The 64,040-nt window shown below is 35.8% G+C and overlaps 10 protein-coding genes across 10 annotated transcripts in view; 5 read left to right on the top strand and 5 right to left on the bottom strand.

Annotated features, from left to right (window-relative positions):
• Positions 1 to 1,116, top strand: part of Pto (serine/threonine protein kinase Pto) — an 8,902-nt gene extending 7,786 nt beyond the window's left edge. Inside the window, 1 exon segment of the mRNA NM_001320229.1 lies at positions 555 to 1,116. Coding sequence (NP_001307158.1) covers positions 555 to 927 — 373 coding nt within the window. The 3' untranslated portion in view covers positions 928 to 1,116.
• Positions 1,117 to 1,495: 379 nt separating this feature from the next.
• On the top strand, positions 1,496 to 1,897 carry LOC109120256 (probable receptor-like protein kinase At5g59700). Its single transcript, XM_019213906.3, has one exon. It carries the CDS (start codon positions 1,496 to 1,498, stop codon positions 1,895 to 1,897), a length of 402 nt encoding a protein of 133 aa, XP_019069451.2.
• Positions 1,898 to 3,110: 1,213 nt separating this feature from the next.
• On the top strand, positions 3,111 to 4,209 carry LOC101264008 (probable receptor-like protein kinase At5g59700). Its single transcript, XM_026031094.2, has one exon. It carries the CDS (start codon positions 3,111 to 3,113, stop codon positions 4,080 to 4,082), a length of 972 nt encoding a protein of 323 aa, XP_025886879.2. The 3' UTR covers positions 4,083 to 4,209.
• Positions 4,210 to 8,988: 4,779 nt separating this feature from the next.
• LOC138348497 (receptor-like protein kinase HERK 1) lies at positions 8,989 to 10,459 on the top strand. The gene is made up of 2 exons (XM_069297875.1): positions 8,989 to 9,123; positions 9,220 to 10,459. The coding sequence occupies exons 1-2, from the start codon at positions 9,037 to 9,039 to the stop codon at positions 10,219 to 10,221; spliced, it is 1,089 nt and encodes a 362-aa protein (XP_069153976.1). The 5' UTR covers positions 8,989 to 9,036; the 3' UTR covers positions 10,222 to 10,459.
• A 10,930-nt stretch (positions 10,460 to 21,389) lies between these two features.
• Positions 21,390 to 21,935, bottom strand: LOC138348467 (uncharacterized). Its single transcript, XM_069297666.1, has 2 exons — positions 21,850 to 21,935; positions 21,390 to 21,765 (listed from the first exon to the last, which is right to left on the bottom strand). The coding sequence occupies exons 1-2, from the start codon at positions 21,933 to 21,935 to the stop codon at positions 21,390 to 21,392; spliced, it is 462 nt and encodes a 153-aa protein (XP_069153767.1).
• Positions 21,936 to 23,230: 1,295 nt separating this feature from the next.
• fen (serine/threonine protein kinase Fen) lies at positions 23,231 to 24,618 on the top strand. Its single transcript, XM_069297874.1, has one exon. The coding sequence runs from the start codon at positions 23,505 to 23,507 to the stop codon at positions 24,459 to 24,461; it is 957 nt and encodes a 318-aa protein (XP_069153975.1). The 5' UTR covers positions 23,231 to 23,504; the 3' UTR covers positions 24,462 to 24,618.
• Positions 24,619 to 24,868: 250 nt separating this feature from the next.
• LOC101263413 (disease resistance protein PRF) lies at positions 24,869 to 35,995 on the bottom strand. The gene is made up of 6 exons (XM_004239068.4): positions 35,870 to 35,995; positions 35,710 to 35,789; positions 27,763 to 32,114; positions 26,480 to 27,649; positions 25,898 to 25,993; positions 24,869 to 25,366 (listed from the first exon to the last, which is right to left on the bottom strand). Exons 3-4 carry the CDS (start codon positions 32,070 to 32,072, stop codon positions 26,485 to 26,487), a joined length of 5,475 nt encoding a protein of 1,824 aa, XP_004239116.2. The 5' UTR covers positions 32,073 to 32,114; positions 35,710 to 35,789; positions 35,870 to 35,995; the 3' UTR covers positions 24,869 to 25,366; positions 25,898 to 25,993; positions 26,480 to 26,484.
• Positions 35,996 to 44,814: 8,819 nt separating this feature from the next.
• LOC138348466 (uncharacterized) lies at positions 44,815 to 46,185 on the bottom strand. The gene has a single exon (XM_069297665.1). The coding sequence runs from the start codon at positions 46,183 to 46,185 to the stop codon at positions 44,815 to 44,817; it is 1,371 nt and encodes a 456-aa protein (XP_069153766.1).
• Positions 46,186 to 46,236: 51 nt separating this feature from the next.
• LOC138348465 (uncharacterized) lies at positions 46,237 to 46,797 on the bottom strand. Its single transcript, XM_069297664.1, has one exon. The coding sequence runs from the start codon at positions 46,795 to 46,797 to the stop codon at positions 46,237 to 46,239; it is 561 nt and encodes a 186-aa protein (XP_069153765.1).
• Positions 46,798 to 47,520: 723 nt separating this feature from the next.
• On the bottom strand, positions 47,521 to 48,882 carry LOC101263115 (receptor-like protein kinase HERK 1). The gene has a single exon (XM_069297610.1). The coding sequence runs from the start codon at positions 48,880 to 48,882 to the stop codon at positions 47,971 to 47,973; it is 912 nt and encodes a 303-aa protein (XP_069153711.1). The 3' UTR covers positions 47,521 to 47,970.
• Positions 48,883 to 64,040: the final 15,158 nt, after the last annotated feature.

Here is a 64,040-nt window from a genome sequence, read left to right as displayed (position 1 = left end):
GATGCTTTAAGCTCGAGTTATCTCGTTCCTTTTGAAAGTTATCGAGTTCCTTTAGTAGATTTGGAGGAAGCAACTAATAATTTTGATCACAAGTTTTTAATTGGACATGGTGTCTTTGGGAAGGTTTACAAGGGTGTTTTGCGTGATGGAGCAAAGGTGGCCCTGAAAAGGCGTACACCTGAGTCCTCACAAGGTATTGAAGAGTTCGAAACAGAAATTGAGACTCTCTCATTTTGCAGACATCCGCATCTGGTTTCATTGATAGGATTCTGTGATGAAAGAAATGAGATGATTCTAATTTATAAATACATGGAGAATGGGAACCTCAAGAGACATTTGTATGGATCAGATCTACCCACAATGAGCATGAGCTGGGAGCAGAGGCTGGAGATATGCATAGGGGCAGCCAGAGGTCTACACTACCTTCATACTAGAGCAATTATACATCGTGATGTCAAGTCTATAAACATATTGCTTGATGAGAATTTTGTGCCAAAAATTACTGATTTTGGAATATCCAAGAAAGGGACTGAGCTTGATCAAACCCATCTTAGCACAGTAGTGAAAGGAACTCTCGGCTACATTGACCCTGAATATTTTATAAAGGGACGACTCACTGAAAAATCTGATGTTTATTCTTTCGGTGTTGTTTTATTCGAAGTTCTTTGTGCTAGGTCTGCCATAGTTCAATCTCTTCCAAGGGAGATGGTTAATTTAGCTGAATGGGCAGTGGAGTCGCATAATAATGGACAGTTGGAACAAATCGTAGATCCCAATCTTGCAGATAAAATAAGACCAGAGTCCCTCAGGAAGTTTGGAGATACAGCGGTAAAATGCTTAGCTTTGTCTAGTGAAGATAGGCCATCAATGGGTGATGTGTTGTGGAAACTGGAGTATGCACTTCGTCTCCAAGAGTCTGTTATTTAAGATATTTTTGTTTTTCTGAGTTTTATATAGAAAAAGGTAAACTTTGAAAACTTGAATTGCTATACCTGTGGATCCTTCTTTCATTTTATTAGGTGCGTCCGGCTGTTACACATATTGTATATGGTTCTTATTAAGTTCTTCAGACATTTTGTTATTGTAAAGAGGCAAAAAGGAAGTTTGCTGCTTTGACATAGTCAATCTAAAACTATATACATTCAACTTTCAGAATGGAACTATAAAAGTTTGTGGAGCAATTCAAAATGTTACTCAACCTGTTCACAAAATGACTATTGTAGAGCAATAATGGTTATAATATATAACCATTATTGAGTAATATTTTTGTAGTAGTATTGCCCAAGTCCATTAGCGGAGAGGTAATTTTCTTTTTGGTTCTCTCTTCCACAATAGCTATCAATCTCTCTGTCTTCTCGCTAAATTTCCTCAGTTGTGGTATAATCAGAGGTTCCTCAAGCCTTCTGTTTTTGTATACATATATTTGTGATTTTCATCTATCATGCTTACTGTTAGGAGTTAATATTGCTTGATGAGAATTTTGTGGCAAAAATTAATGATTTTGGACGATTCAAGAAAGCTTGATCAAACCCATGTTACCACAATAGTAAAGGGAACTTTTGGTTACCTTGACCCTGAATATTATCAAACTAGTCAGCTGACAGAAAAATCTGATGTTTATTCTTTCGGTGTTGTTTTATTAGAAGTTATTTGTGCTAGGCCTGCGCTGGATTCATCTCGTTCGAGGGAGATGGTCAGCTCAGTTAAATGGGCAAAGGAGTGTCAGAAGAACGGACAGTCGGAACGAATTATAGATCCCAATCTTGTTGGCAAAATAAGACCAGATTCCCCCAGGAAGTTTGGAGAAACAGCTGTGAAATGCTTAGCTGAAACTGGCGTAAACAGGCCATCAATGGGTGAGGTGCTGCAGAAACTGGACTATGCACTTCATCTCTAAGAGCCTGTCATTCAAGAAAACAGTACCATCCCTATCCGCGAGCAAATCAATGATTTCAGTCATGTTGATGACACTTCCTCTGCTTCTTCGGTCAAAATTGGGCTGATCTCTAGTATGAATGGTACATACCTTCCTTTAGTATTGTTTACATATTTTTTTTGTTTTTTAAAGAGTCTTCTGAGTTTTATATAGAATGTTTCACATTGAAAACTTGAATTACTCTACCTGTAGATCCTGCTTCCATTTTATTAGGTGTGTCACATGTTGTATATGGTTTCTATAAGTTCATCATACATAACAAATCATTACATTAATGTCATGGTAGCGAAAACACTTTAGAAAACATGGAACAATTTTTAGGCTCTGGAAAGTTTGCATATGGTAATACACTCTTTTCTTATTGTAAAGAGCCAAAAGGAAGTTTGCATTACCTCTTCTGATATTGCTCATGAGACTCTTCTTTATTTCAATAAAAAAAAATTAGTCAAAACACATTTTGATTTTGCATCATGAAAATGAGTAAATAGTACTCCCTCTGTCTCCATTTACTTGTCAAATTTTTACTTTGCAAGCCTATTTACTAAACAATGATTGATATAGTAAGTTTACCATTTTATCCTTATTAATTGATAGGATTTCAAACATATCTACACGCTACATTTTTCAAAGACATTAATTGAATGTTGAAAAATTGAGTGTATAATAGAAAAACAAAAATGTGTTCTTTTTTGATTTGTCAAAAATGACAAATAAAAGGAAAAATTCAAATTAGAAAATATTTGATAAATAAATAGGGACGGAGAGAGTACACAACAAGCAATCATTCTTTTGCACACATAAATTATTAAGTACTATTACTTATAGAGAAAAAGTCAGTTTCATATAACAATGGAGAAACATAAACAAAAGTTAAAAAAAACAGTTTCATATATAAGTTAGATACAGATATATACATTATTAAATTTAGAGAGGTCTAAACTATCAAGTAGTAATCAACAAGTAAATGTCCTAATCAAGACCAAAAAAAGTTTTTCATCAATTATATACTTGGAATTGTTCTACATTCCTCAATCAGGGTTGACTTTGTTCTTTTCTTATCTATGTTTTCAATTTTGAAATAGTGAACCCCTTTCAATCATGTAACTTTTACTTGTAGCGTTCAGATTTTGCTCAAGAAAACAGCCGGGAGAAGTTCAATTAATGGTTGCACTCCATGGGAACCAACTATTCCAAGCCAACAACTTCCATAAATGATGCTTCCAATTTGAGTAATCGCGTTCCTTTTGAAAGTTTTCGAGTTCCTTTTGTAGATTTGCAGGAAGCAACTAATAACTTTGATGACAAGTTTCTGATTGGAGTGGGTATATTTGGTAAGGATTACAGGGGTGTTTTGCGTGATGGTACAAAGGTGGCCCTGAAAAGACATAAGCCTGAGTCTCCACAAGGTATTGAAGAGTTCCGAACAGAAATTGAGATACTCTCACACTGCAGCCACCCACATCTGGTTTCACTGATAGGATACTGTGATGAAAGAAATGAGATGATTCTAATTTATGAGTACATGGAGAATGGGAACCTCAGTAAACGTTTGTATGGATCAGATCTATGTCTTCCCACTATGAGCTGGGAGCAGAGGCTGGAGATATGCATCGGGGCAGCCAGAGGTCTTCACTACCTTCATAACAGTGCAGTTATACATTGTGATGTCAAGTCTACAAACATATTGCTTGATGAGAATTTTGTGGCAAAAATTACTGATTTCGGAATATCCAAGACAACGCCTGAGTTTGATCAAACCCATCTTAGCACAGTGGTGCAAGGAAGTATAGGCTACATTGACCCTGAATATTTTATAAGGGGACAACTGACAAAAAAATCTGATGTTTATTCTTTCGGTGTTGTTCTATTTGAAGTTCTTTGTGCTAGGCCTGCCATAGGTCGTTCACATATGATCAGTTTAGCTGAATGGGCAGTAGAGACGCAGAAGATGGGACAGTTGGAACAAATTGTAGATCCCACTATTGTGGCCAAAATAAGACCAGAGTCCCTCAGGATGTTTGGAGAAACGGCAGTGAATTGCTTAGCTTCGTCTAGTGAAAATAGGCCATCAATGGGTGATGTGCTGTGGAAACTGGAGTATGCACTTCGTCTCCAAGAGCCTATCATTCAAGATAATCCTGAATGATTCTTTGTTAGTGGATCATGTAGAGATTTATTTTTTGTTTTTGTAACAGTCTTCAGAGTAAGTGTTTCACATGTGTATATGACTTCTATTAAGTTCTAATTGTAAACAGCAAAATGAAGTTTGCTTACCTCTTCTGAGATTTCTCAGAGACCCCTCCGATTTCTCTGGATGTTTGATGTGTTTGAGATACTATAGAATTTGGTCTCTCTTTTTCATTAATATTTGGCAATAGGGATATCAAGGTCAGGTCTGGTAATATGTTGATTTTCCAGTCTCATTGAAAACGAGAATACTCATATCTCTGATTTCTCTTCCTGGTAATGTGATACTTATGTAACAATGATGAACTTCCCCCAATATATGTAGAAAAATTTCACCATTTCAATTTACAACTAAAAAAAATGTGCTCCCAGAGTAATGCCATAAAAAAAAAATAAAAAAAAGGAGCTTCAGGCAAGACGATACTTGAGATGCATAGATTCGCTCTTGCAGATTCATGTGACTGACAATTGCTCGCAAGTGGCTATTGAAGTCGAATCACCTTATCCATGGGGACACGATGAGTTATCATGAAGCTCCATTTTCTCATTTTCTTAATATAAAAAGGGAGGATTTGTTGCTGCAGATAAATCTTCTTCTTTCTTTACTAACATCTGAAATGCCTTGGACATGGCTTGTTTTAATCCCAGAACCTCTTGTGTGCACAAATGTACATCATATAAGGTTGCATGCACCAACAGAACTTTAAAAGGATAAATAAATCTTCTTCTTTCTTTACTAACATCTGAAATGCCTTGGACATGGCTTGTTTTAATCCCAGAACCTCTTGTGTGCACAAATGTACATCATATAAGGTTGCATGCACCAACAGAACTTTAAAAGGATAAATAAATGAACAGAAGAGTGCAAATACAAAGAGTTGTACATGTGATAGAGCAGCACCAACGTTATAACTACAAGAGTATCTAATAGACCAATTAGGAAAGCTTTCAGGTTCTTAAACTTTGTGGCGGACCATGACACCTTTCATAATGTTGTAGCAGAGAATTGGCAAGAAGGATACAGCTCTGACCCTTTTTTTAACTTCCACAATAAATTGAAAAAGGTGAGTAAGGCACTATCAAAATGGAGTAGACATACATATTTTTGGGTTTTAAAAAGGTGTGAATGGAAAATGAAGAGTTGCGACTTTACAGATAGCAACCTTGGAGGAAGTTGTACAGGTGCATGAACACGAATTTGAGCAATACCCCACCAGTGCTAACAGAGAGATTGCAAAGGTACAAGCTGAATTGATAAAGTTTATGCTGTCAAGGAGTTTTTTTGGAGACAAAAAGCTGGAATGCAGTGGTTTGTTGATGGAGATAGAAACACTAAATTTTTTCATGCTCATGTAAATGGAAAAGAAGAAGATTGCTACTACATAGAATTCAAGATTTCAGAGGAGTGTGGCTAGACACAGAAGAGGACATTACACAAGAGGTGATTAGATTTTACATATAGCAATTTACACAAGAAAATCAACCCACTAATTTTTCATCCCTGAGATGATATCAACACAACAAAATGCAATATTACTAGAATTGCTAGAGCAGGATGAAATCAAAACTGCAGTTTCTGGGCCAAGTGCAGAGAGTACTGGAGGACCTGATGGCTACACAGGAAAGTTTTTATCAAGCTTGTTGGGATATAATTGCAAACGATATGACAAAAATGGAAAAATCCTTCTTTTGGGGACACAAGTTACCTATACATTACATGTACAAATCTGATTTTAATTCGCAAGAAGAAAGAAATCACCACCTTTTCAGATATGAGTCCTATTAGCCTAAGAGATTTTACCAGCAAGGTTATTTCAAGAATAATTCATGAGAGAATAGTGAAGTTGCTACCAACAATAATCTCGCCGCAACAATCAGGCTTTGTTAAAGGCAGAAGTATTGTGGAGAACATATTATTAGTCCAAGAAATAGTTCATGATATCAGAATTAGAGGTAAGCCGACCAATGTTGTACTCAAACTAGACATGGCAAAAGCTTATGATAGAGTATCATGGCTTTTCTTGACTAAAGTTGTAAGGAAGATGGGTTTTGGGGAGATACTGATAGACATGGGTACAAAATTATATCCAACAACTGGTACTCTATACTAGTTAACGGACAAACCAAAGGGGTTCTTTAAGTCTACCAGAGGACTGAAACAAAGAGACCCTTTATCACCAACATTATTCATATTGGCTGCGGAATGCTTATCCAGAGCTACAGCCCAAATGGTATGGAAACATTTTTGTAGACCAGTAGGTACTAATATTGAGAATCTTCTCTTATCTCAAGTGATTACAAATTGTGGGAGAGATAAATGTACATCAACAAGTTATGTATATATTTAAAGTTGTCCCCTCTATCATAGTGTGGGAATTATGGAAGAGGAGAACCACACTAAGACATAGGGGACGGAAGAGTGCCAATAATAAATTGGTCTATCAGATAATGTATACTTTGATCATGTTCATTAAGACAAGGAGGAAGAATATGCCATATAAATGGAGTGCATTAGTGGATGCTTTATTTAAGTACAATCCTGCAGTCAAGATAATCAAAGTAACTTGGAAACCACCAGACACATGATAGATTAAAGTGAATCCAGACGGAGTGTCTAAAGGTAACCCATGAAGGATTTCGTGAGGTTTTTGTGCGAGAAACGTAGAGGGAAATATACTATATGCACAAGCTTAGGAGATTGAGGATTTATCCACCACTAATACAAAAGCAGAAGCGCTGGCAATAACATGATCTAAAGTTTATAGAGACGACAGAATAATTATGGAAACTGATTCTCTGTTAATCAAAAATATTGTTGAAAGAACCTGAAAAGGGACTATTCTAGAAGGTATTTGGGGACTTATGCGAGGCAACACGATTATAATAACACATGTACTCAGAGAGGGGAACAAATCGGCTGACTATCTAGCAAATGTGGCACAGGAAATAGAGGTTGTTATAGTAAACAACTTTCAAGAGTTGGAACCTCAGGGCAGGAGAATAGTAAACAATGATAAAATGTGTACTCCTTATTTAAGAATCAGATCATGCAAACAATGGAAGGAAGACAGGAGCAGGAGGATAGAAGCAACTTTCAAGTTCAAATTCCGAGGGAGGAGAATTGTGAGCATCCGTGTTTTACTAATAGGTTGCTCAGTGTTGCAGGTACAACATACTCAGGACAGACAAATCACAACAAGAATGAATACAAAATTAAGATACAAAACAGATACAATATGGTTATTAAAAGATACACAGAATAAGCATGGAAAAACAGAAAAGAAGGCACAAACAAGAATATGTAATAAAGGCCGAGCTAGCGAATAATACTGACTATATCAAGAGCTGAACAATGTGTAGTATTAGTATCATATGATGCTCAATCTATTGGTCAACAATTGGTAGAAATCAGCAAAAATCCTAACCTAAGAACGCTTACTATAGAAATGACAACAAGATGAAATCAAGAATCACAGGAAAATTGTACAAATAGAGAAGAGAAGGAGCATAACAAGAAATTTGCAGATATCAACAAATGGAGTGAGGAAGAAGATCAACAAAATGAAAAAGAAATCAACAAAAAACCAAATCCATAGAAGTGCATACCAATTAGCATGCAAATATCAAAGAAGAGTAACTCAGCTGGCCGGAATAACAACAACGACATCAGAATCTCCAATTGCACCGAAGGAGAAGTATTGTGGATGAAGAGGGAAAGTTCTGATACACTTTTGATTGTCTTTAGCGAGTTTTTGACTAAAAACATCCTTCAACTATAGTTTTAAACTTAAAAGCACATCATTGTAATATCATAGTTAACAAAAAACATCATTCAAGTATCTAAACATTAACAAATCCTTTCCATTAGTTAAAAGGCCGTTAAAAATCTAACGGAGTGGATGAAATTTACTTAAAACTGCTCAGATTTAACCCTTCATATTCTCTCAGGTCGCATAGATATGGATTTTAACTTTCATTTGTTGAAGTATGCTTCATTTTTCACCCGTCATTTTTAAATCTGTGATGCAATAACGCAAAGTCAAATCATGCAAATGCAGAGATACTAAAACCAGTATCCCTCAAGAACATGAAGAATGATTGCTTTCTTACGCGGTATATGTGTTGTTCACAGTGTCTTTCCTTTTAATTAGAAGAAGGTAAATTAAAGGCAATAACAAGCATAGTTAGTTCTTTTCGATAATGATCCAAAACCAATGTAGGTAACAGTGTCCATATTCTCCACAAAAACATGAAATATTTTCCCATCTCAGTTTGGTTCTTTATTTTTAGCAATCAAAATTTAGCTAAGAGCTAACAAACTTATTGTTATTATGCTAATGTATATGCATATGCTTTGCCAAGAAAAAAAAAAGAATCATAGAAGTTTGAGAAATGTCAATCCAATTACATCTTGTGCTTATTTCATCTAGTAATGCTACCGAACATATTTCTCGTTTCATTCACAACTATAATACATATTCACAAACTCTCCTATTTTCCATTTTTCATTTTATTTCTGCTCTGACTATGAGCATCAGCAAAAAATGAAGTGCTAATTAGAGATGATCGATGTTGATTCAACCGGTTAACTAGCTTAAGGAGGAAGAAGATTGACTATGATTTAAACAAAAACTCGTCTTTTTGCTTTTCATTTTTTGTTTTTTAGCTTCTTTATTTAATCTTGCTTTAATTGCAATTTATCGAAAGTTAATTTAATTATTATTTAAAAATAAATTAGATTGTATTAATTTGATATATTAAACAAAAAAAATTAAATATTCTAAAACTATATGTAAAGTACTATAAATGATACTCTTTTCTTTCTTTATTAATTATCATATTTGTCACTTTTAAAATCAAACTATAAAAATTTTTAATAAATATTTTATAATATATTTATTTATTATATTAACATGAAAAAAGTTGCAATAATTATCCAAAGGCAAAGGCAGCTGTACAGTAAAACCTGTCAGTCTCTCCTCCAAATCTCCATTGCTCTGGTAATGTTATTACTGTAGTTGAGATATTTGTCAATTAGGGTTCATTTTTTCTTTTGAGTCATGAGATTTACTTGCAACTTTCCGATTGTGCTGTAGAAATTTGCGCTGTCAAATACTAGTAGATTTATTTATGTATTAATGGGAAGCAAGTATTCCAAGGCAACAAATTCCATAAGTGATGCTTCAAACTCGAGATATGGCGTTCCTTTTGAAAATTATCGAGTTCCTTTAGTAGATTTGGAGGAAGCAACCAACAACTTTGATGACAATTTTTTCATTGCAGAAGGTGGATTTGGGAAGGTTTACAGGGGTGTTTTGCGTGATGGAACAAAGGTCGCCCTGAAAAGGCATAATTGTGACTCCCAACAAAGTATTGAAGAGTTCCGAACAGAAATTGAGATACTCTCACGCCGTAGCCATCCGCATCTGGTTTCATTGATAGGATACTGTGATGGAAGAAATGAGATGATTCTAATTTATGACTACATGGAGAATGGGAACCTGAAGAGCCATTTGTATGGCTCAGATTTACCCTCCATGAGCTGGGAGCAGAGGTTGGAGATATGCATAGGGGCAGCCAGAGGTCTCCACTACCTTCATACTAACGGAGTTATGCATCGTGATGTCAAATCTTCAAACATATTGCTTGATGAGAATTTTGTGCCAAAAATTACTGACTTTGGACTATCCAAGACAAGGCCTCAGCTTTATCAAACCCATGTAAGCACAGACGTGAAAGGAACTTTCGGCTACATTGACCCTGAATATTTTATAAAGGGACGACTCACAGAAAAATCTGATGTTTATTCTTTCGGTGTTGTTTTATTTGAAGTTCTTTGTGCTAGGTCTGCCATAGTTCAATCTCTTCCAAGCGAGATGGTTAATTTAGCTGAATGGGCAGTGGAGTCGCATAATAATGGACAGTTGGAACAAATCATAGATCCCAATCTTGCAGCTAAAATAAGACCAGAGTCCCTCAGGAAGTTTGGAGAAACAGCGGTAAAATGCTTAGCTTTGTCTAGTGAAGATAGGCCATCAATGGGTGATGTGTTGTGGAAACTGGAGTATGCACTCCGTCTCCAAGAGTCTGTTATTTAAGATATTTTTGTTTTTCTGAGTTTTATATAGAAAGTTAAACTTTGAAAACTTGAATTGCTCTACCTGTGGATCCTTCTTTCATTTTATTAGGTGCGTCCGGCTGTTACACATATTGTATATGGTTCTTATTAAGTTCTTCAGACATTTTGTTATTGTAAAGAGGCAAAAAGGAAGTTTGCTGCTTCGACATAGTCATCTAAAACTATATACATTCAACTTTCAGAATGGAACTATAAAAGTTTGATAAAAAAAATCTGATGTTTATAAGGACAAACCAAAGGGGTTCTTTAAGTCTACCAGAGGACTGAAACAAAGAGACCCTTTATCACCAACATTATGCATATAGGCTGTGGAATGCTTATCCAGAGCTACAGCCGAATGGTATGGAAACATTTTTGTAGACCAGTAGGTATAAATGTTGAGATTCTTCTCTTATCTCAAGTGATTACAAATTGTGGGAGAGATAAATGTGTTGGGTTTTATTTGCCCTGATTTCTTACCATATATAGGTTTTTCTTTTAGGAAAAGGTCTTGGATTGACTAATCATTTTCTCGTAGGAAAAGGTTTAGGACTCTATAAATAGAGGTATGTTCCTTCTAACTTAATCAGCATTCACAATATAGTCTTAAGTGCTTTGAGAGTTTTGGTTAGGGGGAGAATTTATGGGTTACAAGTTTGATACGTTATCACTTGTGTGAACCTCCCATGTATTCTGAGTGAATTGGTTGAGGTTGTCTCTCTCTGTATTTTGTACTCTCATATTTATAGTGGATTGCTCATCTCCTTTGTGGACGTAGGTCGATAGATCGAACCATGTTAAATCTTTGTGTCTTTTGGTATATTTCTCGTTGTCTTCTTACTCGTGGTCTTTTGAGGTTTGCTTTGCTAGCTTCCGCGTTTACACCTGCTTATTTTCGGTCCTAACAAGTGGTATCAGAGCATTGGTTATTGTTGATTGTCGTTTTGAATGATGGAGGCAAATATGAGCAAAATGGTGTGTTTAAATGGTAGTAACTATCATATTTGGAAAGGCAAGATGAAAGATCTTCTATTTGTCAAGAAGATGCATTTACCTGTGTTTGCTTCTAATAAGTCTCAGTCTTTGAATGATGAAGAATGGGAATTTGAGCATCTGCAGGTTTGTGGCTATATTAGACAATGGGTTGAAGGTAATGTTAGAAATCATATTGTGAATGAGACACATGCCAAAAGTTTGTGGGACAAGCTCGAGACACTTTATGTTTCGAAGAGTGGCAACAACAAGTTGTTCCTATTGAAACAATTAATGAATATCATGTATAAAGAGGGCACTCCTATTTGTGATCATATTAATGATTTTCAGGGTGTTCTTGACCAGCTGTCCGAAATGGGTGTAAAGCCTTTGTACATGTTCCTAAGGATGAAAGGTCAAAGTTGGATGTTAAAACTAGGCAGTGTATCTTCATTGGTTATGGTCAAGATGAATTTGGCTATCGTTTCTATGATCCTGTTGAGAAGAAACTTGTTAGAAGCCGTGATGTTGTGTTTTTTGAAGACCAAACAATTGAAGATTTTGACAAAGCTGACAAGGCTGATTTTCAGAGTAGTGAGAGCTTAGTTGATGTTGATCCAGTTCCTTTGACTATTGCACCGGAAGAAAATCTTCATAATGATGAAAATCAAGTTGATAATGAAGATGGTGATCATGTTCAGAATGACCGGCATGATGTTGTTGATGCTCCAGTGCAAGATGATGTGGTTGTCCAACAACCAATTATAGATGCTCCAGAGAGTTCTCTCAGACGATCTAGTAGAGAGAGAATTCCTTCATCTCGTTATTCTCCCAATGAGTATGTACTCTTGACTGATGGGGGAGAACCTGAGAGTCTTGATGAGGCCATGGAAAGTGAAGAAAAAGAAAGGTGGTTTGATGCTATGGAAGATGAGATTAAATCCTTGCATGATAATCATACCTTTGATTTGGTTAAGTTACCTAAAGACAGAAAAGCTTTGAAAAACAGGTGGGTTTTTCGGGTGAAACATGAAGATGGTAATCCAGTTCCACGGTACAAAGCTAGATTAGTTGTCAAGGGATTTAATCAGAAAAGGGGAGTTGATTTTGATGAGATATTATCTCCAGTTATGAAGATGTCATCCATTCGTGTGGTTCTAGGCTTGGCTGCAAGTCTAGATTTAGAGGTTGAGCAAATGGATGTTAAACTGCTTTCCTCCATGGTGACTTCGATGAAGAAATTTATATGGAGCAACCGGAAGGTTTTGAAGTCAAGGGTAAAGAGAATTATGTTTGCAAATTGAAGAAGAGCTTGTATGGTTTGAAACAAGCTCCCAGGCAGTGGTACAGGAAGTTTGGTTCTTTTATGAGTCAGCAGGGCTTCAAAAAGACTTCTTCAGACCATTGTGTTTTTGTGCAAAAGTTCTCTGATGGTGACTTTATTATTGTGTTGCTTTATGTTGATGACATGCTTGTTGTTGGTCATAATACTTGCAGGATTCGGAAGTTGAAGCAAGAGTTGAGTAAGTCTTTTGCTATGAAAGACTTAGGACCAGCAAGGCAGATTCTTGGCATGCAGATTGTCCGTGATAGAAAGGCCAAGAAATTGGTATTATCACAAGAGAAGTACATTCAGAAAGTACTTCGCAGATTCAGCATGGACAAAGCTAAGGTTGTCAGTACACCTTTAGCTATGCACTTCAAATTGAGCACGAAACAGTGTCCTTCTAGTGATGATGAGAAGGAAGATATGAAGAAAGTTCCTTATGCTTCAGCTGTTGGTAGTTTGATGTATGCGATGGTTTGTACAAGACCGGATATTGCTCACGCTGTTGGAGTTGTTAGCCGTTTTCTTTCTAATCCGGGAAGAGAACATTGGAATGCTGTGAAGTGGGTTATGAGATATCTCTGTGGCACTTCTAGTCTGAGTTTGTGTTTTGGTACAGGGAAGCCTATTCTTTGTGGTTATACTGATTCAGACATGGCTGGTGATGTTGATACTCGCAAGTCTACTTCAGGGTACTTGGTTACTTTTGCAGGGGGAGCTGTGTCTTGGCAATCTAGGTTGCAAAAATGTGTTGCTCTATCTACTACAGAAGCTGAGCTTATTGCTGTCGTTGAAGCTTGTAAAGAATTGCTTTGGATGAAGAGATTCTTGGGGGAACTTGGTTGTGCTCAAGAGAGGTATGTGCTTTATTGTGACAGTCAAAGTGCTATACATCTTGGCAAGAATTCTACGTTCCATGGTCAGTCTAAACACATTGATGTGAGATACCATTGGATTCGAGATGTGTTGGATTCTAAGTTGCTTGAGCTTGGAAAGATTCATACAAATGATAATGGTTCTGATATGATGACTAAAGCTTTGCCAAGAGGGAAGTTTGAAGATTGTTGCATGGTCGCCGGGATGGCGGTCTCCTCCACATAGTCGTGAGGGGGAGAATTGTTGGGTTATGGGTCTTTTTCCCTTCTTATGTGGATAAATAAAAGCCCAATTTGGACCAACCCATTTTTTGCCCATAGGCCCATTCTTATGAGGCAAATATAAGCCTATTTAGGTCTTATTTTCAAATACACAGAGAGTTTTTCAACAACCAAAAAAAGAGAGAGAGAGCAATTTTCGCAGTCAAAATTCAGCCCTAACAGCCAACTTCAAATTGCGATTCGCGCTTCATTTCTTGTCTGATTGAGCTGATTTTTGGACAGCATATTATCTTCATCTCAATATTTGATTAGGAACTAACAGAGTTGGATTTGGTGGCCTGCAGCTTCAGTTTTGCTGTCGTAAACAATAGCTGCGAAATTGGTGATTTTGCTCCTTTAATTCTCTAGATTTGGTGCAATCTTATTTTGTTGTTGCTCGTTGTTTGGCACTTGTTTGTGGCCAATTTTGGAGAACAATATTGAAACACTTGGTGATTATAGTGGAGCTTTTGGTCCCGTGGTTTTTTACTCTTCACATCGAAGGGTTTTCCACGTAAATCTTGGTGTCTTGTGTGATTGGTTTATTATTCTCTTGTTATATTTGTTTGATTGAATTAATTGCTGCCTTACTATTATATTGCTTGTGGTTGTTTGTCTTCTCTTGGTTCAAATCGAGAAGGGAAAGTATAGACTTGGGTATTCTTCCGCTGTTATCCTGTCAGGCGTTCTTTGTTAGTGCCTTGTCTTTCCCAACAAAGTGGTATCAGAGCCAGATTCAATGATGAAGTCAGGTTTTATGGTTCGATAAACGATGATTGAACCAGGTTAGAAAGAGGTGTTCATCTTGACGGATGCAGTTCTAGCCGCAACCTTTTTGACAGTATTGAAGATTTTGTTTGAGAAATTGTTTCAGAGAGGTTCTCTGTGTTGAGACATAGATTTTGCAAAGGAGATTATGGAGAGGAGAAGCAAGTTGTTGAAGATTAAATGAAGAAGGTGGACAAATTTATTTTGTTAGAAATTCAAGCCAAGGGGGAGATTTGTTGGGTTTTATTTGCCCTGATTTCTTACCATAAATAGGTTTTTCTTTTAGGAAAAGGTTTTGGATTGACTAATCCTTTTCTCGTAGGAAAAGGTTTAGGACTCTATAAATAGAGGTATGTTCCTTCGAACTTAATCAGCATTCACAATGTAGTCTTAAGGGCTTTGAGAGTTTTGTTTAGGGGAGAATTTATGGGTCACAAGCTTGATACGTTATCACTTGTGTGAACCTCCCATGTATTCTGAGAGAATTAGTTGAGATTGTTTCTCTTTGTATTTTGTACTCTCATATTTATAATGGATTGCTCATCTCCTTTGTAGACGTAGGTCGATAGATCGAACCACGTTAAATCTTTGTGTCTTTTGGTATATTTCTCGTTGTCTTCTTACTCGTGGTCTTTTGAGGTTTGCTTTGCTAGCTTCCGCGTTTACACCTGCTTATTTTCGGTCCTAACAAAATGTACATCAGCAAGTTATGTATATATTTAAAGTTGTCCCCTCTATCATAGTGTGGGAATTATGGAAGAGGAGAACCACACTAAGACATAGGGGACGGAAGAGTGCCAATAATAAATTGTTCTATCAGATAATGCATACTTTGATCATGTTCATTCAGACAAGGAGGAAGAATATGCCATATAAATGGAGTGCATTAGTGGATGCTTTATTTAAGTACAGTCCTGCAGTCAAGGTAATCAAAGAAACTTGGAAACCACCAGACACATGATAGATTAAAGTGAATCCAGATGGAGTGTCTAAAGGTAACCCGTGAAGGATTTCGTGGGGTTTTTGTGCGAGAAACATAGAGGGAAATATAATATATGCACAAGCTTAGGAGATTGAGGATTTATCCACCACTAATACAAAAGCAGAAGCACTGGCAATAACATGATCTAAAGTTTATAGAGACGACACAGTTAGACAAAGTAATTATGGAAACTGATTCTCTGTTAATCGAAAATATTGTTGAAAGAACCTAAAAAGTGACTATTCTAGAAGGTATTTGGGGACTTATGCGAGGAACCACGATTATAATAACACATGTACTCAGAGAAGGGAACAAATTGGCTGACTATCTAGCAAATGTGGCACTGGAAAAAGAGGTTGTTATAGTAAACAACTTTCAAGAGTTGAAACCTCAGGGCAGGAGAATAGTAAACAATGATAAAATGTGTACTCCTTATTTAAGAATCAGATCATGCAAACAATGGAAGGAAGACAGGAGCAGGAGGATAGAAACAACTTTCAAGTTCAAATTCCGAGGGAGGAGAATTGTCAGCATCCGTGTTTTACTAATAGGTTGCTCAGTGTTGCAGGTACAACATACTCAGGACAGACAAATCACAACAAGAACGAATACAAAATTAAGATACAAAACAGATACAATATGGTTATTAAAAGATACACACAATAAGCATGGAAAAACAGAAAAGAAGGCACAAGCAAGAATATGTAATAAAGGCCAAGCTAGCGAATAATACTGACTATATCAAGAGCTGAACAATGTGTGGTATTAGTATCATATGATGCTCAATCTATTGGTCAACAATTGGTAGAAATCAGCAAAAATCCTAACCTAAGAACGCTTACTATAGAAATGACAATAAGATGAAATCGAGAATCACAGGAAAATTGTACAAATAGAGAAGAGAAGGAGCATAACAAGAAATTTGCAGATATCAACAAATGGAGTGAGGAAGAAGATCGACAAAATGAAAAAGAAATCAACAAAAAACCAAATTCATCGAAGTGCATACCAATTAGCATGCAAATATCAAAGAAGAGTAACTCAGCTGGCCGGAATAACAACAACGACATCAGAATCTCCAATTGCACCTAAGGAGAAGTATTGTGGAAGAAGATGGAAAGTTCTGATACACTTTTGATAGCGAGTTTTTGACTAAAAACATCATTGAACTATGGTTTTAAACTTAAAAGCACATCACTGTAATATCATAGTTAACAAAAAACATCATTCAAGTATCTAAACATTAACAAATCTTATCCATTAGTTAAAAGGCCGTTAAAATTCTAACGGAGTGGGTGAAATTTACTTAAAACTCCTCAGATTTAACCCTTCATATTCTCTCAGGTCTCAGAGATATGGATTTTAACTTCATTTGTTGAAGTATGCTTCATTTTCCACCCCAGTCATTTTTAAATCTGTGATGCAGTAACGCAAAGTCAAATCATACAAATGCAGAGATACTAAAACCAGTATCCCTCAAGAACATGAAGAATGATTGCTTTTTTACGCGGTATATGTGTTGTTCACAATGTCTTTCCTTTTAATTAGAAGAAGGTAGATTAAAGGCAATAACAAGCATAGTTAGTTCTTTTCGATAATGATCCAAAACCAATGTAGGTAACAGTGTCCATATTCTCCACAAAAACATGAAATATTTTCCCATCTCAGTTTGGTTCTTTATTTTTAGCAATCAAAATATAGCTAAGAGCTAACAAACTTATTGTTATTATGCTAATGTATATGTATATTGTTTTAAATTTGGAAGAAGATTTGTGAGGAAGAAGAGCTTTGGGGAAGAAGAGTTGAGAGGAAAAGAAAAATTTATTCAAGGCTTAATATTCATTGTAATATTGCAGAGTACATTCTGTGTATATATACACACTAATCCTAAAACAGAATTTAGTTACTACACATTTATCAATGTAACTAACTTTACAAACTAACTAACTAAATGAATATAATAACTAACTAAGCTAACTAATTTCCAATAATCCCCCTCAAGCTGGATGTATTGAAGATATTCAATAATCCAAGCTTGGATAACAGAAAATCATGTTGAGTTCTTCCAAGAGCTTTTGTTAAAACATCTGCCTGTTGCTTTTTGGAAATTATGTAATTGGTTCGTATTAGCCCTTGTAGTATCTTCTCACGAATGAAGTGGCAGTCTATTTCGATGTGCTTCGTCCTCTCATGAAACACAGGATTAGCAGCAATCTGAAGAGCTGCTTTGCTATCACAATGTATTATGGTTGAGGATTCCAACTTTACACATAACTCCTTGAACAAACTAGTTACCCAGACCACTTCTGCAGTCAAGGTTGCTAGACTCCTATATTCTGCCTCAGCAGAACTTCGAGAAACTGTATTCTGTTTCTTAGACTTCCAAGAGATAAGGGAGTCACCAAATTTCAACAAATAACCTGTCACAGACCTTCTAGTATTCAGACAAGCTGCCCAATCAGCATCACAAAATCCAGTTAGCTTTGTATCTTTATGTGAACTCATAAGTAACCCCAAACCTGGACTTCCTTTAATTTACTTAATCACTCTCAAAGCAGCATTCCAGTGTGAATGTTTAGGTTGCTGCATAAACTGACTCAAATTCTGGACTGCAAAAGCAATATCTGGTCTAGTATTAGACAAGTAAAGTAGTTTACCAATCATTCTTTGGTACCTGCTTATATCAAGGAAAATAGGATCATCACTGCTTGTGTTATATGCAACTGAAGTGAGCTTTATATTACATTCCAAAGGAGTAAAAACAGGTTGTGCTCCTGCAAGGCCAGCCTCAGAAATTAATTCCAATGCATACTTCCTTTGATTCATTACTATACCACTTTCAGATCTGCAAAATTTAATTCCTAAGAAATATTTCAACTCTCCTAGATCCTTCATCTTGAAGTGATTATGCAACACTTGTTTAGTAGCCTTAACTAACACAGGATCACTACCTGTGATCAGCAAGTCATCAACATAAACCAAAACTATTACCATCCCTGTATCACTTCTCTTAGTAAACAATGAGTAATCCAAAAAACTCTGTGTATATCAAGATTTACATAATGCCTTAGTAAGTTTAGCATTCCATTGTCTTGAGGCCTGCTTTAGACCATATAATGACTTGACTAGCTTGCACACACAATTTTGCTCTGCACCCTTGAATCCTTTAGGTAATTCCATATAGACTTCTTCATATAAATCACCTTGTAAAAAAGCATTAAACACATCCATTTGAAATATTGGCCAGACCTCTATGGAAGCCAAAGCAATAATGGCTCTTACAGTGACCATCTTCACAACAGGAGCAAAGGTCTCCTGATAATCAATCCCTTCTATTTAATTATACCCTTTAGCAACTAATCTTGCTTTATATCTATCAACCATCCCATCTGCTTTATATTTAATTTTGAATACCCACTTACAACCAATAACAGATTTTCTTTCAGGTAGTTTCATGATCTGCCATGTACCATTATCCTCTAATGCTTTAATCTCTTGTTCCATTGCTTCCACCCACCTAGGATTTTTAACTGCTTCCTCATAAGTTCTAGGTTCTACTTCTTCAGAAAATTGACCAAGGAAAGATTGATATCCAGTAGACAAATGATCATATATTACATATTTAGATATGGAATAAGGATGATCAGAAACATTTGTAACATAGTCCTTTAACCAAACTGGAGGATTACTTGACCTCTCTGAATGTCTGGTTGATATAGGTGCTACCACTGGAATTTTAGGTACCATATTATCCTCTAACTCAACATCTTCAGAATTGTTAGGATTATTGGTTTCAGTAAACTCCAAAGTATCATTATTCACTGCTGGTTCTTGGACTGTTATAACATCCTCCACACTTTGAGAATATGTAGTAATATGTTGATGATTGAATAATGGCACATCTTTGTCCATTTTCTTTGTTGCAAATGGAAACACATCCTCCTTAAAAACAACATCCCTACTTACCAACATTTTCTGGTGGTTCAAACTGTAAACAACATAACCTTTCTTAGTAGAAGAATATCCCATAAACACACATGCATCAGCTCTGGTTGAAAATTTGTCATCCTTGACAAGTTTAGTTGCATAACAAAGACAACCAATTGTTCTCAAGTGACTTAGATCAGGCTGCATTCCATGAAACATTTCAAAAGGTGACTGTCCATTTAGAACACTAGTTGGCATTCTATTAATTAGATATATAGCTGCCAAGACACATTCTCCCCAAAATCTTATTGGTAAAGAACCTTGAAATCTTAGAGCTCTTGCTACTTCAAGAATGTGCCTATGTTTCCTCTCTACCACCCCATTTTGTTGTGGGGTGTGAGGACAAATACTCTCATGAATGACTCCCAATTTTTCAAACAATGCTTTACATTCACTATTGAAGAATTCAGTCCCATTATTCGACCTGATCTTCTTAACAGTTTTATTGAATTGAGTCTGAACCATGACAAAAAAACACTGTAATATCTGGAAAACATCACTTTTGAATTTCATCAGAAATAACCAAGTCATCCTAGAATAGTCATCAACAATTGTTAGGAAATATCTATAACCAACATGTGTAGGACTCTTATATGGTCCCCATACATCCAAATGAAGTAAGTCAAAAATGACAAAGGTCTTTGATATGCTTAAAGGAAAAGGATGTCTAGTTTGTTTTGCAAGTGGACAAACTGGACAATTGTTACACTCATTTATATCTTCACCTCTTTTAATCAAAGACAAACTTTTCAACACCTTCATGGAGGGATGTCCCAGCCTATTATGCCACTTTAAGCCTTCTGAATTAAAAACCATACTGCTTATCAATGTATTTTGTTCATCATGTGCATCTCTTTTTGGAATTTGGCTGGGTAGGTAGTATAGAACATTCCTCTCTTTACCAATCCCCTTCACCTTTCCATTTGAGAGGTCCTGAAATACACAGAACTCAGGGAAAAAATTCACAGAACAATTCAACTGTCTAGTTAGCTGTGAGACTGATAACAAATCATACTTAAAACCAGGAACAACTAACACATTTGTCAATGTGTCACCACTTGACACTTTACAGCTACCAATTTGAATTACTGAAGTTGCTTGTCCATTAGGTAGATGAACCTGTTTATCTAGATCTTTTACAGAAACAGAATAATCTAATTTTGTTTCTTTAGAGGTCATATGACGAGTGGCTCCAGAATCAATTATCCAATCTGCATTATCTTTTCTTTCAACATTGGTATTAGATACAGATAAAGGTTTATAAGTACCTGCAGTATTTGCCATATACTCTTGTGAATCCTCTTTACTTATCATCTGCAGAATCTTGTTATATTGATTTGGAGTAAAAGTAGGCTGTGTTGTGAGCTGACTCTCATGTCCTTTCTTTCCCACCTTTGTAGCTTGTTCTAAACTTCCTGAATTGTTATTCAATCCCTTCACAGACTCAAATTCATCTCTGACCTGACTATCAACATATGCATGATTTGCTTTCCCTGCATTTTGCACATCTTGACCAGGGCCAAACTTCTTCTTGAATTTCCAATCTGGTGGATATCCAATCAATCTAAAGCATATATCCTTTGTATGACCATGCAACTTACAGTAATCACATACCAAATGCCAATTCTTCTTTTGTTTAAAATTGCTACTATTTCCTGTATTTCCATTGCTACCTCGTCCAACATACATTGCCATAGGATCATAACTACCACTAACATTCTTTCCTTTATTGTATTGCATTACAGAATCATCAACCTTTTTGAATACAATGCCATTGACTCATGAATATCTCCACTAACTCTATTCACAGCAGTCATACGCTGGCTTTCATCAGAAGTTATCATAGCATATGCTTTGTTTACATTTGGAAGAGGGTTCATCATCAAGATTTGGCTTCTTGCATGGCTATATATTTCATTTAACCCCATCAGAAAAGCAAACAATCGCAGAAACTGTAAATGATCTATATACATCTTTCATTTATCACAATCGCAGGTAGGAGGAGGCACCAATGCATCAAATTCGTCGCATAGCAGTCTCAATTTTGTGAAATAAGCTGATACTGTAAGATTACCTTGATGAAGAGTACATATTTCTCGATGAAGTTGATAGCTTCTCGAACCATCAACCTTGTTAAATCTTTCATTCAAATCTTCCCAAACCACGGCTGTATCTAATGCATACACAATCCCACTCAACAACTCCTTAGAAACTGTGTTCATAATCCAAGCCAACACAAACGCATTACACTTCTCCCATTGTTCCCCTAATTCAGGTTTATAATCTGACTTTCGACAAGATCCAAGTACAAAGCCTAATTTGCTCTTTGCACGCAAATTGATCATCAACGACCTGCTCTATAACAAGTAGTTTTCAGTTCCTGTGAGTTGGATTGAAGTTAATACACTGCCTGGAGTATCTGAGGGATGTAAGTACAGAGGATGATTGCGATTCTTCTCTATTCCTTCAAGAGTATTTGCTGAAACACTTGAACTTGAACTTGCGATAACTTCTGATACCATGGCTCTGAAATTCAATCAATGGCTATCAAACTTAACAATGGCGGAAAAATGGAAAGAAAAAACGTGAATCTGATGTTGTAGACTCACGGCTCTGATACCATGTTTTAAATTTGGAAGAAGATTTGTGAGGAAGAAGAGCTTTGGGGAAGAAGAGTTGAGAGGAAAAGAAAAATTTATTCAAGGCTTAATATTCATTGTAATATTGCAGAGTACATTCTGTGTATATATATACACTAATCCTAAAACAGAATTTAGTTACTACACATTTATCAATGTAACTAACTTTACAAACTAACTAACTAAATGAATATAATAACTAACTAAGCTAACTAATTTCCAATATATATGCTTTGACAAAAAAAAATCATAGAAGTGTGAGAAATGTCAATCCAATTACATCTTGTGCATATTTCATCTAGTAATGCTACCGAACATATTTCTCGTTTCATTCACAACTATAATACATATTCACAATCTCTCCTATTTTCCATTTTTCATTTTATTTCTGCTCTGACTATGAGCATCAGCAAAAAAGTGAAGTGCTAATTAGAGATGATCGATGTTGATTCTACCAGTTAACTAGCTTAAGGAGGAAGAAGATTGACTATGATTTAAACAAAAACTCGTCTTTTTGCTTTTCATTTTTCATTCTTTAGCTTCTTTATTTAATCTTTTAATTGCAATTTGTAAGACTTTTAAGTTAATTTAATTAATTTTCAAAAATAAATTAGATTATATTAATTTGATATATTACAAAAAAAAATTAGATATTCTAAAACTATATGTAAAGTACTATAAATTAAAATTTTTTGTTTACTAATATGATTGAAAAATGTATTTTAAAATGTTAGTCAAATTTTTTATAGTTTGATTCTAAAAATTTAAACCATGACAAATAGTACCGGACGGAAGGAGTAGTAAAATGTCAGTGGGTCCACTGACCTTAACCAAAAAGTAGTACTTCATCCATCTCATTTTATGTGGCAATATTTAAGTAGAGGGAGTGTAACAAATAAACTCATTTTTCTCTCTCCTTATAAATACTTCCTTTGTTCACAATTGTTTTTCAGGATAAGGTCATGCACTCTCGTCAAGAAAAATTTGATATAAGGTGTAACTTAACTAATATAACCTTTTAGCAAAAATATAAAAAAAAATCTATATAACTTTTCAATTGAACAAATGGAGTAATTATTAAGGGCAGAAGTAAAAAAAATAACTAATTATTTTTTGATTGTTTAAATTAATAATTAATCTTAGACATCTATTTTTAGTATAAATGCCAAACATTTGTGGACCGAGGAAATATATTAATTAAAATACAAAAAAAAATAAAATCAAAATGTAGCACACATTAATGGACCGAGCTTCACGCCGTTTACCATAGAAAGAAAAAAAAAGGAGAGCCGTACAATAATTATGTGCACAGTAAGACTTTACAGTCTTTCTTCTTCTTCTCCAAATCTTCATATGTTTTCAACTTTGCTACATTGAAGTTTGCCCTGTGAGTTTTCGATTTTGCTGTAGAAGTTTGCCCTGTCAAATACTAGTAGATTCCATTATCTATTAATGGGAAGCAAGTATTCCAAGGCAACAAATTCGATAAATGATGCTTCTAACTTGAGTTATGGCGTTCCTTTTGAAAATTATCGAGTTCCTTTTGTAGATTTGGAGGAAGCAACTAACAACTTTGATGACAATTTTTTCATTGGAGAGGGTGGATTTGGGAAGGTTTACAGGGGTGTTTTGCGTGATGGAACAAAGGTCGCCCTGAAAAAGCATAAACCTGAGTCCTCACAAGGTATTGAAGAGTTCGAAACAGAAATTGAGATTCTCTCATTTTGCAGCCATCCGCATCTGGTTTCATTGATAGGATTCTGTGATGAAAGAAATGAGATGATTCTAATTTATGACTACATGGAGAATGGGAACCTCAAGAGCCATTTGTATGGATCAGATCTACCCTCCATGAGCTGGGAGCAGAGGCTGGAGATATGTATCGGGGCAGCCAGAGGTCTTCACTACCTTCATAAGAATGCAGTTATACATCGTGATGTCAAGTGTACAAACATATTGCTTGATGAGAATTTTGTGCCAAAAATTACTGATTTTGGAATATCTAAGACAATGCCCGAGCTTGATCAAACCCATCTTAGCACAGTAGTGAGAGGAAATATAGGCTACATTGCCCCTGAATATGCTTTGTGGGGACAGCTGACAGAAAAATCTGATGTTTATTCTTTCGGTGTTGTTTTATTCGAAGTTCTTTGTGCTAGGCCTGCCTTAGATCGTTCAGAGATAATGAGTTTAGATGATGAGACGCAGAAGATGGGACAGTTGGAACAAATTGTAGATCCCACTATTGCGGCCAAAATAAGACCAGAGTCCCTCAGGATGTTTGGAGAAACAGCGATCAAATGCTTAGCTCCGTCTAGTAAAAATAGGCCATCAATGGGTGATGTGCTGTGGAAACTGGAGTATGCACTTTGTCTCCAAGAGCCTACCATTCAAGATGATCCTGAATGATTATTTGTTCATGAGCAAGTGTTTCACATGTTGTATATGGTTTCTATTAAGTTCTTATTGTAAAATAAAGTTTACTTACCTCTCTCTTCTGAGATTACTCTCAGATTTCTCTGGATGTTTGATGTGTTGTGACATAGAAGTATAATGTAACATCAAAGCTTGTTGTTTTTCGTTAATATTTGGCGATAGGGATGGCAAGGTCAGGTCTGGTAATATGGTTGATTTGTTTTGCCACTTCTTTGAAAGAACATTCAATACTGAATGACAAGCAGCAATTAGATTTCTGTGAACTTCTGCTATTCAGTAAAGATTTGGCGTAATATTCAAGCCAACAGCAAGTTTTAGATGACTACATTCATGGCGAAGTAGATACTTTCAAGGATCTTCATGAACCAAAATGAAAAAGCTTACTGAAATGAGTAATGAATAAACCGAAACCAAAAATTACAGAAGAAAAATATACAGAAATGATTCCGGATTTGTAAAGATAACACAACCATTCTTTGAAATATCACTCCCTATATTTACAAACACTTCACCATTACAATTTACAACTAACAAACATGTGCTTCAAAGTAATGCCATTAAAAAAAAAAAAGGTAACTTTTGGTTCATGAAGCTCCATCTTTTTCTCATTCTCTTATTCATAAAGGGAGGATTAATTAGTGCAGGTTCATCTTCTTCTTTCTTTACTAGCATCTGAACTGCCTTGGACATGGATGGTTCAAGTCTCAGAACCTCTTGTGTGCACAAAACTCTTACATGTACCACTCGTAGAACCTCCTTTTTTTACATTGCTTGAGTGATAGTTGTTGAAAATGTTGCCATGCTTGTTTCATCCACGGCAATAGTTAAATTAGTGAAGCAAAAACTTTTAGGCCAAGTATTCTCGCGTCATATATACTCTGTGAAGAAAAAAATACAAAATGAAAAATTAACCATTGACTAAAGTTACGCGTGTATCTTCATACATACATATCTACCAGCTCATCAAGCTAACTACATTTGGTTCCAATTTACCAGCTCATTAGTAACTAATCTAATAGTCTAAGTAAGCAAGGCTAAGTTAACCAAGATGAGACAGTCAGCTGGTATTGGTAAGTCACCGATAAGAATGTGCTTTTCTGATTGCTTGTTCCACTTAAAGAGGGGAACTTTGACACACATTGTGATGTGGCCAGAAATTGAAAATCGTGCAAGGATTTTTTTCTCAATCCTGTTTTACTTATACTATAAAACTTGCATCAGTCTCCCCTCTCTATCATTTGTCAAACAGTTGTACCATATGGATTTAGGCATATTTACATGATAATGCTTTATATAAAAAGATCTTATTTATTTCTCCGGTTTTATTAAAATGCTTTCAGCGGTGTTCACGTTCAAGATGAAGAAATAACATCTAAAAGAAGAAAAACAGAAAAAGAGATAATCTTTACCTGCTCCTGATTCTTCTTCTTTTCAAGAATTCAACGTAAGAACTCCCCTTGTTCTAGAAATAAACAAAATGCCTTGAACTTTAGCTGCTGCTACCTCTGAAACAGAAAAGTGCTGTTGTTTTAAACTAGAAACTTAAGATTCTGCAAAAGCATAAAATTCTATAAAAATCTTTCATAAAACCACAGTAATTCTAAATACACCTCTGGTGACAAAGAGTTTAGCTGACAAAAATAGAAGCCTGTCAATTCGTCAATTTTATAGCAAAAAATTCAAAAACATTTCACAAAAAAGTAGTTGTGACATCAGTTTTCATTTGAACATAATAAATTTGGCTAGGGATAACAATATTGTCATTTCACAACTATGATAAGACAGTTGAATGAAACAGTGAATTAAGAATTACATGAACCATTGATCTAATCTAGACCTCGAGTAAGCCCAAGAAAAGTTAAGACTGTAGCAGAAATATGAGTTCGATTTCTTTTAATGTATCAAGTAATACTAGCAAAACAAACATGTTCTGGTGCAAAACAAAATGAATAAATGTTAAATGTACTTGGATGAACACAGCAAGAACAAACCTTTGCTAAGAGTCAAGGGGCTGTTCTTTAGACCAATCTGGAGGCTGTATAGTAACTGTGAATGAATCATTTGCTATAACTTCATGTTGCATAGTTTGAATATCTTGGGCTGAATTGGCAACATTCCAGTTGCACCAGTTCACCTCAACTCTATTTAGGCAAACAGCATCTTCAAAACGAGAAGGGATTTTCTCAAGATGCTTACATTTCGTTAAAACCAAATGTTCAAGCTTAGGAAAAGCATCATCAGAGATGGACCATTGTACAACTTTGAGGTTGTCCAGTTTTAAGTATTTGAGTTCTAGGAACTCTGAATCTTTCACTTCCCAGTGATCCCCTTCAAAGGCTCTGAGCAATAACTTAAGAATTACCAAGTTGGGCAGTTCTGCAATGATCGAAATTTGGGTCCAAGGTAGACGGAACTTTGATAAAGTCAGTTCCCTTAGTTGCGAGGGGAAATTGAACTTGTGAGGAAGTTTGGCTGGATAGCTGTTCGAAACCAGCTTGAGGGACTCAAGGTGACTTAGAAAATCTAATCTGGGAAAACGAACACACCTACCCTTCAATTTCCTTGAATAACCAAATGTCCCTGAAAATATGCAACTCAATTTTCTCAATTTTGGCATCTTCCTCAAAACCTTCTCTGCGTCTTTACCATAAAAGAGACGTGGAGTAGAAAAGGTTTCCAAATTAGGTAATTGTGAGTTACCAGTTAAAACATCCATGTTCTCATGCAAACCAAAAGAAACCCGATCATTTACATGTATATGCCTCAATTTCACCATCTTCAGAAGTGAACAAGGTAATATCATCTCTCCTCCCAATCCTCTTACGACAAAAGTCTCAAGATTTTCAAGCTTAGCTATAGATGAAGGAATTGAATTTGCATCAGTTTGGGCCGCAAAGTACTTCATCTGAATTAGATATTGTATTTCAGTGGGAAAAGTACCACCAATGTTGAATGATTCCAAATCCAACACTTTAACAAGCTTGAAGCTCTCAAAAATGAAGGAGATATCACGCGGCCATAACAAGTTATCTGGATCAATTGCATTGAATAGTAAAGATCGGACATTAGAGCGAGATGGGCGCCACAGATCAATTTCATCTTGGTAAGAATGAACGAACAATCGGTATTCCTCCAATCGTTCAGGAAATACACCTTCTCCACTGAATTGGATAAAAGAGAACACATGGAAATGAGAGTTGGCATAAACATAATACAGTAAAATTAATACAGTTCTTTTTTTTTGGTAATGTAAAATTAATACAGTTTTTTTTACCTATTGATTTGGAGAAGAAAATCCTCTTGTTTGGCCTTTTCCATGCAGAATTTATGCAACAAATCATGAATGCGGCACGTTTTCACCTTGGTATTAGGTCTCTTCTCCATGGCCATCACTACATTCCTACCAATAAGATCGTCCAAGAAACCTTGTGCGGTATCTTCTTGTCCTTTTTCGTTGTTTGCTTGTACAAACCCTTCAGCTACCCACAACTTGGTCATTTTTGAGACATGAATATCCTTTCCCTGCAAAAATCCTCCAAAATAGAGAAAACAAGGCTTAAGATAGTGTGGTAAATTCTTGTAACTGAATCCAATTATAGATATGCTCTCTTCCAAGCTGCCAATCCTCTGGGAACTTAGACTTTGTTCTACTACTTTCCATGAATCTAGTGTCTTCTTTTTCTGTTTCAGAACACCAGCTACTAACACAACTGAGAGAGGCAACCCTCTACAACTTTTTGATATTTCAAATCCCACATCTTCAAGTTCAGGTGGACAGCTCTCTCCTTGAAAGACTTCTTTCTGTAATAATGTCCAACTCTCGTCATCTCTGAATAAACGAAGATGATGGGGATCACTTTCACATTTGACATATTCGGCGACATCATTCAAGCGGGTTGTTAGGATAATTCTACTCCTATTTGAAACATCACTGAAGCACATACATAGATTGTCCCACACTTTATAGTCCCACACATCATCAATGAGAATCAAGAATCTCTTGGTCAACAAAAATCGGCGTAACTCATCAGCTATTTCACCATCTTCTTTTTCATTGCGATCAGAAGGCTCAAGGACATCATTCAAAATGGTGAGCAACAACTCTCTCCATGAATATAATTGAGTCACAACACATTGAGCATGGACATCGAAGCGAGAGGTGACTTCTGGATCATTGTAAATCTTCTTTGCTAGTGTAGTCTTGCCCAATCCTGGCATGCCAACGATTGAGATGACATCAAGCTCAGGTGATCCTCCAAGTAGTTTATCCTTTAATTCATCTATTGTATCCTGAAAACCCTCCATTTCTTCGTTTGCTCTTTGAGTATAAGCTGAAAAAGATGGTGCTACATAAGTGGTAGTCTTTGCAACTTCATGCACAGTAACTTCAATGTTCCTTCTTTCACATGTCTCACCAACAACTTTATTTACAAGCTTAATATTCTCAAGAACTTCAGAAATCCAAAGAACTTTGTACCAGAGTGGATGAGAATAGGCCAAGCATGAGTCAATGACATACTCAGCCTTGTATGCCATTACAGAAACTCTTGCTATAAGACCACAAGCTTCATCATGCTCATCATAGCTTTCTGAAAAATGATCAATGAATGATCTTAGGCACAATAAGCCCTCCTTGACTGATTCAATCTGATGTTTTAAGTCGATTATCAAATCGAGCTTAGAACGTAAAAGCTCCTCCAATTTGCCTAAAAAGCAATTGAGATATCCTAATCCATTTGTCTTAGGGAAGCTATAACTTGAAGAATCTGGTACTTTCAGACAAATAATCTTTACCTCTGCCTCAACAAACTTAAGCAATTGCTTGACATCAGAGAGATATAGTGTGTAATACCAAGCAGGAATATAACCCTTGACAGAGAAGAAACAAATGTAGTTTTTATCTTGAACACGTTCAGCGAGATCTGTAAGTTCTATATGCATATTCCGGTACTGTACAATATCTACAAGTAAAGAGCCAATGTGCAATAGTTTGTCTTTAACTACTGATATTTGGTTAAGAAGATAAGAGACTGAACCAGCATCATAGTCCGGCAACTTGTCCTGTTGGGTTAACATAATGTTGATAAAGCTTTTTCCATCTGTCTTACTCGTCTCACAATGTGTTGCATCCAAAACTTGATCATATAATTTTCTGGCCTCCTTTATCTCAACAGACTCAATCTCTCGGAGAAAATCAGATGGAAGTCCCATTTTCTCAGTGCTGCTTGCATCCTCTAAACTTCCATCAGAAGAAACAGCATCATCATTCGGCACCTTGGCCTGGTTTTTTAATAAGAAATTAACAAGGCCTTCTCCATCTGTCAGGGAAAAAGGTGATATATCCAGAACTTGCAAGCAAACATTTCTGAACTCTACCTTGACAGACTCAATCTCTTGCAGAAAATCAGATAACAAGGGCCTCATTTTCTCAGTGCTGCTTCCGTTCATGAAATATTCATAACAAGAACCACTGAATATTGCTAACCTTTTTGCAGTCACCTCAGCATGCATTAAGAGATCATCCAATCTGTAAAGCTTTTTCCTAAGAAGATCCATGAGAATAGATCTAAGGAGAATAAGCTCTTCATGAGCACTCTCAATCAGATCTAGAACTTGATTTCCCAAAGTGGATTTGTGCTTCAGTAGATCCATCAAGTTACCCTCAGACTTGATAAGCCAGAAAGTCACAGTCAAAAACTGAAGTACCTGATTGATCTCCCTACTGTTGTTATTCATATTATCCTCATAATGTAAACACACAGCAGATTCCGCCTCAATTGCAACAGCTTCATGTCGCATTGAGAGATCATTTTGCTTCCTGCATTCAGTGTGAGGAACTGGAGGTTCAATAAGATATGTAACCATGAGCAACAACCCATCATAAAACTTTTTGACCTCATCTGCAATAGTAAATGTCAAATTGGTTTCATCCTTCCGTAGCAGATTGACAAGAATATATTCATGAAACCTCTTCAATATCTCATCCATCTTGGGAATACGTGAGGATGATGAATAGAAGGAGTACACATCTGTATTGGGACCACATAAGAATGATGTATTGGGGGATTCCGCATCCCTATTAGGACGATGTGAGGAAGATGGACAGGAGGCTTTTAGCATGCTGGAATAGGAATCAATGGCCTCAAAGTTCATGGGAAGAAAGTTCAGCAGATCTATCATTGGATGGTCTGGTGTTGATGATGCAGAAATGCTGGGACACATCTGTCTAATAGCGACCTTGATAAACTTGAACTTAAGAAGCAATTGAAAATGCAAGCAATTAATTTCCCTGGCCAAGTCATTTTGATTCAAGTCATGACAAAGAGAATCACAGACTGACCATGCTTGACTAACTGCAGACTGAATATAGTTCAAAATAACAGTTATCCTGGTCTGCTCTTTAAACTGGTCGAATGCATCCATGAAATAACTTCTAAAGAACATCAGCTCTTCCCAAACATAGTCAATCAGATCTTTCATAGGAACTATTATGGTGCCTTGAATGTTTTGTAGACGAATCAGATCAACCTCTACTTTAACATAATTAAACTTCATTTGCAAATGAAAAAGCTCATGGTCTATTTCACTAGTCTTATCCATATCCTCATCATAGGAGTAGATGGCATTTGCAGACCCAATAGCCAGATCTTCCATATTCAATTGAAGAGAAATCAGTTGTCGATGTGAAACAGGATAAGATTCTATGTCCCTGAGGAATCGACAAAGGTAAGAAAGTCCTCGTTGGAGCCATCGAATTCGATTATCACATCTTAGTCTCAGATCATCTTGGAGAGCACTAACAAAATCAAGCATATATTTGGCATTCATTGTAGTCTTTGATCTTGATGAATTTAACCCTATCAAGGCATTGAGATAAACCTGCCTCAATCCTGGGCTAAAAGGACGACTTATCCTTTCCAGAAATTTAGAGAACTCGTCATCCATATGGCAGCTCGACCCCAAGACACATAGTTGTGCTGCAGTGTAAGCTACATCCTCAACATGGTAGAAGAGATCCTTCATACTCTCATGCTCAATGCCCCGCTTTGAAATTAGTCTAAAGAAGACTTGTAGATGTCGAAGCTTCTTGTCAAGCATAGACACAGGAGGCCCTGCACTGATAAAGAACAATGCACGATGAACAGAACCAAGCAAGGATTCGATAAACCCCACCATATCCACAGTGATTGGGCTAGATGATCTTGATGGCTTTGAAGCTTTGATTCGCTTAGCAATATTCTCGGGTTCAATTATTTGCAGCAGCTCTGGGATCACTTGCCTTGTTGATCTTGACGCCTTTGAAGATTTGAATTTCTCAGCAATGTTATCCAGTTTAACGGTAAACTGAGAACGAGGAGGATGAGAACACATCAGAGAAAAGCCATCATGAGCTTCTAAAAATAGAGGCCTAAGATGTATAGATATTCCATTAGCAGGGTGACGCTTCTCCAGATTTGTGAGAAATACAGCAACATGTGTTAGGTGCTTTATAGCATCCTCCAATTGATTAGTGGTCCTTCTGTCTAAATGCTGGCCCTTCACAAGGTTTATAGTACCTATTGCATCGCGACACTCCTTGGCCATCTCCCTTCCACCTTTTAAGTTTCCTGTGATTGTTAATAAATCCTGCAAGTAATGAATCAGTATCGTCCGAATGTCGCTTGTAGCATTGCTAAAGTTGAATACAGATCTACGAAATGAACTGGCTCAAGAAGATGGACTGAAAATTTTCTCTACCAATAAAGTTGTAATGTGACAACAAAGCCGCCATAAGTATTGTTCCCAATCCAGTTCAACATGATAGAAACTTCATAAAAACGAAGATTGAAAAATGAAGTGTGTGTATGTCTTTCGTCCCAACAGACCAGCAAATTGTGGATATTTTCATAAAAGGCTTGTTTGAACCAAAATGTGAAATTCTTGTAAGCAAGTTAGGCATGATAAATACTTACATGTCAACTTGAAGGGGAGTGTTGATTTGTAAATATCTGGCTAGGATCAGATCTGATTTTATAGGATATAAATAGATCTGACAAAATTAGCTTTAATATGCTATCAAATAGTTTAGGAAATTAGAGCTTCCCTTGATGCTCAAATCTCCTTGAATTAAGGAAATCTGATTGCTAGTTTATATCTCTCTACTATAAATTTGTACCACTACAGATGAATAAGAACGTACAGTTTTGGAACCAAAACTTACAGACTCATTATCAAGGTTCATCACAGGAAAGACTACAAGGAAGTAAGAAGTTTGGAGGCACTATCTTGGGATACATTAGGATTTACTATTTAATATATTCTACGTTCAAGATTGTATTGTATGAATGGTTGACACTTATGCTTGAGCTTTCTAAAGCTATGAAGGTTAAGTCCCTCGATCTTAAGACTTGTTGCAGCAACTATGTGATGACTTGTGTTTATTCTTAAAACTTGCCATTTGAGATGCTATGTGAAGTGATTGTTGGAGCTCTTAGAGATGTTTGGGGTTTGATTTGTATTTGATCCGGGGGATGTGATTCTTTGTTTGATAAATGGAAGATAACCAACGAGATGATGGACTAGTTTGGTAGCTCAAAATTGACATTTCTTGTGAATCTTGCAAAATGAATTATATCCAACAACTTGAGTTGGAAGTGTGTTTTAGCGCAAAAAGGTAATAGGGATAATATGAGCATACAAGCATTGTCTTTTGAATTTATAGGCTCCTTTATTTTATCAGATACTGTTCGTCTTCTAATCCAATTGCATACTAACTCTCTTGGGATATTGATCTTTATTGAATGTTGTGATGACTAGCTTATCATAAAGTTGCTTACATTTGGAAGTTCGACGACAGTTATAGTCTTAGTGATTATTATCTTCCTCCTAACCAACTTATTGTGGTTGTTGCGAACTTCAGTATTTGTTGTTTATCATGATACTTGGCTATAGCCTATACCATAAAAGTGTATAATTTGCAGTAGGTTATAGAAGTATCGGGCATAAATGTAATCATGAACTTTTCACTACTATTTTCTTCTTATGCATGATTGTGTGTGTCTTTGTGCTTGAGGGAATGTATCAAAATCTAGAAATCGGGGGTGGCTTAGTTTCACCTAATGATCATATAATCAATGGTGTAATATGTGATCTTCACTTTGAAGCATTGGTTATCTTAGTTCAAGAAGACACCTTTGATAATGGAGGTTACCAAGTTGACATCAAGCGTATAGACCAGTGGCGGATTTAGGGGGGTTCAAAATCTGAAGAACTAAACACACGGACTAACCGAGGGGGGTTAAATATCTACTATAAATACATAAAGAATAATTTTTACGATATAGAAATAGTTATATTTTTCGCCGAAGGGGATTCAAGCTGGCTCCGCCCCTGATACAGACTATAGAGTGCTTCGAAATAGCACAGAAGCCTAGAGTCAAGTGTTGGAAACCATGGAGGAAAAACACAGTAAAAACTAAACCAAATTTTTTTGTAACTATTGAAAAATAGTTTCTCTCAATACTCACAATCACTTTTTTTTTCTAAAAACATGGCCAAATAACTCAACTCTCTAAAATAAGCATTTTTAACTTGATAAAAATTTAGTGAAACAATTTAAATCTCTCTAAAATAAGACTCGGATTTCTTTTTAATCATTCTAAAAAGGGGGAAATAACACATTTTTAATTCTCTATATTTAGTAATTTTAATTTTAAAAAAATGTATAGTCACACAGAGATACTCCCTCTATTCAATAATAGTTGTCAACTATACTATTTTAGGATGTCCAACAATACTTGTCTACTTTATAAAATGAATTGATAATTTTACACTTAGTTCCTGATGTACTTTTATCATTAATTATAGTCATTTCACTATTACATTTTTCAAGAGATTGTATTTATTAAATTCAAAGGGTATAGTTTCTTACTAATTGTGTAAAATAGTAGTGGACAAATATTGTTTGACAGTGGAAGTACTTAGTCTTTTTTTCTTCGTCTTAAATTTCGTGTCAAGTCAAATTACATCATATAAATTGAAATAGATACTTAGATCAAATCCAATGGTCTAAAGCCCCCCAATCTATACCCGAAATCTCAACTACATACTTCAACTTCACGGATGTCCTATCACTCCCTGAATTATTTAAAACTAAAAATAATTTACTCCCTAGACGCTTACGTGGCACATTGTGGTATAGTGAGTGTATCTCACTCTCGGTAATAGAGTTTGAACCAACACAAATAATAAATGTGTATTTTTAGTTATTAATTTTCTTTCAACTTCACAACATAAATATGGCACCACCAAAGTTCTTCACCATCTTGAAATCATTCCTATCACTACTTTAATTGATACACCAAAATTATTTATAGCAATTTCATCCATTACTCTCCAAAATCAAGAACTGTATATAAAAAATCTTTGATATATGCACCAATTTTTTTTTAAAAAAATATATGAACACCCAAATGATTTTCTTCAATAAACTTTGAATATTAAGATAAATTTTTATCTTATATTTAATACCCAACAAATCCATGACTAATTTTAATAACTTTTCCTTTTCCTACGCATCTGAAAAGTTAGTTTATGTTCTTCATCTTCTTCATTCCATTGCTTTGAAATTTGATGCAAAACCACCCTAAATCATCTCCAGATTTCCTTAAATTTTAGATATAAGCTTCTCTCAGTGTTTCCAACTTTTTGATATATTACCCACTCAAAATGGTGGTCATTTGTGGCAAGTCAAATTGTTATTTCAAGCTTATCGATTTCCATAAAATTTCGGGCGTCTCTTTAATTTGAATATCACATTCATAAATTCAATATATTCAACTTCAAATAATTAACAACCATCTATGTTATCAACAATATGTTTCAAATTGAAGATACAAAATACATTCATAAACTTTAACTTTTTGATATTAAATTGTTTTTTAAATAATAAATCAAAAAGGAAAATGAATTAAAAAAAGTTTTAAATAAAATTTCTGCAAAGAGTGAGTCTCACTCATTAGCATAGATGTGGTTATGACGTTTTAGGAGTGTAATAATTCTTGCATTAAACAGTTCAGGAAAGTGATAGGACACCCGTGAAGTACGAGCTTGTAATTGGAGGGGGCTTTAACCATTTTCTCAAAATTTAAAAACAAAAACGGATGCAGATCTGTGTTATAAGATGCAATTAGTTTATAGTTAAGAATATTGAGTAAATGAGAGAGGAAAATAAACAACTTACTACTTTTCGTTTAGTGTTTGATGGTTGAAATCTAACAGAAAACTCTTTTCTTCAATGATTTTTTTTTAAGTCCTAGCTGCCTGCAATTAACAAAGCAAATGAAGGTAAATACTTGCAATTTCTTCTTTCATTTTATGAAAATCAGAGAGAAATTACTTACCCATAAGCTTAGAGTTCATACTGGTCTTCTTCTTGAGATAATTGATGAATGGTTGAGTTCATTTTCCAACAGTTATAATATTAAAAAGGTTAGACTGATTGATTGACTTTCATCAGCTGAGGGGTCGTTAGAAATTTACAAATTAATTTATATTTTATTTGAATTGAAAATTTATTTTTGTAATAAAATAAATCATTATTTTTTTTATAAATTTATTGGTGAATATCTCGTCCAAATTAAAATTTGATAAGATAAAGGTAAATTAATAAAATCATAATTTTGAAATGATTTGGAAGATGGACTGGAATCAAAGCATCCTTAATTTGGAATAAAATGTATTACTAACGCTTACATTAATAATAGACATAATACATATATTAGACCTTAAACTTGACTTCAAATTTCAACTTTGACTTTCAACTTTTATTGTGCACAAACCGACACTTTAACTATTCTATCTTTAAATAAATAAATATGTGATTTTTTGAGCCAAAAAGAGTGAAATGCAAACGCTCCATGTGTATTAGTAAGTCACTCAATGGTTGCCTACTAATTAAATATTTTACACGTTAAAAAAAAAAACTAAAATGAGATTTTGATTTGAATATATATAAAAGGGATTAATTAAGGGTAGAATTGTCATTTCAACATTTTTTTACCCTTGTGGGCCTAAAAAATTACTCCTAACTCGCGCAAAATACGTGCACATCACGCATTTTTTCATATAAGACTCACGTGTTTATTTATTAAAATGTTGAATAGTTAAAGTGTCTATTTGTGCAATATGAAAGTTGAAGGTCAAAGTTAAAATTTGATGCCAAGTTTAGGGTCTAATATACTATATTATGCCTTAATAATATTTGTATTAATAATGTTTGCATTAATAGTATAAAATATTATTTCTTAAGCATTGTTTGATTTTGTGTACATGTATTGCATAAAAATATGCTCTCTCCATTTCAAAAAGGATAGTCTAGTTTGACTTGGAACGGAGTTTAAGAAAAGAAAAAAAAATTAATCTTGTGGTTCTAAATTAAAGTTATGTCAAATATACCAAAATGTCCCTTAATCTTGTGGTTTTCAACATGTCACGTGAAAAGTGAAACTGTTGCCAAAAAAGGAAATGAGTCATTCTTTTTTAAACAGACTGAAAAGGAAATAGAAACATTCTTTTTTAAACAGAGGGAGAGTACTTGATAACTCTACCAGGTCTCTTGCAGTTAGTTTTATTGAGAGTGTGTTCTTCTTGAGAGAGACAAAATACACTTTGTGCTTTGATACCTTAGCTTGAGTGTGTAAACTAGGTCATTTCATGTCAATAAATGTATATTATCCTCTGAACAAAACAACCTAGTACTGTCCTTCCATTGGATGAGAGCTCTGTCCTTTTTTCCCGTGCTCACCAACCATAACAATGTTGGCAGCTTTACCGTTGTTCCTCATTTGTCCTAGGAACATCAAACATGCACGACTCATAGGACCAGGTCTTGTTGATTGTGAGGATCATCAAAACAACAGAGTTACAATACTGTTGATCACGTTCATGATTATTGGTTGAATCACAATAAGAAAAGCACATACTTTTTTATCCGGATCATAGGTTCTATTGTTTCATCATCTGGTAGATGGAACTACACTTGACAGTCGTATGACAAATGTGTATAGTATAATGTTGATGAAAACTATACCTGAACGACTTCCACGACAGTTTTCAAAATTCCAGCAGTTGCCCTCTTTGTATAGTGGCATGTAGCAACAATTCGATCAATATAGATATCGCAGAGTCTCAAAACTTTTCCATGTTTTGAAAATCCTTTCACTGACACGATTGTATATAATGGAAATTGTTTTCTAACAACTTACTGAAAATAGAGCAATGCATGTTTTCAAAGTTAGCTTTCTTTTTTTTCCTATTCTATATAGAAATCAAAACTTGGTAACTAAATTATTACAAAAACAAAAAATAAATATTCATATGATTCATGAACCTAAGTGGAATTTGATGTTTTGAGCAGCACAAGAACCGGCATCATTGATTTTCCCCAATAAGAATGGTACTGTTTTCTTCAGGATCATCTTGAATGACAGGCTGATAGAATATATGCCTTCACTTAACAAGTAATGGACCAGGTCCCTTACTACACTAATGAATAAAACAGAAAGTTAAATGCAGTAAAATCAACACAATGATTTTACGTGGAAACCTCCTTGCTTAAGGGAGTAAAACCGCGACCTGTCTCACAGGATTTTCAATCGTTTTCACTAATCTTCAAAAGCAAAAGCAAAACACGATTACACCAAAAGTAAGAAAGAGTTATCAATCTTACAGTTAAGCAATAGTCCTCTATTGCTTAACAAGCCTAAGTAGAAAACAATCTACCCACTAAGCTATCCCACCTGGACAACCTAGACTTCTAACACAACACACCAATTCCTTTATAGATTCAGGAATGGTTTACAGTTTAAGAACAAGAGAATGAATTCCTAAACAACTAGACGAAAAGCTCCAGATATTGCTGTTGTTCTTGGAATAATTCTGCCTTTACTTTGTAGTAGCTTTTGCAAGAGTTCTTGAAAAGTTTTTATCAAGTTGCAAAAACTCAACTAAAATGTCTAGGAAAGTGCCTTTTATATGGGCAAGTCACTTTCCTAAACTTCTTTGCCATTGGCTGGAAAAGTCACACTTTCTGACGCCATCGGGAAGTGTGCACCTACTTTCTGTACCGTCTCTAGCTGGCAATCAACTGGCTCCTCATCATGAGAGCCTGGTACCTCTACTAGGTCCCTGAGTTTGTTTTCATCTGTAATACTCAAGCAAGAAATCTGCAATACTCAATTAAGAAACTGGTACCTTTACAAGGTCCCCAAGTTTGTCAAATCATCAAAACTACAAATAACATTTCCCCCCTTTTTGCTGATGACAAACACTGAAACCATGATCTAATATCCTTTCAACTTTGTTCCCCCTTTTTATATTCACCCTCACTACATTCCCCCTCACTGTATGTTCCTCCTCACTAAACATTCCCCCTCACTGTATGTTCCCCCTCACTAAAATATCATTTAGCTACACACAGTTTTACTTCCCCCTTTTGGCATCATAAAAAAGAAATGCAGTAAAAAGAAATGCAGTAAACCAGTGATGTGAGCAGAAACACTGAACAAGATCAAAGCTAAAAAGCAATCAAACAGTAGAGGAAAAGCATTCGCAAAAGAAGATAGGAAGAACAGCAAAAGAATAAAGTAACCAACATGCCATCATAACATAAATACATTAAAAACAAACTAAAATTCATCGACATATTGATAAGCCACACAAAAAGATGACACAGGGGAGGATTGATTAACAGGCTAGGAAGATGGGGGAGTTTGAGATAGGGACTGGATAACAAGAGTGAGTCGTGCATTGGCAGCATCATTATCCTTGATGGCCTTTTCTTGCAGGGCAGTTATCTTCGCCTTCAACTCAGCATTCTCTTTCTCCAGAGCTTGAACAACTGAAGAACCAGGTCCCTCACTCTATGCAGTAAGTAGTTCTGCTTTGAGTATAGCAATTTCTGCCTCTTTACCACTCAACCGCACAGTGAGCTCTTCAATCTCGTGTTTTAGCTTATCCTGGTCCTCAATAAGTTGAGCCATCTTGCTTTTTGGATAGCCTCTGCCTTCAATGCATTCACACTCAAACAAGGTATTCTCAGAGATAGTCTGTTTAACTGTCCCAACCTTTCCAACACTAAGAGAAATTCGAAAATGCTTGAATACTTCCGTGAGAAAGTATCCATAACCCATTCCATTAACACCTTTCCTCTCAATGACGGTTTTGTGAATGTGCTCAATCATTAGAATAAAGAGGCTTAGGGCTTCAAATCTACACAACATCTCCATCACATATAGATCAGCAGCAGTTGCAACTGTCCTCTTTTCTGTGCGAGGAAGGAGCACCTTGTTGATGAACTCAAAGACCAGCTGATACTCACTCTTCATGATTTTCTTAAAAATCCCAGCTACCTTAGTTGTGGGTGTCTTTGAAATCATAGAAGCAAACTCAAAATAGCAAGTTTTGCCCAGCATAGACCGGGTCCCCTTTGTAGGCACCCTGAGGATTTTGCTCAGCACCTCCTCATCCAAAGATATGGCAATATCGTTTACCCGTGTGAGGATGCTCCCATCTTCCATGAATTGGACATTGTAGTAAAATTTACGAACTTCTTCTTCATGGAGGATGGGGAATTTCTTGTCGAACAAGTGCAGCCAAGATTGAATCTCTACCATGTCATGCAGCGAATCCATGCCAGGAAGAGTTATAATCCCCATATCAAAAACTCTTCCTGCTAGGACTGCTTGTTTCCTCAGGCTGTCAACTACTTCCTGCATGTTGACATTCTCAACTTTCCTGGCTTGGGAACCAGGTCCCTGTGATCGCTTTCTCATTTTCTCAGATTTCTTCCCTTTTGACTGTGACTTTGCAGCCTTCCTTGTAACCCTTTCCCTTTTCTTTTCTGACTTCTTCTTCTTATTTTTCTTGTCCACATCTTCTCCTGACAACTCCACCACATTAGCTTCAGGTAATTTAAAATTTGATACCTTGGAGGTTCTTGCACTTCTAATTGCAGCAGTAGAACGTGCACTTGCCTTCAAGGCATCAACCATTAACTTTTGTGCAGCGGACCTTGTAGTAGGTCGTCTCCTAGGAGCCTCCTCCACAACCTTTTCCTTCCCCTTTTTAGATCCCACCCCTTCTCTTTTCTCAACCTTCCATTGTAATGGCTCCTCCTCACTAGCAGAGTCGGAGGAAGAGGAAGAAGAGCACCTTCCTAAATCAGAGGTTTTATCAAAGATAGGCTGAGTAGGTCTTACCTCTTCCTTTTCCAGGACTTCAGTATGCTCTGCCCTTGCTTCTTCTCGCATCATGGCCAGGCTTTCAATCACGAGTTCCTCACTCGCTGCCAGTATGTTAGACTCGGAAGCCCTATGTTTTGGTAGATCCCCTTCAAACATGTTGTCTGGCAACATGTCTTGAAACGGACCAGGTATAGAAGGCACTGCAGCAGTGTTTAGATCTATGGCGAAAAAAGGGTTATCAGGAGTGTCTTGTGGAGGACTGGGTGGGGGAGGAAGTCTGGCTTGAGCAGTGGTCGGAGAATAAAAGGCAAGGGGCTCTATTTCACTGAGAGCATTCAACATTTGTTTAGAAGAAGATGAAGAAGAAGACATGGTTGTTATACTGGAAGGTTTCTTTGAGAAGCAAAGAGAAGAAGAGGAAGACAGATTTTGTCCTTAAATTTGATAAACCTTTCGTGAAAAGAGAGAAGAAGTTAAGAAACGGATGAGAGTTTCAAAAAGAAGAAAGGCTTTTTAAAAGAAATGAAACGGTGTCAGGTCCTGTGATTGTATGCGTTGTTTGAGGGAGAAACGATGGGACTGATCGGTCAGAGTAACCGATGACTGACACGTGGCATTTTCAACGGTCAAAATTTTTTTTCAGTTTAATTTTAATGTATAAATGCTAACCTGGACAGGTACCAGGTACCATGGTAGAGTTTAACTTCATTCCTTAATTGTTCTAGTTTCTTCTTTTGCTGAGTAGGTCCCTACTGAGAGTATACCTACAAAAAATACAAAAGGGATCTTTGTTCAGATATTTAAAATTCACACAAAGGATACCTGCACTACAATTTTAGCCATCAAGGGAATTCCACTTTTGGAAGCTAAAAGCATCACTTGGAGATCAACATCCCCAACTTTAATCGATTCCTCTCAAATTGATCCTTGCTGAGAGCCTTGGTGAAGATGTCTGCAATTTGTTCCTCTGTTGGACAATATGTGAGCACAATATTTCCCTTCTCAACATTATCTCTCAAAAAATGATGTCTAACATCAATATGCTTTGTTCTCTTATGGTGGACTAGGTTCTTTCCCATACTAACAGCACTAGTATTGTCACACATAAGAGGAATTGCTTTGATGTGAATTCCAAAATTCTCCAAGTGTTGCCTGATCCACAGCAACTGAGAACAGCAAGCTGCAGCAGCTACATATTCTGCTTCAGCAGTTGAAAGAGCCACAGAGTTCTGCTTCTTGGTACCCTAAGAGATAAGTGATGATCCAAGGAAATGAGCCATTCCAGAGGTACTCTTTCTGTCAACTTGATAACCTGCAAAATCAGCATCTGCAAAACCAACCAGATCAAAAGTGTCACCTGCAGGATAGAAGAGAACCAGGTCCCCTGTTTTCTTCAAGTATCTGAGAATACGTTTTGCAGCCTTCAGGTGTGAATCACGAGGACATGCTTGAAACCTGACACACATTCCAACACTATACACAATATCAGGCCTGCTAGCAGTCAGATATAACAAGGAGCCAATGATTCCTCTGTACATTGTCTGATTCACAAGGGGATCAGATTCTTCTACTATCATCTTGGAATTTATTCCCATAGGAGTATCAATAGGTTTAGAATCAAACATATTGAATTTCTTCAATAGCTCTTTGATGTACTTCTCCTGGCATATTGAAATCCCATTTGATGATTGCTTGTTGCAGACCCAGGAAGAATGTCAACTCACCCATCATGCTCATTTCAAACTCCCTTCCCATTAGTGATGAGAATTCTTCACAGAGATGCTCTAAAGTAGCTCCAAAAATTATGTCATCCACATAGACTTGAATGATAAGCAATTCTTGTTCTCTTTTTAATAAGAACAAAGTATTGTCTATCTTGCCTCTTTTGAACCCATTCTTCAGCAGAAACTTTGACAACCTTTCATACCATGCTCTTGGAGCTTGCTTCAGACCATATAGTGCCTTATTCAATCTGAACACATGATTTGGTAGCTCTGCATCTTCAAAACCAGGAGGTTGCTTGACAAACACTTCCTCTTTGAGATCTCCATTCAGAAATGCACTCTTCACATCCATTTGATACAGCTTGAACCCCATGAATGTAGCAAAAGCTATTAAAATTCTAATAGCTTCCATTCTGGCAACAGGTGCAAAAGTCTCATCATAGTCTATTCCTTCTTCTTGATTGTATCCTTGCACCACCAACCTGGATTTTTATTTCTAGTAATCACTCCATTTTCATCAAGCTTGTTTCTGAAAACCCACCTAGTTCCAATTACTATTCTGCCTTCAGGTCGAGGAACCAGGTACCATACCTTACTTCTTTCAAATTGATGAAGTTCTTCTTGCATAGAATTGATCCAATCTGCATCACCCAATGCTTCTTTAACATTCTTGGGCTCAATAGATGATATGAATGCTGAGAATGCAACTAGATTTCTTGTTTTTGATCTAGTATGAATTCCAGAATTCAAAGGAGAAATGAGATTATCAAGAGGATGTGACGAACTATGCTTCCATCCTGACCTTGGAGCAGACTGACTTGGCTGATTTGCATGTTCTTCTTCATCAAGAGTGACATCATTTTCTGGGGAGTCTGATGTACTCTGGCTGGAATTTTGAGTAGTACCAGGTACCATATCATCCTTTTCACCCTCAGCAGCCTCGTCAGGTAGACTATGATTCTGATCATCACAGTCATTGTTCAGTTGTTGATCTGCATCAGCTTCACCTCCTTCAGGCTTCTTTGATTTGAGCATTTTCATCACATCATCATCATCATTTGATCCATCATTCTTCAAGCTTCCATCTTCATCAAATACAACATGAATGCTTTCTTCAATGCATTGAGTTCGTTTGTTAAATATTTTGTAAGCCTTACTGGATGAAGAATATCCAACAAACACTCCTTCATCACTTCTGGGATCAAATTTTCCCAGATCATCCTTTCTATTATTCAGCACAAAACATCTGCATCCAAATGCTCTAAGATAGCTCAGCATTGGCTTTCTGTTGTTGAGCAGCTCATATGGAGTCTTGTTCAAAATAGCTCTTATTAGACACCTGTTGGTAACATGACATGCTGTGTTAACAGCTTCAGCCCAGAAACTTTGAGAAAGATTTGATTCAATAATCATAGTTCTAGCAATATTCACCAAGGTTCTGTTCTTTCTTTCCATAACTCCATTTTGTTGAGGAGTTCTTGGAGCAGAGAAATTGTGGCTCGTACCATTTTCCATACAGAATCTATCCAGTGTTGAGTTTTCAAACTCTGTGCCATGATCAGATCGAATGCTGCAAATAACTTGATTCAATTTGGTTTGAATCATTTTGAAGAATACCACCAGCTCTTCAGCTGTATCTGCCTTTGATCTCAAAAATCTCATCCAGGTGTATCTTGAATAATCATCAACAATCACCAAAATGTACTTCTTACCATTTCTGCTTTGAACCTTCAAGGGTCCACACAGGTCCATATGAAGCAACTCTAAGGTTCTTGATGATGTTACCTGATTTTTGGGCTTAAAAGATGACCTGATTTGCTTTCCTTTAACACAAGCTTCACATATTTTATTTTCAGCAAATTTCAGCTTGGGCAGACCTCGGATCAGGTCCTTAGAAATCAATTTGTTCAATAAAGATGAACTCACATGCCCCAGCCTACGATGCCAGAGATCAGCATTTTTATTTTGAGCACTAAGACATGTTAGGTCATCTCCATGAGACGTTTCTAAGTTTGCCACATACATATTTTTACTTCTGTGTGCAGTGAGAATTACTTTGTTTGTAGTTAGACTCACCACGGTGCATTTCTCAGAAGTAAACTTGACCTCATTTCCTTTATCACAGATTTGTGACACACTCAGCAAGCTGTACTTCAACCCATCCACATGGTAAACATTGCCAATTGAATCTTCAAGAGATCTTCCTACTTTGCCAACTCCCAAAATGTACCCCTTCTTGCCATCACCAAATGAGACACCTCCTCCTTGGAGGGTCTTGAGTGAGAGGAAGTTCTTTACATAACCAGTCATATGCTTAGAGCAACCATTATCCATATACCAACATTGACTGCTGCTCCTCTCACTCACCTGCACCAAAAATCACTTGTTAAGCTTGAGAACCCATTTCAGCTTGAGTTCACAGTAGGCAGACAAAAGAGTGATTAGATTGTATTTGGTCCAATATGGTAGATTTTGAAGCTTTCTAACAAAAGACATAGGAGCAGGGACAGATTCTTTCTTTGAAAATCTGTGAGTTGAGACAAGCTCTGGAGGACCAGGTCTCTCTTTTGGTACATTTTGCCTTTCAGCATAATTAGAGAACCTTTCACATGAGTTTCTCCAACTAACACACTCATCCTTCAAATGTCCATTCTTACCACAATGAAGACACAGCAGATTGTCAAACACAAACACATACTTACTGTGAGGATTATAAGGAGGACTTATGTTCAGACTTCCTAGTCCTTTCTTATTGAAATTACTCTGATTTGTTGCATTTGACAATAACTTTGAGGATTTGGTCCACTTAAGGGATTTTTCAAGTTCTTCCTTAAGTTTCACAATATCCTGTTCTAATTTGTTACTCTTTTCAAGTGACAGACTAAGATTTGTCTCAGAGTTTTTCAATTTTTCTTGAATTTCAGCTTGCAGACTATTTGACCTTCCATTCAGCTTTTCAGCTTCTTCAGTAATCTGATTCAACTGGTTCTTAAGTTCAGAGTTATTTGACTCTAGAGACACCATTCTTGACATTTTCTCTTCAAGTTTAACTTTGTTTTCAGTTAAACTTTCAAGTTCAGCATTCATGGTGTCTCTTTCAGATGTTAACTCTATCACAGAATCAAGCATGACTTTTGCCAAAGTTCTCAATTTTTCAAGAGAATACTTATCCAAGTCATTTTTCATATCTAGAAGAGTTACCTGATTGTCCTCTTCTTCATTTTCTGTGTGAGCCATGAGAACAAACATTTCATTGAAGACAGTTTCCTCCTCATGCACAACCACCATGGACACATCTTTTGGCTCATCAGGGTCTTCTGAATCACTTGAAGAATCCCCCCATGCAACAAGAGCCTTTTTGACAACCATATCAGCAGCAGCTTTACAATCTCTGTTACCAAGTACCAGGTCCCTTCTATTTTCTTTGTCACTCCTGTGTTTTTTATGTTCCCTGTTTTCATTCTTGAGCAAAGGACACTCTCTGATGAAGTGCCCAGATTTTCCAAACTTGTAGCAAGTATCACCTTGAGCAGCATTTCGAGTACCGTTTGTTCCTCTTTTATAAATTTTGTTTTTCTTCACAATTTTTTGAAATCTACTAATGAGATATGCCATATCATCATCATCACTTGAATTTTCATCTGATTTATACTTCAGCATCAATGACTTGTCCTTCTTGTCTTCCTTCTTTGACAAATCATAGTTTCGATTCATCTCATGTGTTTTCAAATTACCAATCAAAGCATCCATAGTCAGCACCTTCAAGTCCTTGGCTTCTGTAATGGCATCAACTTTGCTCTCCTAAGACTTTGGAAGAATTCGAAGCACTTTCCTGACTTCTTTGGTCATGCTTATAGGTTCACCCAGACTTCGCAGCTCATTTGTAATGGAAGACAACTTGGTGAACATGTTATGTATTGTTTCTCCTTCCTTCATTTTGAAGTTCTCATACCGTGAGGTAAGCATGTCAATCTTAGATTCTTTGACTTGTTCAGTTCCTTCATGTGCACTCTTCAAGCAGTCCCAAATTTCATTAGCAGACTCATAGGCTGACACTCTGTTGTACTCATCAGGTCCTATCCCACAGACCAAAAGAGTTTTAGCTTTGAAACCTTTTTCAATCTTTTTCCTGTCAGCTTCGTCATATTTCTGCCTAGGCTTTGGAATAGTAATGGTCTTCTCTCCATCCTTTTCTTCCATCATCGGAACAAATGGTCCATCTAGTACAATATCCCATAACTCGCTGTCTTCAGCCATGAGGTAGTCATGCATTCTAACTTTCCACCAACTGTAGAAATGTCCATTGAAACGAGGAGGTCTGTGTGATGACTGACCTTCTTCGAGGTTAAGTGAAGCTGTCATTCTAAAGCAAATATCACTTTCTTGGTGTTAACCAAATTGAAAGTGCCTGCTCTGATACCACTTGATAGAATATATGCAAGGGAAAATACCCAAGTACCCCCTTAACCTATGTTCGAAATCCCAGAGACACACTTATACTACACTAAGGTCCTATTACCCCCCTGAACTTATTTTATATGTAATTTTCTACCCCTTTTTAGCCTACATGGCATTAGTTCGAAAAAAAATTCAACCATCGTTAGGCCCATAAGATAGTGCCACGTAAGCTAAAAAGGGGTAAAAAATTATTAATAAAATAAGTTCAGTGGGGTAATAGGACCTTAGTATAGTATAATTGTGTCTCTGAGATGTCGGGCATAGGTTGAGCGGGTACTTGGGCACTATCCCATGAATAAAACAGAAAGTAAATGCAGTAAATTCAACACAATGATTTTACGTGGAAACCTCCTTGCTTAAGGGAGTAAAACCACGACCTGTCTCACAGGATTTTCAATCGTTTTCACTAATCTTCAAAAGCAAAAGCGAAACACGATTACACCAAACGTAAGAAAGAGTTATCAATCTTACAGTTAAGCAATAGTCCTCTATTGCTTAACTAGCCTAAGTAGAAAACAATCTACCCACTAAGCTATCCCACCTGGACAACCTAGACTTCTAACACAACACACCAATTCCTTTATAGATTCAGGAATGGTTTACAGTTTAAGAACAAGAGAATGAATTCCTAAACAACTAGACGAAAAGCTCCAGATATTGCTGTTTTTCTTGGAATAATTCTGCCTTTGCTTTGTAGTAGCTTTTGCAAGAGTTCTTGAAAAGTTTTTATCAAGTTGCAAAAACTCAACTAAAATGTTTAGGAAAATGCCTTTTATATGGGCAAGTCACTTTCCTAAACTTCTTTTCCATTGGATGGAAAAGTCACACTTTCTGACGCCATCGGGAAGTGTGCACCTACTTTCTGTACCGTCTCCAGCTGGCAATCAACTGGCTCCTCATCATGAGAGCCTGGTACCTCTACTAGGTCCCTGAGTTTGTTTTCATTTGCAATACTCAAGCAAGAAACCTGCAATACTCAATTAAGAAACTGGTACCTTTACAAGGTCCCCAAGTTTGTCAAATCATCAAAACTACAAATAACTCAGGCTCTTGGAGATGAAGTGCATACTCGAGATTCTACAGCACATCACCCACAGATGGCCTATCTACACCAGAATCAGCTAAGCATTTCACCGCTGTTTCTCCAAACTTATTGAGGTACTTTGGTCTTATTTTGGATGCAAGATTGGGATCTACGATTTGTTCCAACTGTCCCTTCTTATGCGAATCCATTGCCCATGCGGCTAAAGTCACCAGCCCCTTCGAAATATAATGAACTATGGCAGACCTAGCACAAAGAACTTTGAATAAAACAACACCGAAAGAATAAACATCAGATTTCTCTGTCAACTTTCCCCGTATAACATATTCAGGGTCAAGGTAGCCCAAAGTTCCTTTCACGACTGTGCTTACATGGGTTTGATCAAGCTCAGTCCTAGTCTTGGATACTCCAAAATCAGTAGTTTTTGCGACAAAATTCTCATCAAGCAATATGTTTGCAGACTTGACATCACGATGTATAACTGCATTCTTATGAAGGTAATAAAGACCTCTGGCTGCCCCGATGCATATCTCTAGTCTCTGCTCCCAAGTCATAGTCGGTAGATATGACCCATACAAATGGCTACTGAGACTCCCATTCTCCATGTACTTAAATATTAGAATCGTCACATTATTTTCATCACAATATCCAATCAATGAAACCAGATAGGGATGGCGGAAGTGAGAGAGCATCTCAATTTCTGTTTGGAACTCTTCAATACCTTGTGAGGACTCAAGCTTACACCTTTTCAATGCCACTTTTGTGCCATCACACAAAACACCCCTGTAAACTGTTCCAAAGCCACCCAATCCAATTAAAGAGTTGCAATTAAAGTTGTTTGTTGCTTCCTGCAAAGCTGCAAAAGGAATTTGACTACTTTCAACAGGAAAGCGATAACTCGTTGTATCACTTATGTAAGTTGTTTCCTTGGAATCCTTGCTTCTCATGGTGGAGTGCAACCATTAATAGATATAGGAATCTAGTCTTTGACTGGGCAAACTGTGGCAAAGTTGAAAACATATACACAAGTAAAAATAAATAAACACTAATTGAGGAATCTAGAACAACTGACACGGGTGTGGCATCAAAAGTGAAGAGTCTGTACAACTTATGTTATTGTGCATCTCCTTTTATACAAATGAAACTGACTTCATATTTATAGATCAAAAGAAGCTATTGGCTAAAAGGAGAAGTCCATGATGCGTCCGTCATCTACGACACATCATGACACCTCTTCCTGCTTGTAAGTTATCTTCATGGGCTACTTGCAAGTTACGTGCTTGAACTACTTGTAATGCTGGCTTGATCACAAGCTTATCCACGAAACTATGTTTTTATATGGATATTTACAGCATGTGTTGAGTGAGACCATTGTATCGTTTCTATTTTCTCTTCATTTTTCCTATTTTTTACTTCAACCGGGACACATTGCATAAATTAAATTAATGTGTAAGATTTAATGGTTGAAAATTATTTACACTCTCAATTTTGCTTTAAAAAGCGGGATAAGGCACAAACATCCCCTAAATTATGACCAAATATACAGCGACACATCTTATTCAATTTTTTTTGTTGTTCACTTGCCTTCAAGAGAGTGCAAACTCTCTACACATCCGCATTTAGGGTGCATTTATTCTATTTTAAAATGGTTTAGGCATACTAATGCATTATCCCTTAAAAATCTCCCTCAACCGACAATAACACATATTTTTTTTATTTATCTTAAAAATATTTGTTTTATCCTTGATATTTCTTTCATCTATATAATATTTTTATATTATGTATGATATATATTTTTCTTAATCTAAGTACTTATAGATTTTTATGTTTAACTCATTTGCATTATAAGTAGAATAAATTTTTTTAATCAATTTTTGTGATATATATATATATATATATATATATATATATATATATATATATATATATATATATATATATAATATTTGTTTTATCTTTTTTTTTCAAAAATTAAATTAAATAACTGTACTATTGCGTCAAAATATTTTTGAGAAAAGTTGACAAATAATTTTTTATCAAACTTATCGCCACGATAGTAAAAATTTTGATTAAATTATATTGAATTAGATTATTTTTTTTTTTAAAATAAAATAAAATACTTAAGAGGCTAAAGCCTATTAAGACACCAAAAATTAAAAGACACCTAAAAACAAATCAAAATAAAAAAAATATTGTGTATTACTAATACCTAGAATTTTAAGGTATTAGTAATACACAACTTGATACACAATAGAGTATATAACTAATGCTTGCATTAGTGATACATGACATGAAAAAGTATATCAAACACGGTACTATTAATACACACACCTAATGCATGCATTATATTTTCTAATACACTCTACCAAACGGACTTGTGCACAACCAAACATAATTTGAAGCCAAATTGAATGACATATTTATATATTATGCCAAAAAAAGAGTTATAAGATTGTAAAAAGTTCAACATAAATATATATATAAAAAATTCATATACATATATTTTTAAAAGACATAATACATATATTGGACCCTAACTTGGTTTCAAATTTTAACTTTGACCTCCAACTTTGATGATGCACAAACATGCACTTTAACTATCCAACTTTTAAATAAATAAACACATGAGTCCTACATGGCACAATACACGTAAGACACCACGTAGGACAAAAAATGACATGTAGGACATGTGTGTCTATTTGTTCAACTTTATACAAGTTTAAGTGGCTACTTGTGCACATCCAAGTTGAAAGGCATAAATGTGATTTGAAGCCAAGTTAAAGGGCATATTTATGTATTATGCCTTTTTAAAATGTGTTCAAAGGAGATAATTATTTAAATCGTGATTAAATTATTTTAATTGATTAAATCTTAATTATTCATTTTATTATATGTCATGTATGATAATTTAAATTAAAAGAGGAGAATGTAGAGAAGATAAATTAAGAGGAGCTTTATCCATACATTTGATTATAGACTAATCTCTTACGAAATTAAGGGATTGTTTGATAAAGTGCATTAGAAATGGGCGAAATGGTCTGATGGACATTTATATTTGTATCAGTTTGTATTCTGGACCCTTCTACTTAACCATTTGGCAACTGAACCCTTAGACTCAAGTAAATGAAACTTTTAAACCCCTCCAACCATGTGTAGCTCACTTTTCTTTAGATAAATGACATGTCATATCTACGTGATATATATTATGTCATGTCATAATTATTTTTTAAAATTATTCAATAAAGGTAAAATAATGAAATTTTAGTTTATTCTTTAAATTAAAACGCCATACATTTCATTCTCCCAATATTCACTGTTCACGACCAATATCTACCGAGAAGCCATCGTTGCCGCCGCCGCCATTTTCGCCGGCAAAATCGCACATACTGTCTCCCCACCTGTCTTCATCTCTGCCGCACACCATCACCATTTCCTCCTCCAACCTTCATAAAATCAACAACCTAAGCCACCACACCGCTAGATTTGGCCGAGAAACTTCTTCGCCGCCATGACCTCACACTCTCACCCACCTCGTTCTCTTCCCCGCTTTCTTCCTCCGCGATTGATCAGTGGACTCAAGACGTGCCCAAGATCTGATAAATTGATGTTAATAAATTGTGGAGAAGAAGAAAAAGGGTTGTGCATGGGAGGAAAATGGTTAAAAATGATGAGATAGTGGGTGAAGAAGAAGGATATTTTCTAATTAATTGTTTTATAATTTTAATATTTTTTACGGTTCTCTGCCGTCGATGTAAATTGCTTCTTCAAGTCCTCCATCTCCGTCCATGATGGTGGCTAGAAAGAAGACCAAGAAGAGTCATTAGAGCATCAACAGCAGACTCACTCTTATTATGAAGAGCAGTGAAGATGCATTTGATTTGATGTTGTTTTGGATCCTATTTGAAAGTTGCCCAATTCAAGAACGTATTTTTATGGATTTCCTAAAATGTGTATTATGAAATTGATAAAAAAAATATATTTTTTTGGAAATTTATGAAATGAATATGAAGGAAAGTGATGCAAAAACGTATTTTTCTAGGAAATTTGATCTGGGTTTTGACCTAATTATACTTGACCAAATTTTTATCATATAAATTGAAATAGATGGAGTATATTTTTTTTTTAGTTTTACCTTTTAATCTTTTTTTTTCACATACCCAAGCTTTTCATCATTTTTATTCCACATACCCAAGCTTTTCATCCTTTTTATTTCACATACCCAAGCTTTTCTTCCTTTTTTTCCCACATACCAAGCTTTCTTCCTTTTTTTTCCACATAGCCAAGCTTTTCTTCCTTTTATTCCACATACCCAATCTTTCCTTCCTTTTTTTCCATATACCCAAGATTTTCTTCCTTTTTTATTCCACATACCTAATCTTTTCTTCCTTCTTTTTCACGTACCCAAGATTTTCTTCCTTTTTTATTCCACATACCTAATCTTTTCTTCCTTTTTTTCCCACATACCCAAGTTATAAATTGCACATTCGTGGCTATTTTTTTTTTTTTTTCAAATATTGAATTCAAAATGCACACAACACCATAATTCAAAGGGTTTTTTAACAGATAGCTTATAGATGAGGTAGACAATCTCCATTTTTGGATCTTGTATTTTTGGATCTTATATTTCTGTAACGTGTAAGATATGAGGAAGGTGATTTTAATAGTGTTTAAGATAGAAGTTTGGGACGAAACTTGGATTTTGCTTTACGAATATCGAATAAAAGATGAAACATTTTCGTAAACAGTATTTGATTCTGACAAGATTATAACATTTTGTCTTTCAAACAAAGAACTATTGTTTTGTCTATCAAGACCTTGCACGTGGTTAATATAGGAGTTAATATCTCAGATGATTACTCAGCTATGCACTCTATCAGAAAGTCACTCAACTTTCAATTTTAAGTCAAAAGTCACTAAATTATGCACTTCTCTCTCAAAAAATCACTAAACTGTGAATTTTATTTCAAAAATCACTCAACTATCCCCTCTTTCTCATAAAGTCACTCAATCTATTAAATTATTTTTTAATTAAAATTTTTTTATATTAATTATTTATATAACAAATCAAAATTCAAAAATAAAAATACCATTTAAATCATTTAGTAGTTCATCCACCAAATCTGATTCATCGAAAAAATAATATGATCCACTTTATATTTTATAATGGGTCGGGTTAGGTGAATGGATCACTAAATGGTTTAAATTGTATTTTTTATCTTTTAAAATTTTAATTTGTTATATAAATTAATATCAGCAAATTTTAATTAAAAAAATAAATAAATAGCTTGAGTGACTTTTTAAGGAAAGAGGAGATAGTTGAGTGATTTTTGAGTTAAAATTTAATGTTTAGTGACTTTCTGAGAGAGAAAAGTACATAGTTAAGTAACTCCTTTTAATGTTTACTTTCTACCTAAAACTTAAATATCAACAATCTTTTTGAAGAAGGATGAACAAATTGTAAGGCTAAGTTTCTTGGGACATAAATACTTCAACAATCATTAAAATAAAAAAAGGGACAAAGCTCAAAAATATCCTTAACCTATTTGGAAATGGTTCAAAAATACTCTCTTTCCACCTATTGATTTAGAAATGCTCTTAACGTTTTCTTTAGATTCAAAAATGTCCTTTAGTTAACAAAAAATATGATGTGGAATTGTACTAAACAAGTGACCACTTTTCATTGGTCCACAATTTTTATCAAATAAAAAGATCAACCCAACCCGAACCTAACCCCCTTTTTTGCCAGAAAGCAAGTACCAAAATTATGTGTTCATATGAATATATAGCTAAAGTTATCATCTTTAACTTGTAATTCAACAAAAGATTCATATGAATATATAGCTAAAGTTATCATCTTTAACTTGTAATTCAACAAAAGATTCATATGAATATATAGCTAAAGTTATCATCTTTAACTTGTAATTCAACAAAAGATTCATATGAATATATAGCTAAAGTTATCATCTTTAACTTGTAATTCAACAAAAGATTCCTTGGAAACAGCCGAATAATTGCTATCCATCACCACAAATGCTATTTACAATTCAAAAATTAAATGCATCTACCCGACATTCAAGCAGCAAAAATGAGATTTGCGTCAAAATCAGCAAAAAATAAGTGGGCTTTGGATTCGATGACTCCAAGATTCAAAATTGTATTTCCAATGTAATCTAACGATAAAAAGAACTCTAGATTGTCGAAGTCAAAGTTTGAAGCGGTTTACTTTGCGGATGATTTACCTCTTAATTTTTGCCAGATAGCAAGTAAAAATCAAGTGTCCATATGAAAACGGGTTAGGTTGGAGTTGGGTGGGTCTTTTATTTGATAAAAGAATTGTGAACCAATGAAAAGTGGACACTTGTTTAGTACAATTCCATGTCATATTTTTGTTAACTAAAAGACATTTTTGAACCTAAAGAAAACGTCAAGCGCATTTCTAAACCAATAGATGGAAGAAGAACATTTTTGAACCATTTCTAATAGGTTAAGGATATTTTAAAGCCTTTTCCCATAAAACAAATGAACGAAGGATACAAATCAATAAGAAAAACAGTGATCAATAAAAAATATTACAAGAACTATTAGATTATGTGTTTCTCCAACAACCATGAAAATAAAAAATGAACAGAAGCACAAATCAATAAGAAAAAAAGTGACCAATAAAAAGATACTCCTTATATAAGTACTATTAGATGATTAAACACAAAGTGTGGTGGATTAATATTTTTGATCCAATTTATGAAGGAAGAAATTAAGTACATGAAAGGTTTGTGCACGAACGTGATTAATGACAGAAGCTAAAAAGTTTTAACAATCAAATTCATTAAGAAATGAAAAATGATAAGTTGTAACATCTAATCATGATTTATGATACAACCACACTTAGCCTACTAGGTGAGCGAACCAACAAATCTAAACCCCAACATTTAGCAATAGTTCAACGATAATTAACAAAAATAATGTGGAAGACCCAAAACTTATTAATGTAACCAAGTAAATAAGCTTCTAAAGTTTAACACTTATTATCCCCAAAATCTGGAAGTCATCACATCAAGAACATCTATCCTCAAATTACCAAGTCTAAGAGTATTTAAGAAACCAAAATAAGTAAAAAGATGGTCCATGTCCGAAGTTTAAAGACATCAAGACGTGAAGGAGAGAATCCAGCACGAGCTAGGAATAATAGCTCACCCCGAACTCTGATGTGCTGAAGACTGACTAGAGCTGAGGGCGAGTCGAAGTCGATGGCACACTTGCTGCACTCCACAAAATAACAAAGAAGAAAATACAAGTAGGGGTCAGTACAAGGAACAAGTACTGAGTAGGTATCATCGGCCAACTCAAAATAGAAAATAATATATATTGAATAATAATATAAAATCAACTACAATACTTAACAGGTGGCAAGCAGCAAACACATGAACCATTGACAACAACACCATAATAGGTACACCATCAATCACAACATCAAGCACACCTATGAGGACTCATGCCTCCACACCATACTCATTTGGGAAATAGGTTCTTTGAATTTGAGTATATTAAGATAATTCAAGATTCCTTTCCTTTAATATTATCGTGTCGGAACGTGACACTCCGATCCCATATACCGTGTCGGAACGTGACACTTCAATCCCATAATACCGTGTCGGAACGTGACACTCCGATCCCATAATACCGTATCGGAACGTGACACTCCGATCCAATTATCTCATTATTTATTTCATCAAGCCTTCTTTATTCGATGCGTCATTTTAATAGAGAGGGTTCAAGATTAGAAATTCAACAGTCTCATAATTTTAGGTCAACCACAAACCACACAATCAAAGCATATAACCACACAATCAAGTACATAGGAGACTTTACAATATCACTCAATACATATCGATCGCTATTTAGAGTTTATCTATCACATAGAAATAAACCATAACCTACCTCCACCGAAGAATTGAAGTCAAGTAACTACTTCTCCAATGCCTTTCCTTTCCTTATTGCCTCCGAACCTTTCCAATCTATCAAGTACATATATATGCACAATTTGTAAGTTAACGAGTCTATAAACACTCAGATTAGTCTATGTTTAGCCTAGACCCAAAAACTCACCTAATTATATAATCAATTTTTCAAAATTCAAACCTAAGTATAGATCTTAATTCCTTCCATTAACATCACTTTAATGTAACTTATATAATATACTATACATTAACATTAACCAAATTAAACTAACTAGTGTTATCTAATTACGGTAAAATTCTTTCGTCTCAAATCACAATTTTCTGTCCACTAACATAAATTCTTGACCATCAAGATGCCATAATTATCCCCCCCCCCCCCCCAATTGTGTTACTGCCTTTACTCGAACAAACCCACAACAAATTGACAACTTTCGATCAGTACGTTCCTCAACTTTGCACTATTCAATTTCTCTTTAATCTTTTTCCACTATTCATCATAACGACCCGCTAACGATAATTAATCCACGATTATATATGATAACTATTAACAAAGAAGATTACCTCTAAAAGAACTCCAAGTTGATCTTTGGTGTAGCCGCACAACCTTCCCCTCACTTAGTTTTTACGCGTCTATATTTCTTCTTTTCTACAGATTAGTTATCACCCTAATTGTATAGTTTAAAATTATAAAAGTGACCCACTATTAATTTTAAAGTTATATCCTTTAACCCCCAACTAACTCAATTATTAAAACTACCCCACTAATTTCATAATTATAATTACGAATAGTCCAAAACACCCATTTAAAAATTTAGCGGATGTCTGACCAAGTGTGGGGTTACGCAGCTCGTGACGGTCCGTCGTATCTATGACGGTCCGTCCTGCAGGTTCGTCACAAACTTCAGAGAAGTAATCCTAATACCCAGATTCCAAGAGTTGAAGTGTTTTGGAACGAAGACACTCGACGGACCGTTGTGCCTATGACGGTTCGTCATACTTGTCGTCGAGGGTAGTGAAGAGAGCAGCAGAAGAAATTGCACAAGTATGGGACGACGGAGTCCATGATGGTCCGTCGTGATCATGACGATCCATCGCGTGGTCCGTCGACCCAGTAAGTATTTATCCAAAATAATTCTACTGCTCAAACCGACTAATTGGGTTGTTACAATAGATACCAATTTACCCATCGTTCGTCCTCGAACGATCACAGGAAGAAAAGGGGAGGGCGAGAAAGAGAACCTGAATTTGTAAAAAGATGTGGATATCTTTCCTTCATCTCGACCTCACTCTCCCATGTGGACTCTTCAACTGGCCGATCCTTCCACTGAACCTTGATAGATGCAAATCTCCTTTGATCTCAACTTGCGGACTTCCCTATCTAGAATAGCTATAGGCTCTTCCTCATAAGACAGATTCTCATCAAGAAGAATTGAATCCCAACGAATAATATAATTTCCATCACCATGGTATTTTTCAGCATAGACACATGAAATACCGTGTGCACTCCTGACAACCCTGGAGGCAATGCCAATTCATAGGCCACATCCCCCACGCGCTTCAGAACTTCAAATGGACCAATATACCTCGGACTAAGCTTACCTCGCTTACCAAACCGCATCACACATTTCATGGGTGAAACCTTCAGCAAGACTTGTTCACCCTCCATAAAATCCAAGTCCCTAACCTTCATATTCTTTCTGCCTACTCTGAGCTGATAGAAGCTTCTCCTGAATGAATTTTACTTTATCTAACGGTTCCCTCAAAAGATCGGTACCCCAAGGTCTCACCTCAAATGCATCAAACCAACCAATAGAGACCTAAATCTCCTCCCATATAGTGCCTCAAATGGGGCCATATCAATACTTGAGTGATAGCTATTATTGTATGAAAACTCTGCTAAGGGTAAGAATTTATCCCAATGACCACCAAATTCTATCACACATGCACGAAGCATATCCTCCAACACCTGAATCGTTTGCTTAGACTGACCATCGGTCTGAGGGTGAAATGCAGTACTAAGATCCAACCTAGTACCTAATTCAGCATGTAATGTTCTCCAAAACTTAGAAGTAAATTGCGTACCTCTATCTGATATGATGGAAAGTGGAACTCCATGCAATCGAAGAATTTTTGAGATATAGAGTTTGGCTAACTTCTCTGCATTGTAAGTCATCTTGACCGGAATGAAGTGAGCAGACTTAGATAACCTGTCAACAATTACCCAAATAGAATCAAACTTACCCAATGTCTTTGGAAGACCAACCACGAAATCCATTGCAATTCTTTCCCACTTCCATTCAGGAATGGGCATTCTCTGAAGTGTCCCTCCGGGCCTCTGGTGTTCATACTTTACCTGCTGACAATTCGGGCATTGGGCAATAAAATCAACAATGTCACGCTTCATTCTACTCCATCAAAAATGTTGCTTTAGGTCACGATACATCTTGGTTGCACCAGGATGTATAGAATACCTTGAACTATGAGCCTCTGTAAGAATAGTGTGAATCAAATCATCAACACGGGGCACACATACCCTTCCCATAATTCTCAAAACGCCTTCCTCATCAATTATTGCCTCTTTAGCCTCTCCTCGCAATACCATATCTCGAATTCGTCTCAGCTTCTCATCAGCAAGCTGCTTTCCCTTAATCTTGTCAAGAAAAGAAGATCTTGCCTCTACAAAGGCCAAAAATCCTCCTTTCTCTAGTACTTCCAGCCTCATAAAGTCATTAGCCAAAGTCTGAACCTATCTAGCCAATGGGCGTCTAGAAACCTGTAAGTGGGCTAAACTACCCATGCCCCCTGCTTTTCTACTTAAAGCATCTGCCACAACATTAGCTCTTCCTGGGTGATACAAAATAGTAATATCATAGTCCTTCAAAAGTTCCATCCACATCCGCTGCCTCAAATTCAAATCTTTCTGAGTAAAGACATACTGTAAACTACGATGATCTGTATAAACTTCACACTTGACCCCATATAGATAATGTCTCCATTGCTTTAATGCAAATACAACTGCAGCCAACTCCAAATCATGGGTCGGATAGTTACGTTCATGCACTTTTAATTGCCTCGAAGCATAAGCAATTACATTCCTCTCCTGCATTAGCACTGCACCCAAACCAGAATAAGATGCATCACAATAAACAATAAAATTCTTACCTTCCACTGGCAAGGTAAGAATTGGTGCAGTAGTCAACAAGATCTTGAGTTTCTGGAAGCTTTCTTCACATTCGTTCGACCATACAAATGGAACATTCTGCTTAGTCAAATTTGTCAGCTGGGAAGCAATAGAAGAAAATCCCTTGACAAATCGACGGTAGTAGCTAGTTAAACCAACAAAGCTCCTTACCTCTGAAACATTAGTAGGTCTACCCAACTCTTCACTGCTTCAATCTTAGAAGGATCCACCATCACTCCATCCTTAGAAACCACGTGCCTCAAGAAGGACACTGAATCTAGCCAAAACTCACACTTGGAGAATTTGGCATAAAGCCTTTTCTCCCTCAACAACTTCAATACAATTCTCAAATGCTCCTCATGTTCTTTCCTGCTCTTTGAGTTTATCAGTAATCATCAATAAATACAATAACAAAGAGATCCAGATATGGCTTAAAAATCCCGTTCATCAGGCTCATGAAAGCAGCAGGGGCATTCGTAAGCCCAAAAGACATTACTAAGAATTCATAATGCCCATACCTGGTTCGAAAAGCAGTCTTTGGCACATCTGCTGTCCGTATTTTCAATTGGTGATAACCGGACCTCAAATCAATTTTAGAGAAGACACAAGCACCTTGTAACTGATCGAACAAATCATCAATGCGAGGAATGGGGTACTTGTTCTTAATAGTTACCTTATTCAGCTGCCTGTAGTCTATGCACATTCGAAAACTTCCATCTTTCTTCTTCACAAATAAAACAGGAGCACCCCAAGGGGATGCACTCGGTCTAATAAAACCTTTACCTAACAATTCCTGAAGTTGGGCCTTCAACTCCCTTAACTCAGCTAGAGCCATTCTATAAGGGGGAATGGAAATGGGGCGAGTACCCGGCTCCAGATCAATACAAAAATCGATATCCCTATCCGGTGGCATACCAGGAAGGTCTGCAGGAAACATACCAGAAACTCACAGACTATCGAAACAGACTCGATCGAAGGTACTTTGGAAGTATCATCCATGAGATGTGCTAAGAAAGCTAAACAAACCTTACTCACCATCCTCCTAGCACGAAGAAAAGAGATAATACGAACTGGAGTGGAAATATAGTCACCCTCCCACACTAGCGGATCTGTCCCAGGCTTGGCCAATGTCACAGTTTTAGCATTACAATCTAAGATTGCAAAATTTGGAGAAAGCCAAGTCATACCCAGAATTACATCAAAATCAACAATCTCTAGAATAATCAAATCTACATAAGTATTGCTCCCCACAAAAGTCACAAGGCAAGACCTATACACCTTCTCAACTATCACAGACTCACCCACAGGAGTAGAGACACGAATAGGCATGTCAAGCAAATCACAATATAAATCAAGACCAGTAGCAAATGAGGAAGATACATATGAAAATGTGGATCCAGGATCAAATAATACAGAAGCCATGCAATCACAGACCAAAAGAGTACCTGTGATATCAGCATCAGATGTCTCTGATTTAGACCTCTCGGGGAAAGTATAACAATGGGCCCTATCACCTGTCTGTCCATTGCCCCTACCAAGTTGCGCTGCAGTAGTTCCAACTTGCCCGCCACCTCGACTGATTTGGTGACCACCATTACCTTGGCCACCACGTCCTCCAGAATGGCGGCCTCTACCATGACCACCTCTACCTCTAACTATTAGGGGTCTGTAACTCTATTTTGGACAATATTTCCTAATATGTCCAGTCTCTCCACATCCATAATAATTTCTAGAGTCAAGCATAGGTCTCTGTGAGAATGACGAAGTCTGGGGATAACCTCCAAACGCAGAAAAAGGTTGACTGGTCTGCGATGGACCCCCAGCTAAAGCCTGCGATAGCACACTTGCTGCACTCCACAAAATAACAAAGAAGAAAATACAAGTAGGGGTCAGTACAAGGAACAAGTACTGAGTAGGTATCATCGGTCAACTCAAAATAGAAAACAATATATATTGAATAATAATATAAAATCAACTACAATACTTAACAGGTGGCAAGCAACAAACACATGAACCATTGACAACAACACCATAATAGGTACACCATCAATCACAACATCAAGCACACCTATGAGGACTCATGCCTCCACACCATACTCATTTGGGAAATAGGTTCTTTGAATTTGAGTAAATTAAGATAATTTAAGATTCCTTTCCTTTAATGTTATCGTATCGGAACGTGACACTCTGATCCCATAATACCGTGTCGGAACGTGACACTCCGATCCAATTATCTCATTATTTATTTCTTCAAGCCTTTTTTATTCGATGCGTCATTTTAATAGAGAGGGCTCAAGATTAGAAATTCAACAGTCTGATAATTTTAGGTCAACCACAAACCACACAATCAAAGCATACAACCACACAATCAAGTACATAGGAGACTTTACAATATCACTCAATACATATCGATCGCTATTTAGAATTTATCTATCACATAGAGATAAACCATAACCTACCTCCACCGAAGAATTGAAGTCGAGTAACTACTTCTCCAATGTCTTTCCTTTCCTTATTGCCTCCGAACCTTTCCAATCTATCAAGTATATATATATATGCACAATTTGTAAGTTAACGAGTCTATAAACAGTCATATTAGTCTATGTTTAGCCTAGACCCAAAAACTCACCTAATTATATAATCAATTTTTCAAAATTCAAACCTAAGTATAGATCTTAATTCCTTCCATTAACATCACTTTAATGTAACTTATATAATATACTATACCTTAACATTTTATATAATCAATTTTTCAAAATTCAAACCTAAGTATAGATCTTAATTCCTTCCATTAACATCACTTTAATGTAACTTATATAATATACTATACCTTAACATTAACCAAATTAAACTAACTAGTGTTATCTAATTACGGTAAAAAAATTTCGTCTCAAATCACAATTTCCTGTCCACTAACATAACTTCTTGACCATCAAGATGCCATAATTACCCCCCCCCCCCCCAATTGTGTTACTGCCTTTACTCGAACAAACCCACAACAAATTGTCAACTTTCGATCAGTACGTTCCTCAACTTTGCATTATTCAATTTCTCTTTAATATTTTTCCACTATTCATCATAAAGACCCGGTAATGATAATTAATCCACGATTATATATGTTAACTATTAACAAAGAAGATTACCTCTAAAAGAACTCCAAGTTGATCTTTGGTGTAGCCGCACAACCTTCCCCTCACTTGGTTTTTACGCGTCTATATTTCTTCTTTTCTACAGATTAGTTATCACCCTAATTGTATAGTTTAAAATAATAAAAGTGACCCACTATTAATTTTAAAGTTATCTTCTTTAACCCCCCAACTAACTCAATTATTAAAACTACCCCACTAATTTCATAATTATAATTACGAATAGTCCAAAACACCCATTTAAAAATTTAGCGGAAGTCTGACCAAGTGTGGGGTTACGCAGCTCGTGACGGTCCGTCGTATCTATGACGGTCCGTCCTGCAGGTTCGTCACGAAGTTCAGAAAAATAATCCCAATACCCAGATTCCAAGAGTTGAAGTGTTTTGGAACAAAGACGCTCGACGGACCGTTGTGCCTATGACGGTTCGTCATACTTTCCGTCGAGGGTAGTGAAGAGAGCAGCAGAAGAAATTGCACAAGTATGGGACGACGGAGTCCATGACGGTCCGTCGTGATCATGACGATCCGTCGCGTGGTTCGTCGACCCAGTAAGTATTTATCAAAAATAATTCTACTGCTCAAACCGACTAATTGGGTTGTTACAAAAGTTGTTTAAGTTAATTTTCAGAAGTTAAGTGATCTTAGACATGGCGTAGAGGAAAGGTAATTGTTTTTACTAATAATTCAATACATTTAATTATACTAACTAAAGAGAGAGGATAACAAATTTAATCATTTAAACACATTAATTATAGAGAAAGAATAGATAATTCTTATTTTTTTAAAAAAGTAATTCCTAACAATTTCCTATGAAATAATTTCTAACAATTTTCTATAAAATATTTTTGTCTTTCAAAGTTTGACTTTACACCTTATTTTTAGTATTGAGTATAATATAATATAATTATTACTTAGTATGTAAATAATTAGAATTTAAACCATTGTGTCTAGATGCATGTATTTAAATATGATTTTAATATTAAATTAATCATATATTAATATTTAATTTAATTTAGGAATAAAATAAGGGCAAAATAGTAATTCAACTTTTAAGTTAGGAACTTTCCACTTATAATATATATATATATATATATATATAATACTAGTCTTTGAAAACGTGTGTCGCACGTTTGTCCCTTTTAATTACTAAAAAATGTATGCATACTTAAAAAATTGAATTTCAGAATAGAAAATATATTTGTATTGCACGCTTCTTAGTATAAATATTTGTAAATTATTTAAATACAGTTATAATATGTATAAATAGTTATTCATAAAATTAATTAATCAAAAGAGAAAAAGTGGAACACCAAATTAGCTAATGAATTCGAAAATAAAATGAAATAGAGTAGACTAAAAACAATAAAAAAGCTAATGAATTCTAAAACTTTTAAATAACAAAACATTAAAGAGAGAAATAGTTCTAGTTTATAATAATAGAGTAACTTCCTCAATAACTAACAAAAGCATAAATAGATCTATATCTTTTTTGTTGCATATGTGATGAACAATTACATTCATCAATCATCCATCAATAATTATACATTAGAATAACAAAGTGTATGCATCAACAAAAAGTAGTTGTGCTGAAAAATGTGCCAATGTAATTACATCCACCAATAGTCATTCATCAACAATTATACATCGGAATAACTAAGTGTATGCATTAATATAAAGTGATTTTGAAGATAATTTTTGGTATTTATAGTTAAAAGTCATTTAAAAATTGATGATATACATAACGTCTATGAGAATTAGATTGGTTAAAGTTGGAATATGTAAAGTTTCTTACTAAAATCTATATATGTTCCTTATTAAGATGT

Source organism: Solanum lycopersicum, chromosome 5 (genome assembly GCF_036512215.1).
Source record: "Solanum lycopersicum chromosome 5, SLM_r2.1".
Lineage (NCBI taxonomy): Eukaryota > Viridiplantae > Streptophyta > Magnoliopsida > Solanales > Solanaceae > Solanum > Solanum lycopersicum.
Note: the sequence above shows the minus strand (reverse complement) of the source record. Positions and strands in the feature narration are given on the sequence as shown.

What these genes read in the sequence shown, in the direction of transcription:
- fen (XM_069297874.1), top strand. Translation starts at nt 23,505, where the DNA reads ATGGGAAGCAAGTATTCCAAGGCAACAAATTCGATAAATGATGCTTCT.
- LOC138348466 (XM_069297665.1), bottom strand. Translation starts at nt 46,185, where the DNA reads ATGGATGCTTTGATTGGTAATTTGAAAACACATGAGATGAATCGAAAC.
- LOC109120256 (XM_019213906.3), top strand. Translation starts at nt 1,496, where the DNA reads ATGATTTTGGACGATTCAAGAAAGCTTGATCAAACCCATGTTACCACA.
- LOC138348465 (XM_069297664.1), bottom strand. Translation starts at nt 46,797, where the DNA reads ATGACAGCTTCACTTAACCTCGAAGAAGGTCAGTCATCACACAGACCT.
- LOC138348497 (XM_069297875.1), top strand. Translation starts at nt 9,037, where the DNA reads ATGAAAAAAGTTGCAATAATTATCCAAAGGCAAAGGCAGCTGTACAGT. An exon ending in TCCAAATCTCCATTGCTCTG is followed by an intron (nt 9,124 to 9,219) that starts GTAATGTTATTA and finishes ATTGTGCTGTAG; the next exon opens with AAATTTGCGCTGTCAAATAC.
- LOC101264008 (XM_026031094.2), top strand. Translation starts at nt 3,111, where the DNA reads ATGGGAACCAACTATTCCAAGCCAACAACTTCCATAAATGATGCTTCC.
- LOC138348467 (XM_069297666.1), bottom strand. Translation starts at nt 21,935, where the DNA reads ATGGTATCAGAAGTTATCGCAAGTTCAAGTTCAAGTGTTTCAGCAAAT. An exon ending in AAGAATCGCAATCATCCTCT is followed by an intron (nt 21,766 to 21,849) that starts GTACTTACATCC and finishes GTTATAGAGCAG; the next exon opens with GTCGTTGATGATCAATTTGC.
- LOC101263115 (XM_069297610.1), bottom strand. Translation starts at nt 48,882, where the DNA reads ATGAGAAGCAAGGATTCCAAGGAAACAACTTACATAAGTGATACAACG.
- LOC101263413 (XM_004239068.4), bottom strand. Translation starts at nt 32,072, where the DNA reads ATGGCCAAGGAGTGTCGCGATGCAATAGGTACTATAAACCTTGTGAAG. An exon ending in TTTCTTCTCCAAATCAATAG is followed by an intron (nt 27,650 to 27,762) that starts GTAAAAAAAACT and finishes TATCCAATTCAG; the next exon opens with TGGAGAAGGTGTATTTCCTG.